The sequence below is a fragment of the Sapajus apella genome, unplaced genomic scaffold (assembly GCF_009761245.1).
Source record: "Sapajus apella isolate SASKATOON/1434 unplaced genomic scaffold, GSC_monkey_1.0 scaffold279, whole genome shotgun sequence".
Classification (NCBI taxonomy): domain Eukaryota; kingdom Metazoa; phylum Chordata; class Mammalia; order Primates; family Cebidae; genus Sapajus; species Sapajus apella.
In genome coordinates, this window is record NW_022437219.1 from 1 (window position 1) to 72,089 (window position 72,089).

General features: G+C 38.9%; 2 long non-coding RNA genes and 1 pseudogene across 2 annotated transcripts; 1 reads left to right on the forward strand and 2 right to left on the reverse strand.

Annotated features, from left to right (window-relative positions):
- Positions 1-9,574: 9,574 nt before the first annotated feature.
- On the reverse strand, positions 9,575-18,367 carry LOC116545506. The gene is made up of 2 exons (XR_004266337.1): positions 18,332-18,367; positions 9,575-9,661 (listed from the first exon to the last, which is right to left on the reverse strand). It is a non-coding gene; the product is annotated as an uncharacterized LOC116545506 (long non-coding RNA).
- Positions 18,368-29,875: 11,508 nt separating this feature from the next.
- LOC116545505 lies at positions 29,876-30,979 on the reverse strand. The gene is made up of 2 exons (XR_004266336.1): positions 30,911-30,979; positions 29,876-30,743 (listed from the first exon to the last, which is right to left on the reverse strand). It is a non-coding gene; the product is annotated as an uncharacterized LOC116545505 (long non-coding RNA).
- Positions 30,980-37,044: 6,065 nt separating this feature from the next.
- On the forward strand, positions 37,045-38,150 carry LOC116545508 (annotated as a pseudogene).
- Positions 38,151-72,089: the final 33,939 nt, after the last annotated feature.

Genomic DNA, 72,089 nt, shown 5'->3' on the forward strand with positions numbered 1-72,089 from the left:
TTTTTTTTTTTTTTTTTTTTGAGATGGAGTTTCACTCTTGTTACCCAGGCTGGAGTGCAATGGCGCAATCTCGGCTCACCGCAACCTCCGTCTCCTGGGTTCAGGCAATTCTCCTGCCTCAGCCTCCTGAGTAGCTGGGATTACAGGCATGTGCCACCATGCCTAGCTGATTTTTTGTATTTTTAGTAGAGACGGGGTTTCACCATTTGACCAGGATGGTCTCGATCTCTTGGCCTCGTGATCCACCTGCCTCGGCCTCCCAAAGTACTGGGATTACAGACGTGAGCCACCGCGCCTAGCCTAATAGAATGATTTCTAATCCTTTGGGTATATACCTAGTAATGGGATTTCTGGGTCAAATGGAATTTCTATTTCTAGGTCCTTGAGGGATCATCACACTGTCTTCCACAATGGCTGCACTAATTTACACTCCCACCAACAGTGTAAAAGTGTTCCTACTTCTCCACAGCCTCTCCAGCATCTGTTGTCTCCTGATTTTTTAATTATCACCATTCTAACTGGTATGAGATAGTATCTCAATGTGGTTTTGATTTGCATTTCTCAACTAATGATGATGAGCATTTCTCTATATGTTCTTTGGCCACATAAATGTCTTCTTTTGAGAAGTGCCTGTTCATACCTTTTGCCCACTTTTTAATGGGGTTGTTTCTTTTTTTCTTGTAAACTTTGGGCAGTATGGCCATTTTCATGATATTGATTCTCCCTAACCATGAGCATGGAATATTTTTCCATCTGTTTGTGTTCTCTTTTGTTTCCTTGATCAATGGCTTGTAGTTCTCCTTGAACAGGTTCTTCATGTCCTTTGTTAGTTGTATTCCTAGGTATTTTATCCTCTTTTTAGCAATTGTGAATAACAGTTGGCTCATAATTTGACTATTTATTTGTCTTTTATTGGTGTATAAGAATGCTTGTGAAGATCAAGTTCACAAATGTTCTGGAGGAAAAAATAATAAAAATTTAAAAAAAGAATGCTTGTGATTTTTGCACATTGATTGTGTATCCTGAGACCTTGTTGAAGTTGCTTATCATCTTATGGAGATTTGGGGCTGAGACGATGTGGTCTTCTAAATATACAATCATGTCTTCTGCAATTAAAGACAATCTGATTTCCTCCTTTCCTAATTGAATACCATTTATTTCTTTTTCTTGCCCGATTGTTCTGGCTAGAACTTCCAGTACTATATTGAATAGAAATGGTGAGAGAGGGCACCCTTGTCTAGTGCGTTTTCAAAGGGAATTCTTCCAATTTATTGAGAGTTTTTAGATAAAATGCTGTTAAATTTTGTCGAATGTCTTCCTGCATCCGTTGAGATAGTCATGTGGTTTTTGTCCTTGGTTCTGTTTATGTGATGGATTACATTTATTCTTGCGTATGTTGAACCAGCCTTGCCTCCCCAGATGAAGCCTACTTGATCATGATAGATAATCTTTTTGATGTACTATTGCTTTCAGTTTGCCAGCATTTTATTGAAGATTTTTGCATCGATGTTCATCATGAATATTGGCCTGAAATTTTCTTTTTTTGGTTATGTCTCTGCCAGGTTTTGGTATTAGGATTATGTTAATCTCATAAAATGAGTTCAGGAGTATTCCCTCTTTTTGTATTGTTTGGAATAGTTTCACAAGGAATGGTACCAGCTCCTCTCTTTATGTCTGGTAGAATTCGGCTGTGAACCTGTCTAGACTTTGACTTTTTTTGGTTGGTAGGCTATTAATTGCTGCTTCAACTTCAGACCTTGTTATTAGTCTATTCAGGGATTTCACTTCTTCCTAGTTTAGTCTTGGAGGGTGTAAGTGTCTGGGAATTTATCCACTTCTTCTAGATTTCCTGGTTTATGTGCAAAGAGTTGTTTGTAGTAATCTCTGATGATAGTTTGTATTTCTGTGGAATCCGTGGTGATATCCCCTTTGTCATTTTTCATTGCATCTGTTTGATTCTTCTCTCTCTTCATTTTTATTAGCCTTGCTAGTGGTTTACCTATTTTGTTGATCTTTTCAAAAAACCAGCTCCTTGATTTATTGATTTTTTGAAGGGTTTCTTTGTGTCTCTATCTCCTTCAGTTCTGCTCTGATCTTAGTTATTTCTTATCTTCTGCTAGTTTTTGAATTTGTTTGATCTTGCTCCTCTAATTCGTTTAATTTGACAATAGGGTATCAATTTTAGATCTTTCCTTGCTTCTCCTGTGGGCATTTAGTGCTATAAATTTCCCCCTAGATGCTGCTTTAAATGTGTCTCCGATATTCGGGTACATTGTGACTTTGTTCTCATTGGTTTTGGAGAACACCTTTATTTCTGCCTTCATTTCATTATTTATCCAGTAGTCATTCAGGAGCAGGTTGTTCAGTTACCAAGTAATTGTATAGTTTTGCCAGAGTTTCTTAGTACTAAGTCCTAATTTGATTGCACTGTGGTCTGAAAGATTGGTTGTTATGATTTCCATTTTGCATTCACTGAGGAGTGATTTACTTCCAATTATGTGGTCAGTTTTAGAGTAAGTGAAATGTCATGCTGAGAAGAATGTATATTCTGTGAATTTGGGGTGAAGAATTTTGTAGATGTCTATTAGGTCCACTTGGTCTGGATTTGAGTTCAAGTCCTGGATATCCTTGCTAATTTTCTGCCTCGTTGATCTGTCTAATATTGGCAGTGAATTATTAGTTTCCCATTATTGTTGTGTGGGAGTCTAAGTCTCTTTGTAGGTTGATAAGAACTTGCTTTATGTACCTGCTGCTCCTGAATTGGGTGCATATATATTTAGGATAGTTAGCTCTTCTTGTTGCATTGATCCCTTTACCATTATGTAATGCCCTTCTTTGTCTCTTTTCATCTTTGTTAGTTTAAAATCCATTTTGTTAGAGACTAGGATTGCAAACCCTGCTTTATTTTTGCTCTCCATTTGCTTGGTAAATCTTCCTCCATTTCCTTATATTGAGTCTATATGTGTCTTTGTGTGTGACATGGGTCTCCTGAATACAGCACACTGATGGGTCTTGAGTTTTTATCCATTTTGCCAGATTATGTCTTTTGATTGGGGCATTTAGGCTGTTTACATTTAAGCTTTATATTAGTATGTGTGAATTTGATCCTGCCATTTTGATACTAGCTAGTGGTTTTGCCCATTAGTTGATGCAGTTTCTTCATTGTATGGATGGTCTTTACCACTTGTTACATTTTTGCAGTGGCTGCTACTGGTTGTTTCTTTCAATATTTAGTGCTTCCTTCAGGAGCTCTTGTAGGTCAGGTCTGATGGTGACAAAATCTCTTAGCAATTGCTTGTTTATAAAGGATTTTATTTCTCCTTCACTTATGAATATTAGTATGGCTGGATATGAGACTCTGGGCTTGAAGTTCTTTTTTTAAGGATGTTGACTATTGGCCCCCACTCTCTTCTGGCTTTTATGGTTTCTGCTGAGTGATCTGCTGTGAGTCTGATGGGCTTTCCTTTGTGGGTAACCTGACTTTTCTTTCAGGCTGCGCTTAGCATTTCTTCCTTCATTTCAACCTTGGTGAATCTGATGATTATGTGCCCTTGCTCTTTTTAAGGAATATGTTTGTGGTGTTCTCTATATTTTTTGGATTTGAATGTTGGCCTGCCTTCCTAGGTTGGGGAAGTTCTCCTGTATATATCCTGAAGAATGTTTTCCAGCTTGGATTTATTTTCCCTGTCACATTCAGGTACACCGATGAGATGTAGGTTAGGTCTTTTCACATAATCCCATATTTCCTGGAGGCTTTGTTCATTTCTTTTATGTCTTTTTTCTCTAATCTTGGCTTCTCATTTTATTTTACTTTATTGAGTTGATCTTCAATCTCTGATATCCTTTCTTCTGCTTGATGGACTTGACTATTGAAACTTGTGTATGGTTTGCAAAGTTCTTGTGCTGTGTTTTGCAGCTCCATCAAGTTGTTTATGTTCTTTGAGTTGGTTATTCTAGTTAGCATTTCATCTAACCTTTTTTTCAAGGTTCTTAGTTTCTTCATATTGGGTTAGAACATGTTCCTTTAGCTCAGAGAAGTTTGTGATTTTCTACCTTATGAGGCCACCCTCTGTCGTTTCGTCAAACTTATTCTCCATCCAGTATTGTTCTCTTGCTGGTGAGGAGTTGTGATCCCTTAGAGGAGGAGAGGCATTCTGGTTTTTGGTGTTTTTATCTTTTTGTGCTCGTTTCTTCCCATCTTCGTGGATTTATCTACCTTTGGTCTTTGAAGCTGGTGACTTTCAGATAAGATCTCTGTGTGATGTTCTTTTTGTTGATGTTGAGACTATTTTTTTCTGTTTTTTAGTTTTCTTTCTCACAGTCAGGCCCCTCTGTTGCAGGTCTGCTGGATGTTCACTCCAGATCCTACTTGCCTGGGAATTACCTGCAGGGAGTGCAGAACACCAAGGATTGCTGTCTGTTCCTTCCTCTGATAACTTCATCCCAGAAGGGTACTCACCAGATGACAGCCAGAGCTCTCCTGTGTCTGGTGACTCTTTAGATATACAGGAGTCAGGGAACTGCTTGAGAAGGTAGTCTGTCCCTTGTCAGAGCTCAGATGCTGTGCTGGGACCTTCATTACTCCTTTTAAAGATTCTGGGCAGGAACATTTAAGTCTCCTGCACAAAACTCCCAACCGCTCATTTTCCCAGGTGCTCTGTCCCGGAAAGGTGTGGCTTTATGTGTCAGCTTCTGACAGGCTGCTTCCTTTTTTTCAGAGATGTTCTGCTCAGCAAAAAGGAAGTCAAGTCATTTTGCCTGCAGAGACGTTGTTCAGCTGCCGCCTGCTTTGGGCTCCCCCCAGCTGCTGTGTAAACTTCTTCATGCTTTTGTTTACACAGGTAAGGTTAGAGCTGCTGTGGTAATGGCGGATGTCCCTCCTCCCATGGGACTCGACTGACCGGGTTGAGCTCAAACGGCTTCTACGCTGGCTGTAAAAATCCCAAGCCGGTGGGATTCAATTTGCTGGTTTCTGTGGGGGTGGAACCTGCAGAGCCAGATCACCTGGCTCCCCACCTTCAACCCCCTTTCTCTCAGGTGTATGGGTGACCCTGTCTCACAGGTGCTCTAGGCGCTCCAGGCACCAGTCAAAACAGCTGCAGAGATTTTTGCTGGAAACGCGCATTGGCAGCTTAATCAGCAGCCCAAATTTGCCCTGAAAACCTGCGGTGCGTGTTGGCATGCGGGATCTCCTGGTCTGTGGACTGCAAAGACCACAAGGGAAGCACAGTATCGGAACCAGAGCTCTGGAGTGGCCGAACGTCCCCAATGGCCTCCGTTGGGTAGAAGGGAGTGCCTTCCAGCTTATTGCACTTCCTGGGTGAGGCTACACCCCACCCTGCCTCAGTCTGTCCTCCTTCAGCTATACCCACTGTTAAATCAGTCCTATTAAGATGAACCTGGTACCTTGGTTAAAAATACAGAGATTACTTGCCTTCTGAGTTATTCTCGCTGGGAATTGTACTGCAGAGCTGTTCCTATTTGGTCATTTTGGTGGAAATCTCCCTGTTTTAAGTTTTTTTTGTTTGTTTTTTGTTTTTTAATAGATTCTGGATATTAGACCCTTGACAGAAGCATAGTTTGCAAATGTTTTATTATTATTATTATTTTATGCTGTAGATTGTTCACTCTGTTAATAGTTTCTTTTTTTGTGAAGAAACTTTTTAGTGGCATTAGGTCCCATTTGTCAATTTTTGCTTTTGTTGCAATTGATTTGGTACCTTATCATGAGATCTTTGCCAGTTTCTAGGTTTAGAATGGTATTTCCTAGATTATCTGTCAGTGTTTTTATTTATTTATTTATTTTTACAACGTTAAGTTTTACATTTAGGTCTTTAGTTTAAGTCCTGTGTATGGACTAAGGATGGAATCCGTTTTCAATCTTCTACATAGTACTAGCTAGTTATTTCAGCACCATTTATTGAAAACATATATCTTCCCAAATTCTTTTTGTCTGCTTTTTTAAAGGTCAGATGGTTGTAGGTGTGTGACATTATTTCTAGGCCTGTATTGTGTTGCATTGCTACGATGTTGCATTGGTTACTGTAGCCCTGTAGTATAGTTTGAGGTTGGTAATGTAATGCTTTCAGTTTTATGCTTTTTGCTTAGGATTGCATTAGCTATTCGTTTGTTGTTGTTTTCGTTTCATAATGAAATATAAAATAGTTTTGGTGGTGGTTCTGTTAAAAAGGGCATCAGTGGTTTAACAGAAATAGCATTAAAGCTATAAATTTTGTTGGGCAGTATGCCCATCTTAATATTGGTCTTTTCTATTTGTGAGCATAAAATGGTTTTCCATTTGTTTGTTTCATCTTTGACTTCTTTATTCAGTGTTTTGTAATTCTTTTCGAAGAGATTTTTCACCTCCCTGGTTAGCTGTATACACCTAAATACTGTGAATGGAATTTTTTGTTTTTTTAAGTTTGGCTTTGGTTTTGTTGCTGTTGATGTTGATGTACAGGAATGCTACTGACATTAGTATATCTGTTTTGTATTTTGAAACTCTGCTAAAGTTGCTTGTCAGTTTAAAGAGCTTTTCCACTGAGACTGTAGGATTTTCTAAATATAAAATTATGTCATCTGCAAACAGGGATCGTTTGACTTCTTCTGTTTCTGTTTGAATGTTTATATTTTTTCTGTTCTCTGATTGCTCTGGCTGGAACTTTGAATTCTATGTTAAATAAGAGTGGTGAGAGAAGGCAGTTTTGTCTTTCTCCAGTTTTCAAGGATAAATTTCCAGCTTATTTTCATTCAGTATTTGGCTTTTGGTTTGTCATAGATAACTCATTATTTTGAAGAATGTGTCTTCAACGCATAGTTTGTTGAGAGCTTTTAACAAAAAAAAGATGCTAAATTTTATTGGAAGTTTTTTTCTGCATCTATTGAAATATTTTGTGTTTTTTATGTTTAGTTCTGTTTATGTGTTTTATAGCATTTATTAATTTTTGTGTGTGGAACCAATCTTGCATCCTGCAGATAAAACATAGTTGAACATACTAGATTAATTATTTGATGTGCAGCTAGATTTGATTTGCTGGTATTTTGTTGAGGATTTTTTTATCAATGTTTATCAAAGATATTGGCTTCAAGTTTTCTATTTTTGTTTTATCTTTGCCAGGTTTTGGTATAAGAATGATGTTCTTATACAATGACTTACTGAGGTGTCCCTCTTTCTCAATTTATTTGAAATAGTTTTAGTAGAAATGATACTAGGTCTTTTTTGTATATCTAGTAGGATTAAGCTGTGAATCTGTCTGGTACTGAGCTTTTTTTGGTTGGTAGGCTATTTATTACAAATTCAGTTTTGGAGCTTGTTATTGGTCTATTCAGGGACTCAATTTCTTTTTTTGTTCACTCTTGGGAGGATGTATTTGTCTAGAAACGTATCCATTGTTTTCTAGATTTTCTAGTTTGTGTGCATAGAGCTGTTCATTCCAGACTTCAATAGTTATTTATATTTTTGTGGGGCCAGTAATAATGTACCTTTTGTCATTTCAAATTTGAAACTTCTCTTTTTTTGTTCTTTCATTAATCTAGCTTGTAAAGTGTAACTTAGTATTTTCTTTAAGGATTTAACTCCTAGATTTCTCAATCATTTGTATAGTTTTTAATGTCTAAATTTCCTTTATTTCAGATCTGATTTTGGTTATTTCTTGTCTTCTACTAGCTAGAGAGTTGATTTGCTCTTGCTTCTCCCATTCTTTCATTGACGATATTAAGTTTAAATTGAGCTCTTTCTACCATTTTGATGTGAACATTAAATGGTATAAAATTTCCTGTTAACATTGTCTTAGCTGTGTTGCAGAGATTCAGTTATGTTGGATCTTTTTTCTCATTTGTTTCAAAGAATTTCTTAGTTTTTGCCTTAATTTCATTATTTACCCCAAAGTCATTTAATTGGAGGTTGTTTAATTTCCATGTAATTGTATGGTATCAATTTTTTTTAATTGAATTGTATTTTTATTAAGCTGTAGTCTGTGTGTGTGATTGGTATGATTTTGGAATTTTTGAATTTGCTGAGGATTGTTTTATTTCTGATTGGTCAAATTTTTTTTTTTTTTTTTTTTTTTAAGACAGAGTCTCACTGTGTCACCGAGGCTGGAGTATGGTGATGTAATCTCAGCTCACTGTAAACTCTGCCTCCCAAAATCAAGCAATTCTCTTGCCTTAGCCTCTCGAGTAGCTGAAATTACATGTTTCTATTATCACACTCAGCTCATTTTTGTATTTTTAGTAATGATGAGGTTTTACCATATTAGCCTGGTCTCGAACTTCTGACCTCAGATGATCCGCCTTCCTCAGCCTCCCAAAGTGCTGGTATTACAGGTGTGAGCCACTGCACTCATCTGTGTTGTCAATAAATTGAGTATGTGCCACATGATAATGAGAAGAGTGTATATTGTCTTGTTTTTAGATGGAGAGTTTTGTAGATGTATATTTGGACAATTTGGTGAAGTGTTGAGTTTAGGTCCTAATATCTTTGTTAATTTTCTGTCTTAAAAATCTGTCTAATCATCTGTGGGTTGTTGTAGTCTACCACAGTTATTGTGTCGGAATCTAAGTCTCTTTATCCGACTCGAAGAGCTTGATTTATTCATATGCAACCATGAACTTTTGATAACACTTTTTCCTCTTCTGCTTTTTTCCCCATAAACATTCTTCCAAGTGCACAGTATGCCAAGGGCTACTTCTTAGATGCCTGAATCCAGTGTCTACTAAAATTCAGATGTCTAAGCGTTAAAAAACATGTCCAGAGACCTGGCTTCTTTAGGAGAAAATATAAATGAGAAATAAGTGGCTTTATTTTCCTATCTGAAATCAGGGGGATATTTTGCTCATCTCCCTTAAAGCATTTAAATTATGTGTAAGTTTTTTCTGTGCTTTTCAGAAAATATGTGTAAATAATTGTAACAGCTAAATAAACCATTTCTCATTTTTATGGACTCAGGATTGTATTCATTTAGGACCTCAGATTTATTGCTTTGTATTTTTACTTTGGCAAAGATTTATGTTTTCTATTTTTAGCCTTTTAAAGTAGACACAAATTTGTTTAAAGCTCATTCTGAGTGAACACAAAAGTTGAACACAAGGATGGGATTAAATTTAGCATTACAAAATAATAAAGTCTAAAAGATACTGATTAAGTTTGTTTGGTAGGAAAGTGATTATCCAAGGTAATTAACGAATATTTACAGGATGACGTACTTATACTGCAAAAGCAGTTCAGTATATAAACTGAAGAGTGGAGTCTGTAGTTGTACTTTGGCTTCTGTTTATATCTATAAAACAATGAGCATAGTTATGTGTAGTGTTTGTAGACAACATGCATTTACATAAATTAAACAATATTCTTATTAGGCCATAATATTTATTTTGAATACATTTCTTTCTTTCTTTTTTCTTTTTTTTTGAGATGAAGTTTTGCTTTTGTTGCCTAGGCCTGATTGCACTGGCATGGTCTCGGCTCACTGCCAACTCCACCTCCAGGATTTAAGCGTTTCTCCTGCTTCAGCTTCTTGAGTAGCTGGGATTATAGGCACCTGCCATCATGCCAGGCTAATTTTTTTTTTTTTTTTTTTTAGTAGAAACAAGCTTTTACCATGTTGGCCAGGCTGTTCCAGAATACCTGACCTCAGGGTTCCACACTCCTCGGCCTCCTAAACTGCTGAGATTACCAACATGAGCCACCACACCTGGCCTAAATACATGTCTTAAATAGTTATTTTAATACTGTCATTAATACTTTTGAAATATAAATTGTATTAATTGAATTATGGTTAAAGATAATTTTTTAAAATCCTACATACATTACAACTACTACATTAAAATTATTTATACTTAGATATTTATATCTAGTATCCAAAATACATTTACTACCAAATTGTTACAGGAGATATTAGTCTGACACACACATTAATTTATCTAGCAGAGATAACTTATAGTTCATAAGTTTAGTGTATTTTCTTTTACTAAATTTGAATGCTGCTATTACAAGACAAATAAACTATTACAGGGCAAATAAATGCAAGTGATGTGGCCATCCAAACACTATAACAGCCCTTCAGTTACCTATGTTCCAGCTTAAATATATTCCACTATACGAACAAAGTCAGAGTCCAATTCTTCATCAGACAGTGCTGGAGGAAATTGTTAGATGTATTACAATATAGATCCCACATTCGATGGCAGAAGATGACAGAGCAGCAGAGATAAAATAGAAACTTATAAAATTCTGCTGAAAGTATGACCCTTTTCTTCATACTGCTTATGTTTCTCATGCTGAGAGTAGCTGTACACTTTGGGTGTTTAGAGATAAATTTCTTTTAGGAAAATATTTTCTGGCTGACTTAATCTTATACATGATCTGAAGTTTTTCTTAAGATGCTTTTAATTTTTTATTTTTTTTCAATGTAATCTTGCCCAGACTGAGAGCTGTTTTTCTTTTTAAAGCTTTGGGTGTCTTTCAGAAGCCCTTTTAGTACCTCATGGCATCTGTGAATGAGGTGCATGGTCATAGTTAGGGCTCTTGGATCTCTCTCTGTCTAGACTCATGCTAGAAATCCAGCAGTATTTTTTCTATGACACCATTATAAATAGAAGCTGATGCTGAAGCACTGCTCATGTTTTCATTATTTGGAAGCTACAGTTCTACCCAGGAGGCCTGCAGGCTCCCCTCCTACAGCTCAGGCTTCACTCTCTAATGTGGCACTGGAGTACAGCTTTGGCAATTGAGGTTTATGTAAGATGTGAGATATCAGCTGTAAACTCTGTGCTGTGAGATGTGACTCTGTGTTGGATGGTAGGAATCAAGAGAGCACACTAGCCACCAGGACTGGGCAAGCAGGAGTGCTATAGCCTAGTGCTCAGGGAGTAGAGAGCCATTGCTTTAAAATATAAAAAGCCAGAAAGGTAGCACCCTATTCAACCATTTATGTTGGAGAGTGAGCATCTACCTTCAGCAGGCATCTGGCTTCAAGTTACAAAATTGCCTTCTGTCATGAAGAGGTGAAAAGTTCCTTTTGTCATTGAATGTAATTAGCATACATGGATGGCCACCTTAGTTACCAGGTAAATTTAGAATGAACTATGTGTGATATGGTGCTATAAATTCTACTTGTGTAATAAATATGGTGACCATTTTTCTGTCTTTGCAATTTCTTAAGCAGATTGACTTTGATATATGTAACATTCTAGTTTAATTGCATAATAAACAGTTTTTTCTCTTTTCTATTATTGTGGAGTTTCTCTGGGGCTGGAGAAAATTTTTCTTTTAATTATGGTATCCCAATACTGTCTAGAATCATCAGAAATTATATAAACATCTCAGGTGCCAAGCAAGCTTAACTCTAGCAAGGACTTTCTCCCTCTGCCTTCCAGTAAACTCATAATTGTGCTGCAGAGTGTATTCTGTCCCCTGAATAAGCAGGCAGAATTGTGTCTCTGTGTATTTGCTATCTGTAGTCTCCTACAGTCACTTCTAGAGAGGCTAGATCAGATTTTTACAAACTTTCACAGGGCAGCAATCAATCATTTTACCTCTTTCAGTGACTCTTGTGTTTCAGAGCTAAAACTGATTTCATAGACCATGAGTCCGGCCCAGAAACCCAATCAGAGTAATGAGATGACATGAGAATCTTGACTTTTCCCTTCCTCCTCTTGCTGAAAGGCCCCAAAATTTCCACTTACTAAAATGCCCAAAAAGATGCAGGTAACATCTGTTGCTATTCCAGCAATCCATTACCTAAACCTGCAGATCCAAATTCTGAATCTTGAGATTTTGGGGAAAAAAACCTTTTATTTGAGAAATGCAAATTCTTTCTGCTGTCAGACTCAGAGAGACATTAAAATGAGAGCATGATTTAGTCTGTTTTTTCACCTTTGAACTATGTCTCTTAAAGCTGTTCCTGTTGCCATTAGTAGCTATAAATTAAACTACTAATGTCACACTGGACCCCATAACCCAAACCCTAAATCTTGACAATGTATATCCAATCAATAATTACTGTTATTTCTGTAAATAAATAAGGATTTTTGTATCAGCCCATTCTCTGTCCTCCTTTTTTTACCTTTGCAAATTCACTAGTAACTACTGCTAATTAATGTATAGATTTCAGACAACTTAAATCTTTGCTGCCAAGTTACAGTCCTCAAGTTTGGCCCAAATACACTGTCTACTCATATTCATGGTGACTCAGCTTTTTCTTTTTAGGTAGACATATCACTTAGAATGTACTAGAGAAGCCTGTAAGAGGGGCTTTCTCATTTGATTGTACTCCATTTGTAACACCCAAGAATGCAGAGCCTAGTTGATCCCACCTAGAATCTGCACAGAAGTTCTGGCCTCTGCCTGGTATTACAAAACAGGACCAGACGTAGAATTAAATATGTAGTGAAAACCAACAACAGGCCTTTTCTGCATTGTGAAATGTCAACAGTAAAATTTTAAAGTTCTTTTTAGAACGTGGCTCTGAGCTTTTTAGCTTTTATCCAGTGACCTGCTGTAGCTATGTGAGAGGCTCCAGGTGTAAACCGAATCTGATGGCAAAATCTGCAGGTGTAAAAAGGTATCTTAGGAGTGAGAAACCAAGACCACAGTATATCCAGAGCATAATCACAACTACGCCTCCCTGTAAAATGCTATTCTGTAGTACAATATTATTGTCCTTCTTCTTACCCAAGAGCTAGCTAGTCAAGACAAGGTAATCAGGTTCTGGAACTCCACCAGCGCAGTTCCATTTTCAATTTAGAATAAGCCTGAGTTTCCCCTACCTGGTTTACCATTGGGCCATCAGCCCAGACTCACTGGAAGTCCTCTCACAATAAGCTGGGTGACATTCAGAAATTTGAGGATATCCAGAGCAGAACTGTGTCAGTCAGACGAGAGTAGTTAATTCTCCTAAGTCTAAGTGTAAGAGAAATGAGTCAGCTTGTATTTGTTCCTCCTCTCATACAAAAGATGTCTTTGGTATCCAGATGAAAGTTTCTCGTTTCCTGGTACTTGGATGAAAAATAAGACCTGGAGACTCAAACAGATAAAGTTTTTTTAGTTTTTTAATTTTTTATGGCCATTCAGAAAATATTTGAAACAGCTATGGTTTTTACCATCCAGGAACTTTTAGTCTATACTAGCAACTAGATACATTGTTGAATTAAGAATCATATAGTTGAGGCTGAATGCAGTGGCTCACACCTGTAATCCCAGCACTTTGGGATGCTGAAGCGGGTGGATCATGTGGTCAGGAGTTCAAGACCAGCCTGGTGAAGGTGGTGAAACCCCATCTTTAAAAAAAAAAAAAGATTTGTTTTAATTGTCCATTAGTATACGTTATAAAACTGAAGACACAGTGGCTAAGAAAGATTAAAATTACACACTCTGGCATTTAAGTTTATCTTAGGTAAATTTAAGAAAAACAGAATTGAAAATGCCCCCCAGAGGCATAGAGAACAGAATTCTACATAGGGTACTCTGCCTGACCCAGTTCTGTTCAGAGTCACCATATTTGGGGGCTTCATTTAGGTTTTTCCCCACCCTGGAGTCTTGCCTCACAGAGTTGATTCGAGAAAATCAGAGTTTTGGGTGGTGAATCCTGGTACATTTCTTCTTACTTTCTTTCTTTCTTTTTTTTTTCTTTGAGTCTTGCTCTGTAGCCCAGACTGGAGTGCAGTGCTGTAATCTCAGCTCACTGCAACCTTTCCCTCCTGGGTTCAAGTGATTCTTCTGCCTCAGCCTCCTTAGCACCAGTGTGCACCACCACACCCAGCTAATTTTTGTATTTTTAGTAGAGATGGGGCTTCACTGTGTTGGCCAGGCTGCTCTCAAATTTCTGACCTCATAATCCACCTGCCTTGGCCTCGCAAAGTGCTTGAATTGCAGGTGTGAGTCACTGTGCCCAGCTGAATCCTGCTACCTTTCTAGAGCTGTTGTGCAGAATTTCCTGAAACACAAAAGGAGATAAATGAAAGAAAAAAAAAAAAAACTATGTATTTTAAGGTCTTAATTTTTAAATTTTCTATTAAAACCAGTGCTTGCAGAGACTTTCCATTTAGCAACATTTTTTCTATTCCTTTAGATCCAGTAGTTGTTAAGCAATTAACAAGAAAGTAAACATAAATCCAATAACAGTTTCTCTAAACTACATTAACCTCTTTTTTTCTGTATCCCTCTCATCTGTCTATATTTAGCTTTTATTCTCTACGTTTTTTTTAACAACCAATTACAGAGAAACAGGAAAGTAAAGAAAGATGCTGGGCCCTTTATTTAAACAATGGGAATTATTAGACAGTACCAATCCCAGGGTGTTATGAAGATTAAATCTCAAAATATGTTATTCCCAGCATGTTCTCTGTAACATTCTCTTGATCACATAGTACTTGTTTTATAAACATTCCATTAATACCTGTGTACATGTTATTTTCCAAATGCAGACTTATTCAGTCATTACTTCCTCCTAAAGATCCAGCAAATAATATGATATTATGGGATGGAGATTGATTGTCTTCATTTGTACCAAAATTATTTGTGTTGTGACAAAAGTGCTGAGTGTAAGGGATTCTGTGCTGTGCTAGTTTTCTCTGATTAATTCTAATGATGAGCACAGGGGGAGCAATGTCAGCATTGACAGTGGACTTCATTAAAACACACACTTGTGGACCCTTTGCAAGCCTTCGGAATCACATTACCTAGCGTGGGGACAAAATTACCAAGTGATTTATAAGGTCATTCAAACTTGAGAGGTAATTTTAGCTAAGTGGTTATCAGCCCAGGCTTCTAATTAGAATTACATGGCCAATTTGCAGAAATCTCTTTTCTTATGTTTATGGGCCAAAAAAACTGGTAAAAACAGGTTCTTTCATTTACTGGATGTTTGACCAAATATTCTTATCAAGCCAAAAACAGTTACATTATTGGTGAACTTGTTAGAAATTCAGAAACTCAGTCCTTATTTTGGATCTTCTGAAAAAAATAATTTGCAAGACAAGATCTCCTGTTCATTGTACACATTGAAACCTGATTAGGTCCCATTGGTCTATTTTGGCTTTTGTTGCCAATGCTTTTGGTGTTTTGGTCATGAAGTCTTTGCCTATGCCTATGTCCTGAATGGTTTTGCCTAGATTTTCTTCTAGGGTTTTCATGGTGTTAGGTCTTATGTTTAAGTCTTTAATCCATCTGGAGTTAATTTTAGTGTAAGGCGTCAGGAAGGGGTCCAGTTTCTGCTTTCTGCACATGGCTAGCCAGTTTTCCCAACACCATTTATTAAACAGGGAATCCTTTCCCCATTGCTTGTTTTTGTCTGGTTTGTCAAAGATCAGATGGTTGTAGATATGTTGTGTTGCCTCCGAGACCTCTGTTCTGTTCCATTGGTCTATGTCTCTGTTTTGGTACCAGTACAATGCTGTTTTGATTACTGTAGACTTGTAGTATAGTTTGAAGTCCGGTAGTGTGATGCCTCCAGCTTTGTTCTTTTTGCTTAGAATTAACTTGGCTATGCAGGCTCTCTTTTGGTTCCATATGAAGTTTAAGGTGGTTTTTTCCAGTTCTGTGAAGAAGGTCATTGGTAGCTTGATGGGGATAGCATTGAATCTGTAAATTACTCTGGGCAGTATGGCCATTTTCACGATATTGATTCTTCCTAACCATGAACATGGAATGTTTCTCCATCTGTTTGTGTCCTCTTTTATTTTGTTGAGCAGTGGCTTATAGTTCTCCTTTAAGAGGTCCTTTACGTTCCTTGTTAGTTGTATTCCTAGGTATTTTATTCTCTTTGTGGCAATTGTGAATGGCAGTTCATTCTTGATTTGGCTCTCTTTAAGTCTGTTATTGGTGTATAGGAATGCATGTGATTTTTGCACATTGATTTTTTATCCTGAGACTTTGCTGAAATTGCTTATCAGTTTCAGGAGATTTGGGGCTGAGACGACGGGGTCTTCTAGATATACAATCATGTCGTCTGCAAATAGAGACAATTTGACTTCCTCCTCTCCTGTTTGAATACCCTTTATTTCTTTTTCTTGCCTGATTGCTCTGGCTAGAACTTCCAGTACTGTATTGAATAGGAGTGGTGAGAGAGGGCATCCTTGTCTAGTGCCAGATTTCAAGTGGAATCCTTCCAGTTTTTGCCCATTCAGTATGATATTGGCTATTGGTTTGTCATAAATAGCCTAATCAAACTCCACAGCTTCTGCACAGCAAAAGAAACAGTCATTAGAGTGAAACGGCAACTAACAGAATGGGAAAAAATTTTTGCAGTTTACCCATCTGACAAAGGGCTGATATGCGGAATTTACAAAGAACTAAAACAGATTTACAAGAAAAAAAACAAACAAGCCCATTCAAAAATGGGCAAAGGATATGAACAGATACTTTACAAAAGAAGACATACATGAGGCCAACAAACATATGAACAAATGCTCATCATCACTGGTCATCAGAGAAATGCAAATCAAAACTACATTGAGATACCATCTCACACAAGTTAGAATGGCGATCATTAAAAAATCTACAGACAACAGATGCTGGAGAGGATGAGGAGAAATAGGAACACTTTTACACTGTTGGTGGGAGTGTAAATTAGTTCGACCATTGTGGAAGACAGTGTGGCGGTTCCTCAAGGACATAGAAATAGAAATTCCATTTGACCCAGCAATCCCGTTACTGGGTATATATCCAAAGGATTATAAATCGTTCTACTATAAGAACACGTATACACGAATGTTCATTGCAGCACTATTTACAATAGCAAAGACCTGGAACAAATCCAAATGCCCATCGATGATAGACTGGACAGGGAAAATGTGGCGCATATACACCATGGAATATTATGCAGCCATCAAAAACGATGAGTTTGTGTCCTTTGTAGGGACATTGATGAACCTGGAAACCATCATTCTCAGCAAACTGACAGAAGAGCAGAAGATCAAACACCACATGTTCTCACTCATAGGTGGGTGTTGAACAATGAGAAGACATGGACACAGGGAGGGGAGCAGTACACACTGGGGTCTGTTGGGGGGAAACAGGGGAGGCTCGGTGGGGGGTGGTGAGTTGGAGAGAGATAGCAAGGGGAGAGATGCCGGATGTAGGTGATGGGGAGGAAGGCAGCAAATCACACTGCCATGTGTGTACCTATGCAACAATCTTGCATGTTCTTCACATGTACCCCAAAAGTTAAAATGCAATAAAATAAATTATAAATAAATAAATAAATAAATATAATAAAATACAAGTGAAAAACTGAAAAAAAAAATTTGAGAGATACCTTCTACCTCAAAATGTCTTTTTCATTTGAAAGATATACACAGCTCATTTTGTTTGATGCAAATACAGCACTCAAAAATGTACATTTGTGTTTATGCCCTAAATTTTATACTTTGCAATCCAAAAAACTGTTATATATACACCCTCATGTTGTGGATTATGTGACTGTCTTTACACAAAGTTAGTGAATACATTAGAACATATTATTGTGTTGAGAATTATTTTATAGATTTTATTAACTCCCATACATTAGAAGCACTTCTTTTTACTCTCATTTCATCTTGGGTCAAATTTAAAATTCTGCTCATGTCTTCTTGGTAAATATGTAATGTGTGTGTGTGTCTATCAGGGACCATTGACTTTTATGGATGTGGCCATAGAATTCTCTCTGGAAGAGTGGCAATGCCTGGACACTGCACAACAGAATTTATACAGAGATGTGATGCTAGAGAACTACAGAAACCTGGTCTTCCTCAGTGAGAATAACTTCAATATGCAATTCATAATATACCCTAAAGGTTTTATTTTATTTTATTTTATTTGTAAAATGTTTTTGGTAATTTTTGCTTTGTATAGATTAGTTTAAGATCCCAGTTTTGAAAAAAGTTTAGAAATTTGTGTAGAAAGGAATATCTTCAAGATGTTTCATCTTGATCTGAATTATTCACATTCCTGAGCTGATCTGTATTTTTCACTATAGATTATTGGTAATGATGGAAAGTTGGTGGCTTAAAACATTGTTTCCTACAAGAAAAAATCTAATTGCCACCATCAATTATTTTTTTTGTTGTTGTTGTTTGTTTGTTTTGTTTTTGAGATGGAATCTTGCTCTGTTTTCATGCTGGAGTGTAGTAGCGCAAGCTTGGCTCACTGCAGCCTCCAATTTCTGGGTTTACACAATTCTCCTGCCTTAGACTTCTCAGTAACTGGAATTACAGGTGCACACCACAACCCCCAGCTTCTTTTTTTTTTTTTTTTTTTTTTTTGTATTTTTAGTAGAGATGGGGTTCAGCATTTTCTGCAGGCTGGTCTCTAACTCCTGACCACAGGTGATCTGCCTGCCTCTGTCTTTGATACTGCTGGGATTACAGGTGTGAGCCACTGTGCCCGGCCTTCTACCACTAGTTTTTGATTCAGTAGTACTAGGTAGTTAAATTAAAAACATACAAATTTAGGCCAGGCACGGTGGCTCACACCTGTAATCCTAGCACTTTTGGAGGCCAAGGTGGGCAGATCACTTGAGTTCGGAAGTTTGATACCAGCCTTACCAACATGGGGAAACCCTGTCTCTACTACAAATACAAAATATTATATGTGCGTGGTGGTGCATGCCTATAATTCCAGTTACTCGGGAGGCTGAGGTGGGAGAATTGCTTGCACACTGGTGGTGGAGATTGCAGTTAGTGGAGATTGTGTCATTGCACTCCATCCTGGGCAACAAGAGCAAAACTTCTTCTCAAATACATATATATATATACACACACACACACACACACACACAAATTTAAAATATTTTCTAATATTTAAAAATTTCTGTTGTAAATTATTTTGGGGTTAATTTATGAGGATATTCTATTATATCATTGTTACAGAGCAAATTACTAACTTGAGAACTGGAGAATATGTGCAACATTCATGTTTCTTTATTTTTAATAAAACAAGTATTGCTTTGTCTAAGCCAGCCCTGATCAGCTATCTGGAGCAAGGAAAAGAGCCTTGGAATATGAAGAGACATGACACTGTCACCAAACCACCAGGTACGTGAGAATGAATGCAACAGATGAGAGGTCCAAAAGTCGAAGAGAAAGTCAGTCTTTAAAATGTGATTTGGGAAGCTGTGTTCCAAAGGGAATAGTTTCTGGGGTGCCTGAGGAGTTTGTATTTTGCTCTCACACAGAGGTACCTTCTGTCTTATGTTTTTAAATTTTCTAAAGATTCTACTTTTTCTTTGGTGATCTTCTTTCAAGTTTACAATGAGAGACCAAAGTCCACTTCATGAAGTATAAGAGACTGCACAATCTGACTGCTTTTCCATTGTTAGGGGAACACAAAAATATCTGCATAATTTTGAGAAACCTCTATGTTAAACTCTTGTTTTAAATTCTCTTTAGCATCATGCCTGAAATGTGTGAGTGGTGATTTATGTCCCATCTTTGCTGTTGTTGTTCATTTCTCTACACAACCCATCCACTTTTTATTACAATAGCCTTGAAATACAGTTTAAAATTATAAAGTATGATGTCCTTCTGCTTTGTTCTTTTTCCTCAAGATTGCTTTGGCTATTCAAAGTTTATCGTAGTTTCATGTAAATTTTACAATTCTATTTTTCATTACTTTGAGAAAAATACCACTGAAATTTTGAAAGGGAATTTGTTGAATCTATAGATTACTTTGGATAATAGGGCATTTTAAAAATATTAATTCTTTCAATCCGTAGACATGAAAAAATTTAAATTTATTTTTGTCTTTAATTTTTTTATTGATATCATATCTTTCACTGTAAATATTATTTACATCTGGTTAATTTTTTTCTTAGAAATTTATTATTTTAATGCTATTCCAAATAGACTGTTTTTCTATTATATCAGAGAGTTCATTTTAAGTGTATGGAACCATAACTTATACTTTTAATTTAATTTTATTATATTTTTCTTATTTAATGAGTATATTAGTTAGACAGGTTTTAATGTACTGTTTATATATATATATGTATGATTATATAATCTAGAAATAGTAAGTTTTTACTTACTTGTCTTCAATGTCTTTAAAAACTTTTTGACTAATTCTTCTCCCACATTGTTTCAGTGCTGTCTTAAAATAGAAGCATCGACAATGAGCACAATATAGTTTTGCTTTGTTGTCTGTGAATTTGAAGGAGCAACTACCTCTTCAAGTTTTTGTAAAATGGTTTTAGAAGGCAAAGATTTTCTTTTGTTAGGCCCCCAGGGTGATGGGATGCTCTCTGGGTTTGTGGTGTAGAAGGTTCATAGTTTGGTTTGTTACAAGACTTCTGAGTCTACACTAGGGTCCACCTTTAGTTGGCTTGTTAAAAGAGCTTGGGTAGTTGTAATTTCCATTTTATTTTTAGACAGACTGAATATCCTTTAGGACTTTGATTTGTAGAGCATACACTAAGGGAGGTGTCTGCAGATGGGTCTGCATATGGTGGACCTTATATCAGTGTGTGGATGAGTATGGCTTTCACTGAATACCAAAGAGGACTTTTTTTTTTTTTTTTGAGACAGAGCCTCACTCTGTCAGCCGTGCTAGAGTGCAGTGGCACAATATTGGTTCACTGCAACCTCTGCCTCTGGGTTTAAGCAGTTCTCAGCCTCAGCCTCTGAGTAGCTGGAAATACAGGCGCCTGCCACCACACCTGGCTAACTTTAGTATTTTTAGTGTAGCCAGGGGTTTACCATTGTAGCCAGGCTGGTCTTGAACTCCGGACCTCATGATTCACCCTCGTTGGTCTCCCAAAATGCTGAGATTACAGACGTAAGCCACCATGCCCAGTCCCAAAGAGAATTTTTTTAAGTCACTGGGTGGGTTTCTATGGAGGCATAACTGGCCATGAACTGTGGTCCAGGAAGCTGAAACTGAGTCATTGAACTGCTTCTGGAATCACAGTAAAGGCCAAGGTCTGCAGGCCTGCCTACGTGGCTATTAATTTGTATCTTCCTCCAGGCCTCTGTGCGCAAAGGGCCTCTCTCAGATGGTTGCTGGGAGGAGTTTGGATTGGTTACAGCGTAAGTTCACAATTCTCAGTGAGACCAAGTTGGGTGGACCATTTTCTGGTTCTTTAGCCAAGAGCAGAGGTCCTGTAATTTGCTACATTAATGAGTGCCTGCCTTCTGAAAAGAACACTCCTCAATTTTGGGCTTTAGCAGAGTTTCACAACTTCCTTCCTGGATCTCAAAGCTCTATTAAAGGCACTTATTTTTGAGATGGGGTCTTGCCACTTAAACCAGCCTCGTCTTGAAATCCTTTTCTGCAACAATTCTTCTGCAACAGTTCTCCAACCTCAGTGTACAATGTAGCTGTCATTATAGGTGTGAGCCATGATGTCTGACTCTACTATGTAGACATTTTTGTCAGGAATGGCTGACAGATTTTCTTCCTCTGGGGGAATGAGAAAATAGAACACCTTTTTATTTTTTCCATCTTACTGATGTTACTATCCCTATACATTTCTACTTTCAGTTTCCTATTTTAAATTTGTCTGCAACATTAGATTCAGACATTTAGGACAGTATGTTAGAATATACATGCTATGTGTGTGTTACAGAATCTTTGAGCTGCCAGTTTTTTTCCTGGAAACCTCTGTGATCAGTGGCACCATTGCTTGAGTTCTTATTCTGCATCCAGGAAGAATAAGGTATGCAGACAAGTGAAGGGTGAAGAAAACAAGGACGATCTTTATTTAGTGTTAGAAGAGTTCAGAGGAGACCCACAGTGGGTAGCTCCTCTCTGTAGGCAGGTCATCCCCTCAAGTGTTTAGCTCTCAGAAGAGAAAATGCCCTGAAAAGAGTGACTTCTCTCTGAAGGCAGGTCATTCTGAGGTCTCTGCAGGTCTCCGAAGCTGCCAGCAGAGAAGGTAGCTTCTCTTTGCGACGGGTCATCACGTTGTTTCTGTGTCCTCTGTCCTCTCTGTCTGAAGCTGGGGCTTTTCTGGGCCTCAGAAGGAAGTTAAGTGCATTACAGTTGGTCCATGGGTGGCCATGTGCAGGCCAAAAGGAGGCACCAGAAGTCCCTGCTGTGGTCTGTGGGCCCCTAAACGTGGTGATCTACAAGGGACTCACTCTTTTCTGCTAAGGAATCTGTCTGCCTCCTGCTGCCATTTATGGCCCCCAGGTGTGACTAAAACTGTGCTCTGAGATTGGAGTGTGCAGGTGCTGGTAGAGGAGTGAGGCCACGAAGCAGGAGCAGAGTTTGACACCTCCAAGACAGCAAAAATGGGAGAGGACCTTGCCAGGACTTCAAGGATGTAGGCAGCAGAGATGCCCATGTCTTCCACCTGGGAGGGTGGCTGCAGTTGCACCCAGGGAGCGCCAACCCCACCAACTCAAAAGGGGCAGAGCTCCTGCTTGTCCTTGTGTAGCAGGAGGTCCAGGTCTATAGCCATGAGTCAGACAACTGCTGCTGCACCTGGGAGGGAAGATTCTGCTCTCCCTCGGTGAAAAACATGATTGACAAAAGAAATTTAGTCACGTCTGTGATGTACAACAACCTAACACAATAACTTTAATTATGATCCATAACACAGACTCAGACATCAGAACTCCAGGAATTCCATACAATTTTTGGAGCACACATTAACATTTTCACTAAAATATTACCTTAAAGTCAAACACTATCTGATCAAAAATTCTATGTCAATAAACATGTCAAATAATCCCGTTTACCTCTCCCTTGGATGCCCCAGGGGCCCTCTGTAGTTGCCAAAACCTAGGCATTAGAAAAGACAGTTTTGAAGCTATAAAGGCTCAAAACACTTAATAGAAATTTAGGTTACCACAAGTCATATGTTTAAAAGACACAAAGTTGATTTTGTTGTGGTTGTTGGTTTTTTATATGAAAACTCGTCAAGAGGGAAAGTCTAGTTTTTCAGGCAATCTGTTTCTTGTCCTCGCCTTTTTTTTAGATGGTTTATTCATAAGTCAAAGAAAAATCTTTTTTCAAGGGAAAGAAAGCCAAATTTCACACTTGCATTAGTCTATTATTGTCAACCCCAACTTTTTAAATAAAACCTTATAGATAATTTCATCTGATATTAACCAGTTTGACCATGAGGTTTGATTCTTATTAAACTTTTACCTCCCTTTACAAATTTGTGTTAAAGAGTAGGTCAGTGCTTCAAGACACCCTTGTTCTGTTATTCCAATGTTCAATTTATGGAGAAACCAAATAATACTTTTTTGAATTCAGTCGATATGTTCACACATAGATTCCCTTTACAGTATTTACAAACTTTCCATAAATTGTTTAAACTTTTAGTTGTATCTTATTTAAAAACAATCCTTTAACCCTCTAAACTAGGCAAAACTTTGCATTTTCACACCTTCTTACATTCTTGTGTGTGTGTATATATATATATATATATATATATCGTGTGTATATATATATATATCTTGTATATATATAAAGACATATTTCACTCTCCTTACACACCTTGCATGCAAATCTGTTTTCAGTAGTCTCAATTACCTGTTATAATGGCAACTGTTAGCAATCCTTAATTTTTGTTAAACACCTAGTAAGTTATTTTAGTTTTACGGACTTAGGCGCAGATCAGGTTTTACTGTTTCCAGCATAGCTAGGGACATGGTATATGTTTCCTTCTCTTACCAACAAGTAAAGCAGAAAGTCAAACAACTTTCAAAAGCCAAAGAATCAATTAGTGACCTTAAAACATTTAACCAATCTAGTTTCTGACTTGCGTAATTTGGAATATACAGCTACATTTTGAAGACATTTCTATTTTTATTTTAGCAATAGTTTTAAAGCTAGCTGATTTGCTTAAGTTATACTTAAGTCATATGTATTTAAAAATTGCTGGCTGGGTTTGTTGGCTAATGCCTGTGATCCCAGCACTTTAGGAGGCCAAGGCGGGCAGATCACCTGAAGCCAGAATTTTGAGAGTAGACTTACTAAAATGGTGAAACCCCATCTGTACTAGAAATACAAAATTAGCTGGATGTGGTGGCCAATCTGTAATTCCAGCTACTTGGGAGGCTGAGGCAGTAGAATCTCTTGAACCTGGAAGGTAGAGGTTGCAGTGAGCCAGAATAGCACCACTGCACTCAGGCCTGGGTGACAGAGTGAGACTGTCTCCAAGAAAAAAAAGAGAGAAAAAAAAACTTGCTTACACTTACTTATAATAGCTAGGATTATAGGCATGTGCCACCATGACCAGCTAACTTTTGTACATTTACTGGAGTTAGGGTTTCTCCATGTTGGTCTCTCGAATTCCTGACCTCAGGTGATTAGCCTGCCTCAGCCTCCTAAAGTACTGGGATTATAGGCACAAGTCACCATGACCAGCCTAAGAGAAAATTCTAAGTAAGGTTTAGTACCAGACCTCTGAATCTCTGCCAGGGGTGTCTCTTTTTGGGATTCAATTATAGAGTATCAGACATCTCTATCTTTAGGTGGGAACTGGTGTCACTTTATGTTTTCCTTCCAGTGGCAATGACCTACTATGAGATTTATGAGACCACACTATCCTGTGCTAACCATCCCACTAGAGTGATAGCCATGAGCTAAAAGGCATCATAGCTTTATTATGTTCAAAATATTTTATCTAAGTGCTTGAGCCCCCCAAAAAACTCAGACCAGCCTGGTAAACCTATAAAGAACCCCTCTTTACAAAATATTTTTTTAAATAGCCAGACATTGGCTGGGATTGTGGTCCCAGAAACTTGGGAGATTGATGGGACAGAATTACTTGAGCCTTGAAGTTTCAGGCTACAGTGATCCACAACTGTGCCACTGCATTTCATCTTGGAATCTTGGATGACAGAGTAATATTCTATTTTTGTTTTGTTTTGTTTTGTTTTTTGAGATGGAGTTTCTTTCTTGTTGCTGAAGCTGGAGTGCAATAGTGTGATCTTGGCTCACTGCAACCTTCACCACCTGGATTCAAGTGATTCCCCTTCCTCAGCCTCCTGAGTAGCTGGGATTACAGGTTTACACCACCATAGACAGCTAATTTTATGTTTTTAGTAGAGACAGGGTTTCTACATGTTGGTCTGTCTGGTCTTGAACTCCCAACCTCAGGCAATACATCCATCTCGACTTCCCAAAGTGCTGGGATTACAGATGTGAGCCACTGTGCCTGGCCTTACCCTGTCTTTAAAAAACAAACAAAAACAACAACAACATAAAAACACTGTACACTTTAGGCATGATGAGTATATTCACATTGCTATTCAGAACACTTCAAGAAATTCTACATTTGTAAAACTAAAACTCAAAACCTGTAACAACTACCCATTTTACACTCTCTTCAGCCCTTGAGAAACATTCTTCCCCTTTCTGTTTTTATAAATGTGACTGCTTGACGTACCTCATATAAATGATATCATATAGTATTCAGTGCTTTGTTACTGGCTTAGTTTAGGTAATATAATATTCTCAAGGTTTATCTTAGTATCTGACAAGATTTTTTAAAGTGACAAGATTTTTTATCAGGCTAAATAATATTTCACTGTGCATATATGTTACATTTTTTTGGTATGTATATAAATCAAAAAACAACTGAGTTGCTTCTGCCTTTTGGCTTATGTAAATACTGGTACAGTAAACACAGATTGTTAAATGTATCTTCCAGGTCCTCAGTTGCATACTTTGGGCATAGATTTGTAATTGTGATTGCTGTACTTGATGATACTTTCATGTTTAATTATTTGAGAAACATTCATAACATTTTTAAATGATGGCTGTATTTTTGTCTTCCAACAATCAACATGTGTTTTATTTATATTCCATCATCAATGGATTTACGGATTTTAAAAAATTTATTATGGCCATTCTAATTGGTGTGAGGTGATTTGGATTTTTATTATACTTATTATGCATTTCTCTATCAATTACTAATTTTTTATCTTCTTTCAAATGCTTCTTTCTAATGTTTCATTTAATTAAGTATCCATTTCTAAATCTAATTATTCAACTCTATTTTTAAATTTTAAGAGTTGTTTATATATTCTGAATATTAACTCGTATCACATGTGATTTGTAAATATTTTCATTCATTTTCTTTTCTCTTTTATTTTTTTGAGATGGAGCCTTGTCCTGTAGCCAGGTTGGAGTGCAATGGCACGATCTTGGCTCACTGCAACCTCCGCCTCCTGGGTTCAAGCAATTCTCCTGCCTCAGCCTTCTGAGTAGCTGGGACTACAGGCATGCTCTACCATGCCCAGCTAATTTTTGTATTTTTACTAGAGAAGGGGTTTCACCATGTTGACCAGGATGGTCTCGTTCTCTTGACCTCATGATCCACCCGCCTCGGCCTCCCAAAGTGCTGGGATTATAGGCATGAGCCACTGTGCCCGACCTTCATTCATTTTCTGAAAGGCATTGCCACTCTATTGAATGTTTTCTTTGATGTACAGAAATATTGAATTATAATGTAGTTAAATGTTTCTGTTCTTTCCTTTGTTGCTACTGCATTTAATGTCATATCTAAGAAAATGGTGCCAAGATCAATGTCATGTCTTTCCCTTATTTTGTTTCTAAGAGATTTGTTTTTTTTTTTTTTTTTGAGATTTGTTATTTTATTGTGTCTAAGTATTTTATTTAAACTTTTTTGTATATGGCTCAAGAGAATGATCCAACTTTATCAGTGTAGATTTTTAGTTTGCCACGTTATATTTTGATTAATCAAATTTGATAAAATATTATTTATCTTTTCTCTATTGAGTGGTCATAGCGATTTAATCGAAGGTTATTTGATTTTATACAAAAGGGTTTATTTCTGAGTTCTATTCTGTTCTTTCACCTGTTTATCTTTGTGTCAGTACCACATTGTTTTTGTTAGCTTTGAGTATGTTTTTAAATCAGGAAGTATAATGCGTCTTTGATCTCTTGCATGGGTGTTTGGTATAGTTCATAAAGTTTCAAATGTCAACCAATAGTCTTGTAAAAACTTCTATTGGGACATTTGTAGAAATTATATTAAATTTGTGTATCACCGTAGGTTGGTTTAACATCTTAAAGAAATTAACGTTTTTGACTTGGGCAAGAATATGTTGAAGAGTGTGTTTTGATTTCATATGGTTTCAAAAATCCAGGAGAAGCTTAGTGTTGTTTCAAGACAAGGATGGACTCAATGCAAAAGTTTAATTCAACCTTCATCCCAGAGTCTTCACAAATGCTCAACAAAAAAATCTCCCAAGACAATTCAGGGACCTCTCAAAACTAGGAGACATTGATAAGAACCTTAGTAAGCTCATCAACACTGCTACTGAATTCCCTTCCTCTCTATCAGAAGCTTAACTCCATCAGCAGTCTACAGGAGCAGCAATCCTCAGGGAAATCGGAGATGACTTGCCTTACAGGAGAGGAGAAATAAGAACATTGCTGTCTGTGCAGACAGAAAGGATAGCAAGATTCAGATACATGTTACTAGGTAGAGGTCCTAGGGAACATGAAAGGACACTAACAAAAACTGGGCTTTAAGAAAGTTAAGAATACATCAAGAAAATGAATGTTCAAGTGTCCCTGCAGTTTCTGCATGTCTAGTGGATGAAATCCTTCTGAGAATGCTAGAATAGGGAATTATGACACCAAGCCACTTCAGCCATAAACCTTATTCTTGCACTTTTTTTGCTTGCTGGTAATTTTATATAGCAGACCAAGAAAGCTATTCTCTGCTAGTTATAGACTATACAACAATAATTTTGATAATGAGTTCTAGGATGTATTTTTCTGGTATCTTTTTCTTCCTACTGTGATGCTAATAATTTATGAGGGATCTGTGTAGTTTGAATGTATTTGAATAACTTTAGCTCTGCTGTTTAATTTGACCCAAAGAAACCAAGAGATATAAGTATTCCCATGTATTTTAGAGGCCCAAAGTCAGTGAGGTGAAACCCAACATCAAGAAATTGAAGCAAAGTTACTTGTGGATAAAGAAAGCATTAACTAGTTTAGCTAGAGTGTAATAATTAGACTTTCTGGCTTTCAAAACTTTGGGTTACAATAAGAGCAAACTTTATGCTATTTTTACAGTTTTCAATACAAAAAGTTGTTTATATGGCAACAATAAAGTTGACATTTGAGTACCTTTGTAAAAAAAGACACAATATACTTTAACCTTCTTAAAAAAAATAGCTTCAGTTGCAAGCAAGTATTCTTCATTATATTTGCTCTTATTTGTTATTTATGTTACTGATTATATCTCTTTTTTAGATTTATTAAGAGATGTTTATAAAAATTTCTAGGCTTTTATAAATTTTAAAGAATAATTTAAATTTTTTCACGATTATGATAATGCTAAAGAATTTAATTTATTTGTATATGCATATCTTTCCCAGAACAATGTAATAATTAGGTGCTGTTTTTCAATAATTAGATTTTTCAGTAATTTTTCAATAATTAGATGCTGTTTTTTTGAATCATGTTATTTTCAGTGACAAACTCATTTTATTATCTTTGATATGTAGCATACATGCAGTGCCAATATACTTTCTCAGAATTTAGTTAATTTGGAAGGTTTTTTTTCTTCTTCTTTTTATTTGGTAGAACAGTTTTGCTATTGATATTATTCTCACTAAACATATATATATGTATATGTATGTATTTTTTTTTTTTAAGGCTTTGACAATAACACACAGTTTTCCTCTGGCCTGCAAATTTTTTGTGAGCACATTCACTGGTTATCTTATAAGAAGACTGTGCTTGTAAATGACACATCACTTTTCTTTTGCAGTGCCCAAGACTTTATTTTCATCTGTGACTATTAAAATTGTGTTTATATATGTGTTTGTTATAAATATCTTTGTGTGTATCCTAGTCTATTTGTTGAGCCTCTTTTTTCATCATTTGCTCTTCTAGAATTTTTTGCTTTTTATAATTTTTGCCTTTATAATTTTTTGATATTTTTAATATTTTTGTGTTTATTCTAATTTTTTATTTCTTTATAGTTGTCTGTGTTTCTCTTTCACTCACTATTTTTTAATTTATTTAAATTTTTTAAAATTAATTTATACATCTTCATTTTATGGTTGCTTTCTGAACAGTTTATAATTTTTATATCAGGCTATTTTCCTATAATATTTTCTATGCATTGTAATTTTTGATTGAGATTTGAACATTTAAAAAAACTACCTGTCACAGTCTTTGTAATGTAGCTTTTTTCCTGACATACATTAAAACCAATTGTTTTAGCTAGAGATTCTGGGAATCTCTCAGACATGTTCTTAGGATGTATCTTATCTGAAATTTTTTTCTTTATATTTAGTTAAATAAATTTATTAATGTTTCTGCTTAATGGCCGGTCCTCATTTGCTACATGTGTTTTCTCTCTGTCGTACTGCAGTATCTCTACTGCTGTAGCAGTTACCTTTGGTCTTAGTGACTCAAACTGTCATTCCAATGAATACTACTGTAGTAGTCTGATTTCATCCTGGTAATGAAGATATACCCAAGACTGGATAATTTACAAAGAAAAAACATTCAGTGTACTCACTATTCCACATGGCTGGGGCAGGCTTATAATTGTGGCAGAAAATAAAAGAAAAGCAAAGTGACATCCTACATGGTGGCAGTCAGAGAGACAGGAAGAGGAACTCTCCTTTATTAAAACTTTGAGATTTTGTGAGACTCATTAACTATCACAGGAACAATATAGGAAATATCCGGCTCCATAGCTCAATTATCTCCCCCCAGGTTTTTTCCCCAACTCCCATAACTTTGAATTATGGGAGCTACAATTCAAAATGAGGTTTAAGTGGAAACACAGAACAAAACCATATTAGCTACCACTTTTTTTTTTAGTATTTAATGCCATGGAAGACAGAAACCAGTGTGTGAAAAGACTCTTAGAAGCCAGAAATAGAAATGTAGGTGTCACTGTTTTTCTGGGGTTTATTTTATTTATATATTTTTCTTAAAAACAAAAAAGAAAAAGCAGAAGTTGGCAGTTTACTTCTAAAGACACTATATTATGTTTGGGGAGCAGGAAGAGCTCTGTTGAGGTCTCTGTTGGGTAAATGTAACAGATGTTTTTTTCTATGTAACTCTTTGTATTGTGCTCACGGGGGTACTGAACACAAGTCACTTATTTATAAATCTTCCACAAATGTGATTTGGTCAGTATGTTTTTGTTAAATTTATATGTCTATGAAGAAACTAGGGCCTGTGGTACTCTTCTATGCCATCTTGCTTATGTAGTTTGTGTAATTTTAGAGGTTAGATGTATTGACTATAAAAATCTTAGTCTAGCAAGTGGAATAATTTGCTGTTTTTATTTTTTTCAGTTATGTGTTCTTACTTTGCTAAAGACCTATGGCCAGAGCAGGGCATGAAAGAATCATTTCAAAAAGTGATACTGAGAAGATGTGGAAACTCTGGAGATGAAAATGTACCACTTGATGACTGTAAAATGCACGATAGAGTTTATTACAAACTTAAGAAATGTTTGATGGCTGAGAGCAAAACATTTCTGTGTTATAAATATGTAAAGGTCTTTTATATGTTTTCATATTCGAATAGATATAAGACTTGCTAAAAAGAACACTTATAAATGTAAAACGTGACAAATCATTTTGCAAGTTTGTACATCTAATTCAACATAAAGGAATTTATATTAGAGTGAATTCCTACAAAGGTGAAGAATGTGGCAAAGCCTTTAACTGGTCCTCATACCCTATTACACACAGTATATTTCATACTAGAGAGAAACCATACAAATGTAAAGAATGTGGCAAAGCTTTTAAGTGTTCCTCAAACCTTACTAAACATGAGAGAATTCATAGTGGAGAGAAACCTTACAAATGTGAAGAATGTGGCAAAGCTTTTAACCAGTCCTCTTGGTTTGCTAAACATAAGAGAATTCATACAGGAGAGAAACCCTACAAATGTGAAGAATGTGGCAAAGCTTTAAGTGGTTATCAGCCGTTACTAGACATGAGAGAATTCATAGTGGAGAAAAACCCTACAAATGTGAAGAATGTGGCAAAGCTTTTAAATGGTCATCAGACCTTACTAAACATAAGATAATTCATACTGGAAAGAAACCCTACAAATGTTAAGAATGTGGCAAAGCTTTTAAATGGTCATCTGTCCTTATTAGGCACGAGAGAATTCATAGTGGAGAAAAACCCTACAAATGTAAAGAGTGTGGCAAAGCTTTTAACTGTTCATCAGACCTTACAAAGCATAAGATAATTCATACTAGAAAGAAACCCTACAAATGTAAAGAATGTGGCAAAGCTTTTAAGTGTTCCTCAGACCTCACTAAACATGAGAGAATTCATAGTGGAGAAAAACCCTACAAATGTGAAGAATGTGGCAAAGCTTTTAACCAGTCCTCATGGTTTACTAAACATAAGAGAATTCATACAGGAGAGAAACCCTACAAATGTGAAGAATGTGGCAAAGCTTTTATTTCGTCCTACTGCCTTACTGCACATAAGAGAATTCATAGTGGAAAGAATCCCTTCAAATGTGAAGAATGTGGCAAAGCTTTTCATTGGCCATCAAAACTTTCTAGACATAAAAGAATTCACACTGGAGATAATTTTTAAAAATGTGAAGAACGTGGCAAAGTTTTTAACCAGCCATCAATCCAAGAGAATTTATACTTCAGAGAAGTGTAACAAATGTGAGGAATATGGAGAAGTTTTAACCATTTCTCAAATCTTACTAAACAAGACAATTCATACTGGAAACAAGTCCTACGAAGTGAACATTGTGGCAAAGGCTTTGGTGTATTCTTAACCTTTATTAAACATGATAATTAATGCCGATAAGAAACCCTGCACAAATGTGAAGAATGTGGCAAAGGCTATTGTGAATCCTCAGGACTTAATAAACAAAATATTTCATACTAAAGCATGTGGAAAAACTTTTTACCAGTCCTCACCCCTTACTAAACTTAAGCAACTTCATACTGGAGAGAATTCTGAAACTTGTGAAGAATGTGGCAAACTTTTTAACTAGTTCTTAAACCCTACAGAACATAAAGTAATGCACAATGGATGGAAACTACTTATCTTAAGAATATGACAAAGCCCTTAGTATATTGTTAACCATTTCTAAACATAAGGTAATTCATACTGGAGACTATTCCAACAAATGTGAAAAATGTGACAAAGACTGTAACAAGTTCTCAATATTTATTACACACAATTCATACTGGAGAGAAATCCTACTAGCATAATGTGTCAAAGCCTTTTACAGCTTCTCAATTCTCAGCAGACATAAGATAATTTATATTGAAGAGAAACTCTACAAACCTGAAAGATGAGACAATCTTTTCACAACACCTCAAACTTAAAAATATAAAGTAAATTAAGTTTGAAAAATGTGACAAAACTTTTAACTAGTACTCACATTTTATTGCACAAGAAAGCATTAATACTAGAGAAAAATTCCACAAATAATAAAAACTGGAATAGCTGTTGATACCTGCTCATATCTTACACAAAATCCAAGAGTTTATACTTAATAAAAACATTTTTAGTGCAATTATTGTCAAGATCACTTTCAGAAAATATGTCATTAAACAAGAGCGTTCATTCTGAAGACAAACATTAAAAATATAAAGAGAGTTGTAGTACCATTACTTGTTTCATAAGTGTTGTGCAGGGTTTGTATTAGAGAAAAAGCCTGAAGAAGTTTCTCAAAACTTGCTCAACATCAGGGAATTTATATTATATTGGAAAAAATCCTAATACGTGTAATAAGTTTAACTAAAGAATTGTTCAAAAATGAGAGCTAAGAAAACACCAGAGAGTTCATAGTAAAATATATGTTTACATATGCAGTAACTGTGAAAACAACATTTACTTCAAAATTAAGTCTATGTCAACATCAGCAGACATAGACTTAGTAGAAATAACTAAGTAGAGTTATTGAGACATCATAGTAGAAATAACTAAGATACTGACCCTTCAGACATTACACTAAATCAGAGTATTCAGTGTAGAACATCATTCAAAACTAAAGTTGTTAGATAAATTTTTTCTATGTAACTTTAACAAAAGAAAATTGGACTTATGATTGCATTCAAAGAATACTTTTTTCATTTAAAAACTTTACAGATTTATTTTTGGAAAGTAAATGATATGATTCAACTCACAATTTACTTCATGCTGTATCTTTTATGGTTATAATAAAAACTATATAGAAGTATAAATAAAATTTATGTGTTTCTATATGTCCCAAATAAGTATTTTGTTAAATTTTCCTGTATATTTTTCTTTGAACATGTGAACTACCTACACATAAAAACTTTTAGTTTTGATTCACATACAGTTAAATATACAAGTTAGTCTAATAATATATCTTAACTGTAATAGAATTGTAGAATAAGTGTGTGTGTGTATGAGTTTTACCTATTTCCAGAAAAAGCAATATTGGAACAAAACAAATTATTTTCACATGGTGACTAGTTTTCTAGAAAACTAAAAACCTCAATAATGCTGAATACAAATCTATATTCTTTACTCATTATTTCATTATTGTACAGACAAATACTTTTCCTGTTTCTTATAATTCATTTTTTGTTTTACACTGTAAGAATATTCATTGTCAGCTGGTTAGTAATTAATTTTCATAAAATGAGGTAGGACAGAAAATGATTTTTAGATGTAATTTCATAATTTGTGTATATTTTTTAGTTAGAACATTTCATTGTGTTTAATTGGAGAAACCTCTTTATGCCTACTATTCCTTATTGTTTCTTTAACCTTTTATAATTGACTTTTGTAAATTTATCTGTTAAACCAATATATTCAGGGAATTACTTGGGAGGCTTCATGAGTCATGAGGATTTTAGGTATTTCTTTTTTTTCTTTTTTTGGTCTGTTTGTTTGTTTATTTGTTTTTTTGAGCTGGAGTCTTGATTTGTCACCCAGGCCGAAGGTCAGTGGCTCAATTTCAGCTCAATGCAACCTTCACCTCTTGAGTTCAAGCAATTCTTCCTGTCTCAGCCTCCCAAGTCACTTGGATTACAAGTGCCTGCCATGATGCCCACCTAATTTTTGTAATTTTAGTGGAGACAAGGTTTTGCCACATTGGCCAGGCAGGTCTCGAACTCCTTACCTCGTTGATCCGACCCTCAACCTCTGAAAGTGCTCAGATTACAGGTGTGAGTCACCATACCCGGCAAGAATATTTTGATATATGAATGTAGCAAACAAACATGATAGTGCTTCTCACGTGACAGATGTTCTGTAATAAGCCATAAATATTTTTGCTGGAGTTAGTTTGCAAATCAAGTTATATATGGAAAATATCAATAGTGAAGAAATAATATTGATTATTGATGTGGAGAGAACGTTTTTACCAGGCTGCAAAGTGGACTCTTGCTGAATTTAAAGAGAAATTCTGGTTTGTTTTGTTTTGTTTTGTTTTGTTTTCTGATTATCCAGTTTTGTTTTTCTTATGTGCATTCCAACTATATATGCATCACAGACCTTTTTCTGTGTTATGGCTACAGTTTTCTCACTTTTGTTTTTATGCTCTGTCATTTCGCATGGTACTTTGTAGATTTTGATTAGAAAATTGTTTCTGTTTTTGTTTTTGTTTTCTTGAAACGGAGTATTGCTATTGTTGCCCAGGCTGGAGTGCAAGGGTATAATCTTGACTCATCACAACCTCTGCCTCCTGGGATTTTTTTCTACCTCAGCCTCTCAAGACACGGATTATATGCATCCACCATCATGCCCAGCTAATTTTGCATTTTTAGTAGAGATGGGGTTTCTCCATGTTGGTATGGTCTCTGGTGATCTGCCTACCTCAGTCTCCCAAAGTTCTGAGATTATAGGCATGAGCCACTGTGCTTGACCTGAAACTTTTAATGCAGTAAAAGTTGGTTATAACTTGAGAGTTTGCTTATCAATATAGCTTTGACATCAGATAAAGATAAAAGTCATACAGTATTCACTGCAGGGGAGAAGTAAATTATTTAGCATTGATCTGTAAAAGAAAAATTTTAAAAGATTCTTACACAAAGTGTGTCAAATATAAAATGTATCTTTGTAATTCAATTTCTAACAGTTAGTGGTAAGTAATAAATTTTTAATGTTTGATGATATACTTACAGCACAACTTATATTTCCATGCAGAATCTCTATATTTAAGTTTGAATATTAAAGGTTACCAAATAATAAAATTACTAGCGTAAATTTTAAATTAGAATTTTTTTTGTTGATATTATAATTTAAAGAAATTTCCCAGTTATATAGTTTTTCGGGGGGTGAAGTTCAGCATACAATTTTTATACTTAGTCACCTATCTGTAGCCAATTGTTAATTTTTTCTGAAAAATATGTGAAGATTATGCCAGTTTTTGAATTAAAATATTTTCTGTTATTTCACATGCAAATTTGTTTACTGTGTTCACAGAGTGTCCAGTCATGGGACCATCAGCAGTCATGGGACCGCCTGCCCTTTTACTGTCTTTGATGTCATTATCATTAGCACCAGAAACTCCTGGTGCCCCAAACTTAAAGGAAATGCCCTAAAGTAAATTGGCTTCCTCCAGGCACTGTGCAGGGACCATGACATGATGTTAAGTATCAAAGTTTCTATGGTTGTATTTTACAAATGACAAAAGAGCACAAAGCTATATATGGGTAATACTACTCAGTCAGGTTTATGACAAACACAGATCATATTTGAAATATTAACTTTCTATAAAGTTTTAAAAATACATTTTTTAACTTGACAGATAAAATGGGTATTTATTTTTTTAAATATAATATTTTGAAGTATACTTTCATTGTCAAATACTTAGCCCTGTGTAATAAATGTGTTAACTGAGTTAACTCCTTTTGGTGAGACCACATGGCATTATCTTCGCATTTTTCATAAATACATATACATTTTTATGAACTATAGTCATCATGCTGTATAATATATCTTTTGAAGTTGTCCTTCCTATACAACTATAATTATGTATTTGTTGACATTTTTCCAATCGCCTCTTTTTTTCAATTACCTTGGCACCTGGTGGCCACCATGTTACTCTATACTTCAGTGAGATTAACATTTTTAAGTATCCATTTGTAAGTGGAATCATGAGATACTAGTCTTTCTGTGATTGGCTTATTTCAACACATGCAATGTCTTCCAGGTTAATCCATGTGATTGAAATAATAGCATTTTTTGAAAAAATAAAAAATATTCAATTTTGTACATATATTGTATTCATTTGTATTAGATGTTAAACTGCTGGTGCTATATTTGTGTTATTGTGAAGAGTGCTGCAAACAACATAGAAGTGCAAGTATTTCTTCATTCTCATTTTGAATATATGCCTGAAAGTACAATTGCTGGAATATATGGTGGTTCAATTTTAAATTTTTTCAAAACTCTTATTTTGTTTTTTTAATGTATGTCCTCATTTACATTCAAACCAACAGTGTGCAAGGATTTCCTTTACATCTTTACCAATGTTTTTATTTTAGTAAATATCTCATAGGTATTTCTTTTTGTTTTAGTATTTTTGTTTTTCTCAGAGATAAATTTTATAAATATCTCATAGGTATTTTTTGCTTGTGTTTCTCTGACAATAATTGAAATTGAGCATTTTTCAATGTATCTCTTAGCCATGTCTTTTGAAAACTATTTAAACCTGAACTGGGTGTGGTGGCTAATATCTGTAATCTCAGCACTTTGGGAGGCTGAGGTGGGCAGATTGCCTGAGGTCAGGAGTTCAAGACCAGCCTGGCCAACACAACAAAACCCCATCTCTACTAAAAATACAAAAAGAAAAATAGGCATGGAGGTACATGCCTAAAGTCATAGCTACTAGAGGAGCTGAAGCAGTAGTATCGCTTCAACCAGAGAGGTGGAGGTTGCAGTGAGCTGAGATTGTGCCACTGCACTCAAGCCTCAGCAACAGAGAAACTCTATCTCAAAAAAAAAAAAAAAAATCAGCCTGCTGCTCATAGTTATTTATTTTTTGTTGTGTAGTCATTTGAGTTTCTTGCATATTTTTTACATTATTCTCTTGTCACACACATAATTTGCAAATACTTTCTTCCATTGTTTAGTTGTCTAAGTTGATTGCATTAGACTCTGTGCAGCAGATTTTTACTTTGAAATAATCTGACCAGCAGGAACCTGCATCCATGAACAGAGCCCTTTGCTCCTCCCTCAGAATGAATGGAGACCAGAAATCAGACGTTTATGCCCAAGAAAAGCAGGATTTCATTCAGCACTTCTCCCAGATCTCTAGGGTGCTGACTGAGGAGGAGATGGGGCACCCAGAGACAGGAGATGCTATTGCCCGGCTCAAGGAGTTCCTGGAGTACAACGCCATTGGAAGCAAGTATCACTGGGGTTTGACGGTGCTAGCAGCGTTCTGGGAGCTGGTGGAGCCAAGGAAATAGGATGCTGATAGTCTCTACTGGGCCCTGGCTGTGGGCTGGTGTGTGGAACTGCTGCAAGCTTTCTTACTGGTGGCAGATGACATCATGGATTCATCCCTCACCCGCCGGGGACAGATCTGCTGGTATCAGAAGCCAGGCTTGGGCTTGGATGCCATCAATGATGCCATCCTTCTGGAAGCATGTACCTACCACCTGCTGAAGCTCTACTGCTGGGAGCAGCCCTATTACCTGAACCTGATTGAGCTCTTCCTGCAAAGTTCCTAACAGACTGAGATTGGGCAGACCCTGGACCTCATCACAGCCCCCCAGGGCAATGTGGATCTAGGCAGATTCACTGAAAAGAGGTACAAATCTATTGTCAAGTACAAGATGGCTTTCTACTCCTTCTACCTTCCTATAGCTGCTGCCATGTACATGGCAGGAATTGATGGTGAGAAGGAACATGCCAATGCCAAGAAGATCCTGATGGAGATGGGAGAGTTCTTTCAGATTCAGAATGATTACCTTGACCTCTTTGGGGACCCCAGTGTGACTGGCAAAGTTGGCACTGACATCCAGGACAACAAATGCAGCTGGCTGGTGGTCCAGTGTCTGCAACGGTCCACTCCAGAACAGCACGAGATCCTGAAGGAAAATTATGGGCAGAAGGAGGCTGAGAAGGTGGCCCGAGTGAAGGCATTATATGAGGAGCTGGATCTGCCAGCCGTGTTCTCACACTATGAGGAAGACAGTTACAACCACATTACGGGTCTCACTGAACAGTACGCAGCGCCCCTGCCTCCAGCTATCTTTCTGGGGTTTGCACGCAAAATCTGCAAGTAGAAAAAGTGATCTAGAGGCTGCAAGGGTGGTAGGAGGCTTTCAATAAATAAATTATTGTGTAAAAAAATAAATAATCTGACTCATTCATTTTTCCTTTTGCTTCTCAGGTTTTGAAGTTGTATTTAAAAATTCACTGCCCAGACCAATGTTACAAGGCTTTTAGTCTATATTTTTTGTAGCAATTTCAGAGTTTCTAGCCTTACATTTAAGTAACTTATTTTAAATTCTGAGATGAGAATCTCATCTTATTGCTTTGCATGTGGATTACAGTTTTCTCAACACCATTTATTGAAGATACTGTCTTTTCCCTAAGAAACTGTCACCTTTTTAAGTATGTTACTAGTATTTTGATAGAGGTTGCATTATATCTGTAAATTATTATGTGTAATACAAATATTTAACAATATTAATGCCAATTCATTAATGAGTAATATTTCTCAATTTGTGTAGCATTTAATTTTCTATTTAATTCTCTTTAGAGTATAATTCTAAAGTTTCAACTTTTTGGTTGAATTTATTTCAAAATATAGTTACTACAGTTATTGTGGATAGGATTGTTTTTAAATTTCATTTTGAGATAGTTGTTAGTGTGTGTATAGAAATCCTACTGACTTTAAGATGTTGCTTTCATATTCTATAAGTTCAATGAATTTGTTTAGTAGTTCTGATAGTTTTTAGTAAAGTGTTCAATTTTTTGATACATAAGATTATGTCATCTTCAAAAAGGATAATTTAAATTCTTTTATTCAATTTGAATTTCTTTCACTTTTTTGTCTAATTTCTCTATCTTGGGCATTTTATACTATGTTTGGTAGGACTGAAGAAAGTGGACACCCTTGTTCTAGCTCATAGAGTAAAAGCTTATGGGTTTTCCTGTTTAGTATGTTCCTAGGTGTGCTTTTTTTTGTTATACATGAGATATATTGGCTTGAGATCATTTTCCCATATCTGAAGTTTTAGAGATTTATCATAATGGAATGTTAAATTGTGTCAAACTTTTATTCTGCATCTATTTAAATTTTAGAGCTGTGAAATTATGACTAATTCTGCATAAGTAAAAAAATTATTTAAAAACTACGATGAACATCTCCATACATGCAAACTACAAAATGTATAGAAAATAAATAATCTTCTGAATACACACAACTTTCCAAGATAGAACCAGAAAAAACAAAATTTTGAACAGAGCAAAAATGTATAAAATGTAAAATGAGATTGAATAAATAAAATATAACAACCATAAAAAACCCTGGATTAGATAGATTTACAATCAAATTTTACCACATGTATAAAGATGAGCTGGTACTTACCCTACTAAATTATTCCAAAAAATCATAATGAGATTCCACCCTAACTCATATGAAATCACTATTATCTTGGTACTAGAATGTAGCAAAGACACAAAAACAGAAGAAAACCACAGGCCAACATTTCTGTGAACATTAAAACATAAATTCTCCATGAAATACTAGCAAGATGAGTTAGTAAAAAAACATTTTGCCACAGTCATCTGAGTTCTCATGTATTCAAGAATGTTTCGTTATATGCAAGTCAATACGTGCAATTTACCTTGTAAAAATAATAGAAAGCAACAAATTATATAATTAATAAAATAGATGCAAAAAAACACTCAACAAAATCCAATATTTATGAAAATATCCTCAACAAACAAGACAAATAACAAAACGTACATCAAAATAATAAGAGCCATCTATTACAAATTCTCAGCCAACATCATATTGAACAATCAAATGTGAATGCATTCTTTACATAAATAGAAATAAGACCAGAATATTTAAACACTCCTTTTCAACAGTTTTTTCAAGTCCCAGCCAGAACAATTCAACAAAGTGAAGAAGTAAAGTGCATTTATATAAGAATAGAGAAAGTCAAATTATCTTACCAGATGACATAATTTTCAACCTAGATTTAACCAAAAGATTCCTAAGCCTAAAAATGACTTCAGCAAAGTTTCAGAATACAAAATCAGTATACACAAATGAGTAGCATTTCTGCATGCTAATGACATTGAACCTGAGAACAAAATTAAAAACAGTTCTGTATACAATAGACACTACCAAAAAAATAATACCTAGAAACACATTACATCAAAGAAGTAAGATACCTCTACAAGGAGAACTAAAAAATACAGCTGAAAGAAATCAGAGATGACAGAGTATTAATAGAAAACCATTCCATGCTTGTGACATTGAATAATCAATATAATTCAAATGTACAGGATGACTAACCTGCAGATTAAGTGCTATTTCTATCAAACTATCAATCCCATTTTTATAGAATTTTTAAAAACTTTTAAAATTTATATAAAAAAATAAAACAACCCAAATAGCCAAGACAACTTTACACAAAAAGTATTAACCTGAAGACCTCACCTTACCTGAGTTCAAACTGTACTACAAGCTACAGTTACCAGTATAACATGGTTCTGTTTTATATATATATATATATGCATATATAAATGTATGTATCCCTGGAACAGATGAGAGACCCTTGAAATATTCAGAGACCCTTGAAATAAAGCTACACTTCTACAACCAACTTATTTTTGACAAACTCAACAGAAATAAATGAATGGGAATTAACTCTTTATTCAATAAATGGTACTGAAAAGAGTGATTAGTTCTATGCAGAAGAAGAAAACTGGACTCCTACTTCTTACCAAATAAAACACATGACTGAAGATATATTAAGAACTTAACTAAAACTTCAAGCTGTAAAAATCCTAGATGAACACCTAGAAAGTATTCTAGATATTGGGCCCTAAAGAAAATTTATGAGTAACATTTTAAAAGTGAGTGCAACACAAAAACCAAAAATTTCCATCTAATTAAAGAGCTTCTGCACAGCAAAAGAAACTATTAACCAAGTAAACAGACAACCTGCAATATAAAATTAAATATTTGTAAACTACATATAAAAAGGATTAATATACAGAATTTATGAGAAAGTTAATAAGAAAAAAGGATACAAATGAAATAGAAACTTTCAAAGGAAGATACAAGAGCTGTCAATAAACATGCAAAAAATTGCTCCTTTATAATCGTTGAGTAATGTACCTCAAAATGACAACGTGATACTATTACATGCAGTTAGAATTACTGTTATTAAAAAAGTAAAAAAATAACATATTCAAGTTTTGAAGGAAAGAACATTTTTATTCACTGTTGGTGAATATGTGGAAAGCAATTTGGAGATTTCTCAAATAACTAAAAATAAAATTGCCATTTGACCCATCAACCTCTTCAATGGGCATATACCCAAAGGAGAATAAATTATTTTCCCAAAAAGACACTTAACCAACACATGTTTATTGCAGCACTATTCACAAAAGCAAAGATATAGAATTAAACTAGATACTTATTAATCTTAGATTGAATAAGAATAATGAGGTACTTATATACCATGCATTACTATGCAGCCAGAGAAAAGAATAAAGTAATTATTTTTACAGCCACATGTATACAGCAGAAGGCTATTATCCTAAGCAAATACAACATGTGGGAGCTGTCACTTATATGTGGGAGCTGAACATTGGGTGCAGATGGAAGCAAAAAGGAAAACAATAAACACTGGGACTTTTAAAGACAAGAAATAAAAGACAAGTATTGAGAAACTATTAGACATGATGTATACTACATGTGGGCAATGGCATTATTAAGCACCCAAACCTCAACGTCATGCAATATACCTGTGTTACAAATCTGCTCATGTAACTTGAATTTAAAATAAAAATAATAAAATGCTTTGTGATATAATGACATGTTACATTTCCTCAGTTCTGGGCCAATAGTTGTAATTAGGCATGAAAGTCAGAATTATTCACTCTTTAGACCATAGGAATGAATGTTTAGTTACCAGGTCTCTTTGTGTTCTATAAGCTGGTATCTCTAAAAGCTCTTAGTGTATAGCCTGAGAAGTGTTTTATTGCTAAGTATGCAGCTAAAATAAATGACTCTACATTTTGTTTTTCATTTATCTATACAGTAGACTAAAGACTCTACTCTTTTTGGAGAAAAATGGTGTGTTGTTTAATCACTTCTTTTTAAGAATTAACCATTTTTGAAAATGTGAGGCTATGAAAATTATGTAAATTGTTGAATTAGGACAAGGAAACATTTCTAGAAAATGCATAGGAATCTTATAGCCACAGCTCAAAAATGATGAAACAGACCAAGTTATTCAAGGCCGCACTGCTGCAAATGCTCATTCCATCACAATTATTCTGATGAAAAAAAAAAAAAAGAACAATGGATTAGAACATATTTTTAGACTATTTTTCAGATTCAACGGCAGTGTTAGATGTTTTTCTTTATTATTTGACATATAGAAGTCTCTACTAACAAAAGATTTTGTGAATTTCAAGCTAATAGGCTCACACATATATTCTCCCTAAAAGGGTACTGGTGTCTTTGAATCAAAATGTAGCATTTCTGGCCAGGTGCAATGGCTCATGCCTGTAATCCCAGCAGTTTGAGGGGCCATGATAGGTGAATCACCTGAGGTCAAAAGTTTAAGCCTAGTCAATATGATGAAACCCTATCTCTACTAAAAATACAAAATTAGCTGAGAATGCTTATGTACACCTATAATCTCACCTACTCGAGAATCTGAGACAGAAGAATCACTTGAGCCCAGGAGGCAGAGGTTGCAGAGAGTCTAGATGGGAACACTGCACTTCAGCCTGGGTGACAAGCATGACTCCATCTCAACAACAACAAATATGTACCATTAATGGCCTTCATTGTGCTGCTGTGTTTGTGTGAAATAGGAAGACAGAAAATAAAGCACAGTTAATCATGGCACTTTTGGTTTCTACAGAGACAGCATCTAAAATCTAGTGGTATGTCAACTAGAAATAATGATATTAGTCAGGCATAGTGGCTTATGACTGTAATCCCAGCACTTTGGGAGGCTGAGGTGGGTGAATGACAAGGGCAGGAGTTAGAGACCAACCAAAATGACATGGTAAAACCCTGCCTTTACTAAAAATACAAAAAAAAAAAAAAAAAAAAAAAAGATGGACATGGTGTCATGCATCTGTAATCTCAGCTACTGTCGAGGCTAACGCAGGAGAATCACGTGGAAGCAATTAATGCAAATAAAAGTGCCAGAGGAGTGCTCGGCACAGAGCAATTATACAGAAAATGCATAAGGCCTTATTTGTTAATTCTTTTAAATCACAATAAATTCTAATCCTGAAAACAAGGTGGCCACATTAGTAGTTTGTAACTCATTTTCATTCTTATCAGTTAATCTGGATTATAATAGAGGCTGGAAAATTTCCATATATTCATATACAGCATAAATAGAAATATGAAAAGATTTCTTATTGATTCCTACTCAAACTCCAGTAACACTAGATAAATAAGCACTTAAATGCTGGGTGTTCATCAGTTTTAAAAGTAGAGAAGAAGGAAATTGTTTTTTCATCTATTTAATAAATTTTCTATTTATGTTGACTTGTTATATTTAAATGTAGTTTAAAAATATATATTCAAATAAATTTTCTTCTTTAACATGTGAAGGAAATCATTTATATAGACCTTTGGAGAATTTCACTCAAAACAGTTGCTTCAGAGTCTTTCTTTTAAAGTATTACATTATTTTGAGCATTAAAACCCAACATTTTATTCCAGAGTGTTGTGTTCAGACTATTTATGATGATAATTGTTTACTTACCTACATCAGGAAATGAGCAAGCCAGTTGAAATAAAAATGCATATGTATGTGTTTCCTGAAATTTTAAGATGAAAAACATTTTTTCTCTTGCCAAATTTTTTAAAGTTTCTCTCTATATATATATTTTTAAATATTGCTAGTACTTTAGAATGACAAATTAGAGATGTACACATTTACAAGGTACAATGTGATGTTTTAACATAGGTATATAATATAACCTCCAGTAACTATTGTTCCACTTTCTACTTTTTTGAGTTAAACTTTGTTAGACTCTACATGTAAATGACATCATGCAGTATTTGTCTTCCTTTGTCAGGCTTATTTCATCTAGCATAATGCCTTCCAAATTTATTTATATTGTTTTAAACAATAAGATTTACCCCTTTTTAAGACTAAATAGTATTCCATTGTATATACCACATTCAAGAAAATTAATTTAAATATATTAATATATTTTTCTATTCATTTGAAAAACTCGTGTTATTTAAAAATATTTTGTGTCAAAGCATGTATTAATGTAATTCAGCTTATAAATATCTTATTAATACTAGCTAATTTGTAGATAGCACTAACCATAACACTCTATATGTTAATGGATTTAATCACAGTAAGTTAATAACATATGTATTTTAATTATTCTCCTTTTAGAAAGAAAGAATCAGAGCCACTGAGAGAAATAACTTGCTTACTATAGCAGAGGCAGTATTAAAACACAGGCAACTTTTGTCTCCAGAGACGACAGTCTTGAGTCCATCAATAAAAACCTTTCAAACAAAAGAAATTGATTATTTTTAACACTCATTTTTAATAAAAATTTAAAAAATAATTGAATAAATTTTTATTGTTATGTGTGGTTGTATAAAATGGTACAGTAAGGAGAAATAATCTAAGCCAGAGAAGAAGACATGCTAACATTTGCAACAAATAAAATTGCAAAGTAGCCAATTGTTACGTACAGGCAATATCTTTGTTTACTTAGATAACAAAAGCAATTCAAAGACTTTTTTGAGATAGAGCCTCATTCTGTTGCCCAGGTTGTAGTGCAGTGGTGCAATCTCAGTTCACTGCAACCTGTGCCTCTTGGGTTCAAGCAATTATCGTGCCTCAGCCTCCCAAGTAGCTGGGATTACAGGCCCGTGCCACCACACCTGGCTTTTTTTTTTTTTTTTTTTTTTTTAATTTTTAGTAGAAACAGGGTTTTACCATGTTAGCCAGGTTGGCCTCAAACTGCTGACCTCAGGTGATTGACCCATCTCAGCCCCTAAAGTTCAGGGATTAGGCATGAACCACTGTGTCCAGCCAAAAAGACTGTTTTAAAAATATATTCAGATGAGTAGGCAAAATTCTAAGATGATTCTCAGTTTGTTAAACACCTGCTGTGTAATCCTTTCCTTTGGAGTATATAAAAATTGTGACTTTGCTGGGAAGTTACTCATGAAATAAGGTAATTAAGGTGTTTACTTTGTCTTCATTCAAATAGATATTATTATGATTGAGCTAAACTTAATCATAAGAGAAAGACACATCATATAAAAACACATTTGCCAGCCTGGTAGTCAGTGAATTCTTGGTGGGCCATATTGTAAGCTGCTTATGATGGCTATATGGTAAGAAATATATTTCTACAGTATCATTATTCCTGCCTCCCAAATTTTACTTCCAGTAAGAAGTACAGGAGGATCCCATGGCAGAGAAAAAAGAGGGAACTCAAGTCATGCAAGAAATAACCACCTCTTATTAGGGATAGCTTAAGATAAACAGATGAGACCACAACATACCACATCAATGGAGAAAGAAGGCAATAAAACCTGATTAGGAAGTCTCACTGACCTTAGGAAGCAATATTTACTAATTCATGGTAAAGGATCAGCCTCTGAGACACAAATAGTCTACTATATTATAAAAGATGCATACATAATTTTTTGTTTTCACAATTGAAAAAAAAAGAAAATTCAATAAATTTTTTATTTTATTTTATTTATTTTATCTTTGAGTTGGAGTCTTGCTCTGTCACCAAACTGGAATGCACTGGTGTGATCTCGGCTCACTGCAACCTCCACCTCCCAGGTTCAAACTATTCCCCTGCCTCAGCCTCCCAAGTAGCTGGGACTACGGGCATGTGCCGCCATTTTTTGTTTGTTTGTTTGTTTGTTTTTATGTTTTAGTAGCAATGGGTTTTCACCATGTTGGTCAGGATGGTCTCAATCTCCTGACTTTGTGATCCACCTGCCTTGGGCTCCCAAAGTGCTGGGATTACAGGCATGAGCCACCACACCCAGCCAGTAAATTTATTAATAACAAACTTCTTCTAATTTTACAGGATTCTACTACACTGTCTTACAATTTTAAACTGTAAACATCTTCATATAAATATGTATTGAATGCAAGAATAGTTACATAGATAGCTTATTGATTAACATGGTATATAGATTAACATGGTAGAAGTAACAATTAGAGAAAACGATTGAAATGAGATAAAATGAGTCAAAATCAATCAGTAGCTGTAACACCAGAAAGATGGCAGAGCAAGAGCAAAGAAAAATCCCTTTGTTTCCAGAAAACCTAAAAAAGAGGAAGGCTGGTTAAGCTTTCAAAGCCACCCAGGCAAAGTAGGCACTTTTAGCAAAGAAGGAGCAGAGGAAAGGAAAAGGCTCAAGCTTAAGTGACTGGAATCATGTCTACATGTTTTCTGGTGGCAGAAACATGACAAGATGTGTCTCAGATGACTAGAAGTGAAAGCTCATGCCTTGGAATTGCCAGATAAAAATTTCTTGACCTTTGTTGTAGACATCTAAAAGATTGATGGCGTGAGTTTACTGATGCAGAGAAGCACTGCAAGAATTCAATGAAAGAAAACTTTTAGTGGTGTCTATGGAAAAGTCACCCCCAAGAACCTAAAAATTCTGCCTATAGTGGAACCTTATGTAACCTGGGAATTTCCAAGTCAATTTGAAATGTGGACAAGCCAAGGTCAAGGATAAGGTCATTCCTCTGACAGACAATACAGTGTTTGATGAGCACCTGGGGAAGTTTTGTGTCATTTGCTTAGAAGACCTCATTCATGAAATTGCCTTCCCAGGAAAGCATTTCCAGGAGATCTCATGGTTCTTGTGCCCTTTCCACCTCTCAGTGGCCATTAATGCTATTGAAAAGAGTGGGCTTCCTCAAGGAGATAGGCAACCCTGGCTATTGAGGTGAATGCATCCATCAGCTCCTCCATCAGCTGAACTAGACCCAGCTGTCAAAGTGCAGTAAATTTTTATCAATGAAGTGGAAGCATGTGCTTCTGGTTTTTTTGGGGGAATTTTTATCAAGTATCTTCAGAGAATATTATTTCCTGCTTTATCCTTAAAAACTGGAAAGTAGGGGTCAAAGCAAAGACAGTAGCTTGTGTTCATGGCAAGTGCCTTTCATCACAGTCCAGGTCCAAAGGAAAATTCCAACATTTTCTACATTGGCTGCTGCCTCATTTGAAAGCAGCACATTCCATGGAGGAAGGAGTCCTGCTTTGTTGCACCTTTTGTCCCAGGGCTTAATGTAGTTAAGTCAGTAACTCTAGCATTTGTACGAGGCTCCTAAGAGTCCTGCAACAGTCTAAGGATACAATTGAATCTTGAGGTTCCTGGGGACTTGTTTTGTAAAAGACTTGAATTACACATAGGAAGAAAGGGACAAAAATAAGTGTTCACTTGCCTCTACTGTGAGTCTATGTTCCAACTTGTCAGTGATGGCTTTGAGAAGTCTCAGACTTGGCTGGCTCTAAGTGTATCTGCTGGCTTTTTTATCTTTACTTGAAACTGGCTTAGTACTTTTTTCTAAAAGCTCAGGATTTGAGAATGAGGAACCGTTCACCAGAAAAACAAGCACACACTCAAAATTTTGCTTACTGTCTTAGGGTGTTGAGACCCTTCTCAGATACATGTGCACTTTAGGGGTTTTGTTTGGTTTGTTTTTTATTTTTGTCTTTGTTTTGAGATGGAGCCTCACTCTGTTGCCCAGGCTGCAGTGCAGTGGTGTGATCTCAGCTCACTGCAACCTCCACCTCCTGGGTTCAAGTGATTCTCCTGCCTCGGTCTCCCAAGCAGCTGGGATTCCAGGCATGCACCATCATGCCTGGCTAATTTTTGTATTTTTAGTAGAGAAAGAGACAGTGTTTCACCATGTTGGCCATGCTAGTCTCAAACTCCTGACGTCAATTGATCCACCCGCCTGGGCCTCTCAAAGTGCTAGGATTACAGGTGTGAGAAACCACACCCAGCCCCTGTGTACCTTATGTGAGAAGTCCTGCTGTTAATCAGAATTGGTCACGCAGGCTCTGATGTTGCCCCCTGGTTCCATGTCCTGTGGAAAACCAAAGCTTACCAGGACAGCTTTTTCCCTTCCTGCTGGCAGATTGTGTTGCCCCTGCACCATCTATAACTCAAAAATGCCCACCATGTCTCCTCCTGGACTTCAGGATAGAATTACCTGGTTTCTCTGATGATCAGCACTCTTCCTTAAATCCCAAATCAGAAAGAAAGGAACAATTTTTCTTGTTTGATATGGATGAAATTGGCACTGTTTGGTTTTGTAGGCCCCAGACAGGCAGGCAGCTTTAGTTTGTTCTTGCATGTTCCAGTCTCCAGACGTATTGCCCTTTGTCTTGCTGGTAATGACATAGTAGATAGTAGACCAGCAACTGGACTTATGGGGATTTTAACCGGAAAATAGTGTGTCTGATATTGCTTGTGTTTTTCATCAGTGTCCACACCAGGTGGGCCTTCCTGCCACTCTTTTTACTTAGTTGCCCCCCACTTGCCATCTGAGCAGTTGGCCAGGATGTGCCAGGCCTAGGTTAAACTTGGAAACATACTTGACCATTCTATTCCCTGGTTCTTTCAGATCAGTTTGGCTGCAATTTTGGCTCCTGGGACCCTCAAGCATAGCTGGGAAATCAAATAAGTGGTGCAACTGCCTTAAAATGTGCCAGGTTATGAGGTTATTTGGTTGGCTGTCTTCAGAAGTAACCTGCCAAAGAAGATGGTATAGATGTTACCCTTATATTGTAAAACATTGTGAAATCAGATTACTTTAAAATGATGTATTACAAAGTTAAGGAAAAAAGTAGTTGTGACCATAGAAGCCCAAGGCTTATATCCCAGCTCTGTCTTACATGAAATATGGGTACAGTGTTTTCAGTCTTTGTAAAATTGGAGCCAATATCCTCCAACCTGCATGCCTGACATGGCAAATGTTGCAGTGAGCGGAGTTTACATCACTGCACTCCAGCCTGGGTGACAGAGTGACTCCACCAAAAAAAAAAAAAAAAAAAAAGAAAGGAAAACTGAAAACTGAACTCTCTCCATCATCTTTTGTTCTTCCTGAGGGTCTGGAGGAAGTCATAACCATGAGGCAGAGCTAATAGTCTTTTCTACAGACCCAAATTTTAAGAAAAATATTTGCCTTTTTAACCAATTGCAAATCAGAAAATCTTTGACTCTACCAATGTCCAAGCTCCTGCTTTAAGATGTCTCACCTTTTAGGTCAAACCAATGTATAGCCTCCATTTACTGATGCATGGCCTTGCCTATAACCTCTATTTCCATAAAAATTATTACTTGCAAGCCATTGGGGAGTTTGAGTTTTAGGAATGAGCTGTGTCACTCTCCTTGCTTGGTGCCCTGCCGATAAATGCTGTTTCTCCTCCTGCAAACTTCATTGTGGATGTTGGGCCGTACTGCACCAAAAGAGCTGACCCCAGTTCAGTTCAATAACATTTTCTCAAGTTATTTCTAAACAACTCACTCACTGTCTTCTGTTTGCCCTCCTCCCACCATAGAAACAAAAGAGGTGTCCAGGACATCACAAATCCCATTGTAGGTCATCTCTGCTCCTGGGAACATTATTTACAGAAAACAGCTACAGAACTGAACTTAACATTCCATCCATAATCTGCCAACTCTTTTTTGGAATAAAAAAAAAGGCCATATTTTGGAAATCATTCCAAGAAATCAATCACCTGACTGAAAAATTTTAATTTCAAAACACATTATATACTCATTGCAAAAGTAACTCTCCTTGTCCCTGAACAATGTCTCCAGTGGCCTCAAATCCATGGCTCACCCATGATAGGAAAACCCTGCCTGCTGTCCCTCATGGCCGCACACCATCAGGTGGAAAGCCTGGTGCAGCAGAGGGAGAACAAGAGAGGCGAGACTTACATAACCAAGGGTTCAGGTAGCTGATTCTTCCACATGCTTGTTCAACTGTTTTTAGTCATGTTCACCTGTTCCATCTCTTTGCCTTTGCTTCTTCTTGTGTGTTAAAATGGTGTAAATAAGCACCATAATTTGTTCTTGAAGCTTCTGTTCTGTGGCCTCTGGGGTAGCCTGCCTGGAAGTATAGTTGGAAGCTATTACTATTGCCTCAAGGTAATTTCCCAAGGGACAGGGGATTCTCAGATCAGGCTCCCTGGGAGCAAAGCCAGAGTCAGGGATTCCTGTTCAAGTGGTAAATGAGGAAGTTCTGTCTGGAGAAAAATCTCTGTGTGGAAGTGGGTAAAGCGAGATAAGACAGGGGAAGAAGCAAAGCAAGGATGAGGCTCAGCTGCAGTTTAACCTCAGCCTGATCCCACCTGGGAGCCCTAGGGTGTGGAAGGCACCAGGGATCGGGCTTCTTAAGCCAGAGGATCAGACTTTGTATGCTGTTCTAGCAGATGGTAAAAGGGGCCTTGTCAGGACACCAGCAGCATCATGGTTGGGAAAGTGGTGACATGAAGGACTGGAAAGGCAAGGTGCAATATAGCTTGGAAGCATCTAAAAGCCAGAATAAGAAGTGCAGACCCGATTCCAGGGGCCAGAAGCCACAGGGAGTTACAGCATGTTTTTGAGCATGTGTGGGATTTGGAGCAGTGCATAGGAAGTCAGATGACAGTAGCAGGTGCTGGGAGAAGCTGCTGGCGAGGAGAGAGCCTGTGACTCCTCTGAGGCCTTTGGGTAACTCTGGAAAGAAGGCTACTTACCAGGGTCTTGTTTATTCAGCCATTAGCCTTATTCTGAAGGATCAGGAACAGGTTCTGTGTCCTCAGGATGGAATCCTCACCAAGTCAGGACCAGTTGGAAGAGTGGGAAGGGATGCATTACTGGAGGCTTTTTCTCAGAGAAGAACACCTCATAAAAAGTTTTGCAGCTGACCCAGGGAGTCTGCAGAGGCCTGAATACTGCTGGAATTGTCCATACTGTGCTGGCGTTGAGTGAAGTCTCAGGCTTTTATCGGAAGTGCTATGACCACCTGGTCAGCTGCCGGATTCTTGGCCTCAGACAAAGCCAGCCTCCAGTCAATGATCCTTCCTCAGGCTTAGTTGTCCATCAAAATCTTGAAGAAAATGTGTTTCTTTAACTTCAGCATGCAAAAAGACTAATCTGGAGAGGCCAAGCGTGGTGGCTTATGCCTGTAATTCCAGCATTTTGGGAGGCCGAGGTGGGTGGATCACAGGTCAGGAGTTCAAGTTCAGACTGGTCAAGTTGGTATAAAATCCCCTCTCTACTAAAAATACAAAAATTAGCTGGACGTGTTGGCAGACACCTGTAATCTCAGCACTTTGAGAGGCCGAGGCAGACAGATGACATGAGGTCAGGAGTTTGACACCAGCCTGACCAACATGGAGAAACCCCATCTCTACTTAAAAGTACAAAATTATCCAGGTGTGATTGTGGGTGCCTGTAATCCCAGTTACTCAGGAGGCTGGAGCAGAATTGCTGGAGGAGAAGGTTGCAGTGATCTGAGATTGGGCCACTGCACTTCAGTCTGGGCAACAAGACAACAAGAGCAAGACTCATCTCAAAAAAAAAAAAAAAAAAAAAAAAAAAAAAAAGTGCCTGGAGTGCAGGCTACTTCTGGGCCTGATGTGCAGAGGTTCTGATTTGCCCCTTCCCAACCCATCCAGTTTAAATAAGGTGCCCTTCCTCCATTTCTTCAGAGGATTCTGGACTTCTTTCTATTACAGTGTGTGTTATGTTACATTGCAACTTTTAATTTTTTTGTCTGTCCCCCACAGCTCACTGGACTGTGGGCCTATGGGGTTGGGAATACGTAGTGTCAGGCCTTACATCCCTAGTCTCTGGAAGGCAGATGTACAGGAGCCCAGGAGCAGAATGGTAGAGTCCCTAAGAGCTGGATTCTGGACCTTGCAGGAGCTGTTCTCTTTTTCCCACACTGGCAGGATGTCCAGGGGCTTTAGAAAATGGGGACAAGGAAGGCAAAGATTCTGTGGCTTTAGGATAAGCCAACTATAGATGGAATAAGAAATCTTTCCTTGTAGAATGAGTGGGATTTTTCCAAGGCCTCATTGCCCCATCATGGAAAGATTTGCCTCAAACCCTAGTTTGTCACTGCCTGGAGCCAGCTGTGTCACCATGGGGTGAACTTTAAGAGTCCAAGGAGAAGACTTTCTGCAGCCGGGGAAAAATATTTACTGTCCTCCATCAGGAACCCCTGATTTCAGGTCATTGTTGGCAAAGGGACAGGTGTCCGTGGCTTCCTTAGAGGCAGCCTTTCCTGAGTACTGTCATTCCGCAGCTTCGCTGCCCTTAGGAAGACTTCTGGGGTTAAGAACAGGAGATCAAGATCTGTCCAGCAGGGGCATCTGACTCTGATGTGGGGGTCATCTGCTGGCTGCCCAAAGAAAAGGAGCAAAGAGGCCCAGAACTGTGGTTGAGACAGAAGCATATGGGGCCTTGATCTGCACAGGGCAGGGCCATCACTGTCCACCAGGCTTCAGAAGGTCGGCCTTTCTCTTGCTCCCCACCTCGCTCCCAGGGCTCAGGGAATAAATCATTTTTAGTTCTCAGAGTACCCCGTGCTCTCTCACTTCTGGGCTGTGTGTGCATCAACCCTAACACAACTGTCAGCCTTTTCACTGCATTTTATTGCAAGAAATTTAACTCTTCAAGTGACTTTTCTATTTGTGGTGCAGCTTTTCCTGAAGTTTGAAGGAGGAGCTGCTCTGGGGTGGGGTTCCTCTGTACAGTGCCGAGCACTCAACTCTTCTTCCTTTCCCTGCTTCTCTCTCCCACCCCAGTTTCCTGGAGAGCTCTCAGTCCCCTCACTCCTTTGAGTAATAGACCTTATTCTACCACACATAGTAACTTCCCTTTTATTGTAAAGCCTCAGATCCACTCATTTCCCTGGACCTGGAGGTTCAGCTTTTGCTGACATTTAAAGCCATTTTTTTCTTTTTTTTTTTTTTCTTTCCTTTTCTTTTTTCTTTTTTTTTTTTTTCCTTCTTTTAAGACAGAGTCCCGCTCTGTCACCCAGCCTGGAGTGCAGTGGTGTGATTGATCTCAGCTCACTGCAACCTCTGCCTCCAGAATTCAAGCAATTCTCCTGCCTCAGCCTCCTGAGTAGCTGGGATTACTAGTGCCTGCCACCATGCCCAGCTAATTTTTTTTTGTTGTTGTAGTTTTAGTAGATATGGTAAAACACCATCTCTACTAATTTGGTCAGCCTGGTCTCAAATTCCTGACTTCGTGATTCACCCACCTTGGCCTCCCAAAGTCTTGGGATTACAGATGTGAGCCACCTTGTCCAGTCAAAGCCTTTTCTTTAAAAAGAATCTACTCTCTGTAAATATCTCAGCTGCTGAGATAGCATATTCTCTACCTCATTATATGCTGTTTGTTTTGCCATCTGGTTCTATTTAGTCTGGCTAAGTCCTGCTCCCTGCATCTCAGCTGCCCAGATCCACTAAAACGAGTGCCTCACCACAGTGCCCCAGAGCTCTCACCAATGTGCCTCTCAATGCTGATTGTTTATTTATTTATTTATTTATGTATTTTGAGATGAAGTCTTGCTCTGTCTCCCAGGCTGGAGTCTGGTGTCATTATCTCAGCTCACTGCAACATCTACGTCACAGGTTTCAAGCAGTTTTTTAGCTTTAGCCTGCCAAGTAGCTGGTATTACAGGCACCTGCCACCATGTCCAGCTAATTTTTGCATTTCTGGTAGAGACAGGGTTTCACTATGTTGGCCAGACTGGTCTCAAAACTTCTAGTTTCAACTGATTCATCCCCCTTGGCCTCCCAAAGTGATGAGATTACCACCCCAAGCCAATTGTTAAATTTTCAAAAATTTTACAAGTCAGTTGTTAAATTCAGCCAATATTAAACATTCAGCTATTATAATAAATACTTAAGGCTCATCACATCCTAATTACTTTTCCACATTTTCCTATCAGTTAGCTCTTGAGATCATTTATCTCTCTGGTATCCACGTGGTGGAAGCACTATAGAATTTGCAACATATTCTGCATCTCTTCCCAAATCTGTGTTCAGTGGTAGCTTGTGGGAGTATTTCCACCATGAAGACTGGTAAATGCTATAAATCAGAGATTGATTTATTATTTGATCAATTATCTAAACTTAAGGAAGTAATGGAGGCAATGTAATGATGCAGATTAAACTTACAAATGTGTTGTGTTTGTAGCAGATACATTGTGAATAGCATGAAAGAATGGAAAAAAAAGCCTTTCAGTATTCAGAACCTATAATCCAATCCATCAAAGCAGCATTGACAAATAAGTTCTGACATTCATTTTAATTTTGCTTTTGTCTTGTTAACATAAATAATATCAACCAATATTCTGTTAGAAAATACTTGCTCATGAGGCGGATCCAAGATGGCAGATTAGGAGTAGCTCAGGATTGCAGCTCCCAGTGATAGCACAGAGGGTGAGTGTATGCCGCATTTCCAGATGGATTTTTATTGCCCACAGACTAGGAGATTCCCAGGCAGAGGAACCCCACAGGTCACCAGCATGGCTGTTTTGGTTGGCATAGCAGGTCTTCGCACAAAATACATGGGTCCGGGTGCCATTTTAGCTGGCAATTGGAGCTCCTGGGAGACAGAGTCACCCATTCAACTGATAAAAAGGGGGACTGAAACAGGGAGCCAGGCCAGGAGATTCCCGGGCAAAAAAGCACCACGAATCTTCACGCAGCTGTTTCAGCCAGTACAGTGGGTTGCCACATGGGAAATCACACAGATCCTGGCGTCTTTTCAACAGGTGACTGGAATTCCTGGGAGACAACTGAAAAACAAAAGGGGGATCTGAGGCAGGGAGCCAGGTGATCAGGCTTGGCTGGTCCCACCCCCAAAAAAACCAGCATTCTGAAATGCTCTGGATTGAGAGTTTTACATCAAGCACACCTGAACCTGGGACAGTCCAGCTCTGTGGAGAAGGGTCATCTGCCATTACCAAGGCAGTCCAACACTATGGAGGCAGTCCACCATTGCTGAGGCAGCCCACCATTGCTGAGGCAGCCTACCATTACAGAGAGAGTCCCGTATCACAGAGATGGCCCGCCATTGCCAAGGCAGTTCTAACTATACCTGCATAAACAGGACTACAGGAAAGTTCACATGGCAGCTGGGCAGAACCCACAACAGCTCAGCAAATCCTCTGCAGGCAGACTGTGACTAGGCTGCCTCCACGCTGGGCAGGGCAGCCCTGAGAAAAGGTAGCAGCATGACAGAAACTTATAAATAAAGCTCTAATTCCCTGGGACAGAGCACCTGGGGAAAAAAGGAAAAAGGCATTTATGAGTTCTGCTGCAGCAGACTTGAACGTACCTGCCCGGCAGCTCTGAATGAACAATGAAGCTCACAGCTCAGCACTTGAATTCCTATAAAGGACAGACTGTCTCCTTAAGCAGCTCCCTGACCCCCTGTATATCCAAAGAAACACCTCATAAAGGAGAACTCAGACTGACATCTGATGGGTATCCTTCTGGGACAAAGATAGCAGAAGAAGAAGCTGGCAGCAACCCTTACTGTTCTGTCACCTCTGCAGGTGATCCCCAGGCAAGCAAGGCCTGGAGTGGTCTTCAGCAGTCCTACAGCAGAGGGGCCAGACTGTTAGAAGGAAAACTTAGAAACAGAAAGAAATAACTTCATCATCAACAAACTGGACATCCACTCAGAGACCCAATCTGAAAGTCAACAACTAGAAAGACGACAGGCAGATAAATCCACAAAGATCAGAAGAAACCAGCACAAAAAGGATGAAAACACCCAAAACCAGAATGCCTCTTTTCCTACAAGAAATCACAATTCCTCACCAGCAAGGAAACAAGGCTGGATAGAGAATGAGTGTGATGAATTGACAGAAACAGGCTTCAGAAGGTGGATAATAAGAAAATTCTCTGAGCTAAAAGAACATATTCTAACACAATGCACAGAAACTAAGAAACTTGAAAAAAGACTTGACGAAATGCTCACAAGAATAAACAGCTTAGAGAGGAATACAAGTGAATTGATGGAGTTGAAAAACACAACACGAGGACTTCATGAAGCACACACAAGTTTCAACAGCCGAAATAACCAAGCAGAAGAAAGATATCAGACGTCAAAGATCAACTCAATGGAATAAAATGAGAAGGCAAGATTAGAGAAAAAAGGGTAAAAAGGAATGAACAATGTCTCCAAGAAATATGGGACTATGTGAAAATATATAATCTATGTTTGATAGATGAACCTCAATGTGACTGAGAGAATGAATCCACGCTGGAAAATACTCTTCAGGATATTATCCAGGAAAACTTCCCCAACTTAGCAAGGCAGGCCAATGTTCAAGTCCAGGAAATACAGACAGCACCACAAAGATATTCTTCAAGAATAGCTATCCCAAGGCATATAATCATCAGATTGACCAGGGTTGAAATGAAGGAGAAAATTCTAAGGGCAGCCAGAGAGAAAGGTCAGGTTGCCCACAAAGAGAAGCCCATCAGATTCACAGCAGATCTCTCAGCAGAAACCATACAAGCCAGAAAAGAGTAGGGGCCAATATTCAAAATCCTCAAAGAAAAGAACTTTCAACCCAGAATTTCATATCCAGCCAAAGTAAGCTTCATAAGTGAAGGAGAAATAGAATACTTTATGAACAAGAAATTAATCAGAGATTTCATCAACACAAGGCCTGCTTTACAGGAGCTCCTGAAAGAAGCACCAAACATATAAAGGAACAACCGCTACTAGCCACTCCAAAAACGTACCAAAAGGTAAAGAGCATTGACACAATGAAGAAACTGCATCAACTAAAAGGCAAAACAGCCAGCTAGCATCAAAATGGCAGGATCAAATTTACATATAAAAATATTAACCCTAAATGGAAATGAGCTAAATGCCCCAATCAAAAGACACGGGCTGGCAAATTGGATAAAAAGCCAAAACCCATCAGTGTGCTCTATCCACAAAACCCATCTCACAGGCAAGGATATACAAAGGCTCAAAATAAAGGGATGGACGAATATTTACCAAGCAAATGGAAAGCAAAAAAAAAAAAAAAAAAAAAAAAAAAAAAAAAAAAAAAAAAAAAAAAAAAGCAGGAGTTGCAATTCTCGTCTCTGATAAAATAGACTTTAAACCAACAAAGATCAAAAGAGACAAAGACAGACACTACATAATGGTAAATGGATCAATGCAATAAGAAGAACTAATGATCCTAAAGATAAACACACCCAATACAGAAGCACCTAGATACATAAAGCAAGTTCTTAATGACTTACAAAAAGACTTAGACTCCCACACAATAACAGTGGGAGACTTTAACACCCCATTGTCAATATGAAACAGATCAATGAGACAGGAAATTAACAAGGATATCCAGGACTTGAACTCAAACTTGGACCAAGCAAACCGAATATACATTTACAGAACTCTCCACCCCAAATTCACAGAATATGCATTATTCTCAGTACCACATCACACCTACTCTAAAATTGACTGCATAATTGGAAGTAAATGACTCCTCAGTAAATGCAAAAAATGGAAATCATAACAAACAGTCTCTCAGACCACAGTGCAATCAAGATAGAACTCAGAATTCATAAACTAACTCAGAACTGCACAGCTGCATGGTAACTGAACTGGCTCTTAAATGTTGACTGGATAAACAATGAAATGAAGGCAGAAATAAAGATGGTCTTCAAAACCAACAAGAACAAAGACACAACATACCAGAATCTCGGGGAAACATTTAAAGCAGTGTCTAGAGGAAAATATATAGCAATAAATGCCCACATGAGAAAAAAGGAAAGATCTAAAATCGACACCCCATCATCAAAATTGAAAGAGCTAGAGGAGCAAGATTAAAAAAACTCAAAACCTAGCAGAAGGCAAGAAATAGCTAAGATCAGAGCAGAACTGAAGGAGATAGAGACAAAAAAATAACACTTCAAAAAATCAATAAATCCAGGAGCTGGTTTTTTGAAAAAATAAACAAAATAGACAGACCACTAGCCAGATTAATAAAAAAGAAAAGAGAAGAATCAAATAGATGCAATACAAAATGATAAAGGGGATATCGCCACAGATTCCACAGAAATACAAACCACCATCAGAGATTACTACAAACAACTCTAAGCACATAAAGCAGTAAACCTGGAAGAAGTTGATAAATTCTGGGACACTTGCAAACTAACAAGCCTAAACCATGAAGAAGTCAAAACCTTCAACAGACCAATAACAAGGGCTGAAGCTGAGGCAGCAATTAATAGCCTACCAACCAAAAAAAGCTCAGGTCCAGATGTGTTCACAGCCAAATTCTACCAGACACACAAAGAGGAGCTGGTACCATTCCTTCAGAAACTTCCAAACAATCCAAAAAGAAGGAATCCTTCCCAAATCATTTTATGAGACCAACATCATCCTGATACCAAAATCCGGCAGAGACCCAGCAAGAAAAGAAAACTTCAGGCCAATATCCATGATGAACATAGATGCAAAAATCTTCAATAAATACTGGCAAACCCATTGCAACAACACATCAAAAAGCTTATCTATCATGATCAAGTAGGCTTGATCCCGGGGGTGCAAGGCTGGTTCAACATATGCAAGTCTATAAACATAATTCACCACATAAACAGAACCAAAGACAAAAACCACATGATTGTCTCAATTGATGCAGAGAAAGCCTTTGACAAAATTCAACAGGGCTTTATGCTAAAAACCCTCAATAAACTAGGTATTGATGGAACATATCTCAAAATAATAAAAGCTATTTATGACAAACCAACAGCCAATATCATACTGAATGGGCAAAAACTGGAAGCACTCCCTTTGAAATCTGGCACTAAACAAAGATGTCCTCTCTCACCACTCCTATTCAAGATAGTTTTGGAAGTTCTAGCCAGAGCAATCAGACAAGAAAAAGAAATAAAGGGTATTCAATTAGGAAAGGAAGAAGCCAAATTGTCTCTATTTGCAGACGACATGATTGTATATCTAGAAAGCCCCATCATCTCAGCCCAAAATCTCCTGAAACTGATAAGCAAATTCAGCAAAGTCTCAGAATACAACATCAATGTGCAAAAATCACAAGCATCCCTATACACCAACAACAGACTTAAAGAGAGCTAAATCAAGAACAAACTTCCATTCACAATTGCTACAAAGAGAATAAAATACCTAGGAATACAACTAACAGGGAACCTAAAGGACCTCTTCAAGGAGAACTACAAGCCACTGCTCAATGAAATAAGAGAGGACACAAACAGATGGAGAAACATTTCATGTTCATGGTTAGGAGGAATCAATATCGTGAAAATGGCCATACTGCCCAAAGTAATTTACAGATTCAATGCTATCCCCATCAAGCTACCAATGACCTTCTTCGCAGAACTGGAAAAAGCCCTCTTAAACTTCATATGGAACCAAAAGAGAGCCCGCATAGCCAAGTCAATTCTAAGCAAAAAGAACAAAGCTGGGGGCATCACACTACCGGACTTCAAACTATACTACAAGGCCACAGTAATCAAAACAGCATGGTACTGGTACCAAAACAGAGATATAGACCAATGGAACAGAATAGAAGTCTCAGAGGCAACACAACATATCTACAACCATCTGATCTTTGACAAACCAGACAAAAACAAGCAATGGGGAAAGGATTCCCTGTTCAATAAATGGTGTTGGGAAAACTGGCTAGCCATGTGCAGAAAGCAGAAACTGGACCCCTTCCTGACATCTTACACTAAAATTAACTCCAGATGGATTAAAGACTTAAACATAAGACCTAACACCATAAAAACCCTAGAAGAAAATCTAGGCAAAACCATTCAGGACATAGGTGTAGGCAAGGACTTCATGACCAAAACGCCAAAAGCATTGACAACAAAAGCCAAAATAGACAAATGGGACCTGATCAAACTCCACAGCTTCTGCACAGCAAAAGAAACAATCATTAGAGTGAATCGGCAACCAACAGAATGGGAAAAAAATTTTGCCATTTACTCATCTGACAAAGGGCTGATATCCAGAATTTACAAAGAACTAAAACAGATCTACAAGAAAAAAACTAACAAGCCCATTCAAAAGTGGGCAAAGGATATGAACAGACACTTTACAAAAGAAGACGTACATGAGGCCAATAAACATATGAAAAAATGCTCATCATCACTGGTCATCAGAGAAATGCAAATCAAAACAACATTGAGACACCATCTCACGCCAGTTAGAATGGCGATCATTAAAAACTCTGGAGACAACAGATGCTGGAGAGGATGTGGAGAAACAGGAATACTTTTGCACTGTTGGTGGGAGTGTAAATTAGTTCAACCATTGTGGAAGACAGTGTGGCAATTCCTCAAGGACCTAGAAATAGAAATTCCATTTGATCCAGCAATCCCATTACTCGGTATATACACAAAGGATTACAAATCGTTCTACTATAAGCACAGGTGCACACGAATGTTCATTGCAGCACTGTTTACAATAGCAAAGACCTGGAACCAACCCAAATGCCCATCGACAATAGACTGGATAGGGAAAATGTGGCACATATACACCATGGAATATTATGCAGCCATCAAAAATGATGAGTTTGTGTCCTTTGTAGGGACATGGATGAACCTGGAAACCATCATTCTCAGCAAACTGACAGAAGAGCAGAAGATCAAACGCCGCATGTTCTCACTCATAGGTGGGTGTCGAACAATGAGAACACATGGACACAGCGAGGGGAGCACTACACACTGGGGTCAGTTGGGGGGAAATAGGGGAGGGACGGTGGGGGGTGGGGAGCTGGGGAGAGATAGCAAGGGGAGAGATGCCTGATGTAGGTGATGGGGAGGAAGGCAGCAAATCACACTGCCACGTGTGTACCTATGCAACAATTTTGCATGTTCTTCACATGTACCCCAAAACCTAAAATGCAATAAAATAAATAAATGGGGGAAAAAAGAGAGATTTACAAGAAAAAAACAAACAAGCCCGTTCAAAAGTGGGCAAAGGATATGAACAGACACTTTACAAAAGATGACATACATAAGGCCAACAAACATATGAAAAAATGCTCATCATCACTGGTCATCAGAGAAGTGTAAATCAAAACTACATTGAGATACCATCTCACGCCAGTTAGAATGGCGATCATTAAAAAAATCTGGAGACAACAGATGTTGGAGAGGATGTGGAGAAATAGGAACACTTTTACACTGTTGGTGGGAGTGTAAATTAGTTCAACCATTGTGGAAGACAGTGTGGCGATTCCTCAAGGACCTAGAAATAGAAATTCTGTTTGACCCAGCAATCCCGTTTCTGGGTATATATCCAAAGGATTATAAATCATTCTACTATAAGGACACATGCACACGAATGTTCATTGCAGCACTGTTTACAACAGCAAAGACCTGGAACCAACCCAAATGCCCATCAATGATAGACTGGACAGGGAAAATGCGGCATATATACACCATGGAATACTACACAGCCATCAAAAACGATGAGTTCATGTCCTTTGTGGGGACATGGATGAACCTGGAAACCATCATGCTCAGCAAACTGACACAAGAGCAGAAAATCAAACACCGCATGTTCTCACTCATAGGTAAGTGTTGAACAGTGAGAATACACGGACACAGGGAGTGGAGCATCACACACTGGGGTCTGTTGGGGGGAAATAAGGGAGGGACAGTCGGGGTGGGAGTTGGGGAGAGATGGCATGGGGAGAAATGTCAGATACAGGTGTTGGGGAGGAAGGCCACAAATCGCACTGCCATGTGTGTACCTATGCAACAATCTTGCCTGTTCGTCACATGTACCCCAAAACTTAAAATGCAATAAAAAAGTGAAAAAAAAAGAAATATATATTTACACACACATAGAGGTAAAGTAAAAAAAAGAAAGAAAGAAAGAAAAAAGAAAAGAAAAAATGGCAGAGATGCCACAGTGAGGAGTTACTGGGTGGCCCAAATGGGGTGGGTGTTGGTCAGGGAGGTTAGAGGGAAGGAGACTGTGCAAGACCCAGGGCAGGACAATTAAGAGTCTGTCCTGAGGACCTCCTTGAGCTGCCATCTGGTTTGTTTCCCGGCAGAGGAGGAGCTTCAGGGCACCAGCTGGGATCTGCCCACTCCTCCACGGATGCAATTTTGGATCACACCGGGTTGGCAGAGATGGAGTTACAATACACTGAGGCAGGAAGGGCCTCACTGGGGCACAGAAAGATCCAATGTAACTCAAGGCACAGTGTCAGCTGAACATTCACTGACCTCTAAGCCCACTTCTTCCCTCCTACTCCCCAGGCGGTACAGTGGCCTGCTTCAGCCTGCAAAGCCCAGGGTCTCCTGCATCCCAACACTCCTTTCTGAGACACATGCAAACAGGAACAGGGGCGAGTCTGAGGTGGAGCAAATGTGATCACATGTGGCACAGGCATCCCCCAAGAAAAGATGGAGTGATCATGTGTCCCCGTGGCCCTAAGGGGCAATAGTGAGAAGGTTGATGATGTCCAGGCAAGCACCAGGGGGGAGCTGGAGACCTCCCCAAGAAAGCTAAGGAAAAGCAAAGCACACCTGGGAACCAGCAGAGGGCATGTGCCAGAGTCCAAGCCACATTAAGGGATGCCTGCCAGAGGAGCAGAGACATTTGTGCAAAGTAAACCCCACCCCAGGCAATGCAACAACTACGTAGCCTTGAGCCAACCTCCCCTGCACCCAGCCAAAACACAGTCTCTTTGGCTCCCTGATATCTTTGGCGGCCAAAAGATTTAGTGGTGGGAGGCAGTCCCACCCAGGAGCAGAGGAAGCTGATGTCCCTCAAGAATGAGACAGGAAGTCAAGATGAAAGGTAAACCCCTCTTTCCAAGAAGGCAATGGCCCACCACAGTCATCTGCTCATCCTAAATGAAACATGCAGCCATCAAATGGGACATGGAGACCAAAGGAGCTTCCATATCTGAGACAGGTATTCAAGACCAGAGCTCCAGGATCATCATGCCTACCCAATCTATAGAAATAGGTTTAGAGAAGAAAACAATCATTAAACAGATCTCAAAAAAGTTTCAACCTGATGAAACCAAAAGGGTTATTTGTTGAAGACATTGAGTTAGACCAAGGAGGATCTAGGCCCTTTAGGTACATGGCAGGCAGAGCAAGAGGGAGGACAGAGCAAGAGGGAAGACAGAGCAGAGGCCAGAGCCCAGGCAGGATACAGCACAATGCCACTGCCATGGGCATCTGGGAAGAAGGAGTGCCCAATAGGTGACTTGGTCCGAACAGGCCAGCGTTTGAGTAACAGAGATCCTTGCCCCATCTCATTCCCGGCTTCCTCTCCAAGCCTGTGTCATGGTGTGGCAACATTTCCCAATGAGAAAAGAGGGTGGCAGGAGTCAGAACCATCTAGAACCATCTTCTTTGACTTCAGTCTGCACCCTTCCTGCAGGGGGACAATGAGCTCCTGAGAGGCTTTTGTCCCTAGGTGTGGTGTGTCAGTCTTGATCCTAGAAAAGAGGCCACTCATGATGGGGAGATTTCAACCCCTGCGGGTCTGATGCAGCTCCCCACATGGCGCAAGTTTCACAAACCCATACTCGAACAACCAGGAAAATGACTGACAACCAGTCAAATGACCCAGGAAGAGATGCAGAAAGAGGCCAACAAAGACAGGCCGACATGCAAGCATCCGCCTCCACCACACAGGTCACATTCTTCCAAACACACACACGCACATGGGCACAGACATGGGCACAGAAACAGGGAGATACAGAGAGAAAGAGACAGAGACAGAGAAAGAGGAATAGAGAGAGGAGATAAAGAGAGACATACACACACAGACATACAGCAATGGCACAGAAGCACCCACTCCCAGGCATCCCCTGAGGCTTCGGGTTCTGGATTGTGCTCTCGGCAAGAAAGGCCCTCAGGTCAGACAGCAGCCCACAGGCACAGGCAGGCTTCTCCTCGAGATCACAGGGGTCACGAGTTTTGGGGAGCCTCATTCGCACACCATTGGGCAGGCCTGAGGCTGGAATCCCCCGCTGGTTCCCCGAAACTACACTTCAGATTTATTCAGCTCAGTCACCCTCTGCGACTCCTGGCATTTTCTTGACACTTGGGGAAGCTCCTGTTGACGCCCTGGAGAGATCAGGCAGGAGCCTTGCTGTCGTGTCCTGCTTTACCTGCTTTACCAAGCCCCAGAGACCCATCTCCCAGGCGACGGTGGGGGTCACTGTGACGGGCTAATCTGCTTGGCCCTGGCACATGCGAATTGGCTGGGCCGACTCACGCTTTACTTCTGAAGTCAGGCTGCGGCCCCTTTAATAAATGGCCGTGGTGCAGAGGCGGCGGGGTATGTAGTGAGCAAGGCAGCGATTTATGAGGACGGGGAAGGGCAGGGGGAGGCGTGGGAGAAGGGGCTGTGCTAGACCCAGGCCCGGACCCCTAGGCCTCCTGTCCTCAGGACCTCCTTAAGCCATCCTCTGGTTTCGTTCCCTTGCAGGAGGGGCTTCAGAACACTGGCTGGGATCTCCAGACTCCTCTATGGATCTTATTTAGGGTTCCACTGGGTCAGCAGCAATGGGGTGACAATCTGATGAGGTGGGGAGGGCCTCGCTGGGACACAGAGAGATTCCACGGGTCTCAAGGCAAGGTGTCAGGTGAAAATTCACTGACCCATGAACTCACTTCCTCCCTCCTCGTCCTCCCTGGGTGAAGTGGCCTGCCTCGGTCTGCAAAGCCCAGGGGCTCCTGCATCCGCACACAGCTTTCTGGGACACGTGCAAACAGGGATGGGGCAAGTTTGAGGTGGAGCAAATGTGACCACACATGGCACTGGTGTCCCCAAGAGAAGATGGACTCAGACTGTGTCCTGTGGCAGTATGGGCCCATGTGAGATTGTCAAGGATGTCCAGACATGCAACTAGGGGAGCACTGGAGACCTCTCCAAGAAAGCCAAGGAAAAGCAAAACATACCTGGGAACCAGGAGAGGGACGGTGCTGCGGTCCATGTCACATTCAGGAATGTCTACCAAAGGAGCAGAGAGGTTTCTGCAAAGTACACCCCACCCCCACCACTCCACGGACTAAGTAGCCCTGAGGCAACCTCCCCTGTACCCAGCCAAAATCCAGTCCCTTTGGCTCCCTGACATCTGTGGCAGCCAAATGATTCAGGGCTGAGAGGCAGTCCCATCCAGTAGCAGAGGAAGCAGATGTCCCTCAAGAATGAGAAAGTGCAGATGAAATGCAACACTGCCTTTCCTAGAAAGCAAAGGCCAGCCACAGTCACCTTCAACTCATTATAGATGAAACGCACAGCTCCCCATGTTGCCTAGGCCTTCACAAGCCCCAACTTCAACTGCGGGGAAAATGACTGACAACCAGCCAAATGACCCAGGCAGAGATGCCGAAAGAGGATCACCGAAGAGAGGCGGACATGCAAGCACCCGCCCTCCAGCACATAGGCCACATTCCTTCCAACACACATGCACATGGGCACACAGACACGGGCACACGCACACACAAATAGAGACAGAGAGAGGAGACAGAGTGACATACACACAAAGACATGCAGCAGTGACACAGAAGCACCCACTTCCAGGCAGCCCCTAAGGCTGCAGCATTCTGCTCTCAGTGAGAATGACCCTCGGCTCAGAGAGCAGCCTACGGGCCCACAGGCAGGCCTATCCTTGAGATCACAGGGGTCATGACTTTTGGGGAGACTCACCTGCATACCGTCCTGGCAGGCCTGAGGCTGTGATCCCTTGCTTGTTCTCCAGGACTTGGCCTGAGCTTTCTTTGTCTTGGTCGTTCCTCCGGGAATCCCAGCATTTGGAGGCCATCCTGTCGATCTCCTTAAGATATCAGACTGGAGCCACCATTCGCACTGCCACGGAGGACTTCACCCCCGCCTCAGGGACCCATCCCCCTGGCGACGTTGGTGGTCACTGTGATGAGAACCTTCTCCCCTTCCTGCTTGTGCATTGGCTAGGCTGACTTTGCAGCGCTCCTGGAAGTCAAGCTGCAGCCTCTTCAAAAACTGAGGGCGGACCGGGCCCCGTGACTCACGCCTGTAATCCTAGCATTTGGGGAGGCTGATGTTGGTCGATCACCTTAGGTCAGGAGTTTGAGACCAGCCTGATCAATTTGATGAACTTCCGTCTCAACTAAAAATACAACAATTATCTGGGTGTGGTGGCATGCACCTGTAATTGCAGCTTCTCGGGAAGCTAAGACAGGAGAATTGCTTGAATCCGGGAGGCAGAGGTTGCTGTGATTGGAGATTGCACCATTGCACTCCAGCCCAGGTAACAAGACAAAACGCCATCTCAAAACAAACAAACAAACAAACAAACAAAATTGACAGCAGTTCTGTAGCAGGGAGAGGCAGATGAGGGAGGGTAAGGTAGTCATGGGATAGGGGACTGCGTGAGATCCATAGCTGGACACCTAGGCCTCTTGTTCTCGGTACCCTTTTGAGCCATCTTCTGGTTCAATTCCAATGTAGCAGAGCTTCACTGTGCCAGTTGATTTCCCTTGACAACCTCTTGTGTGCTGGGGACAGCAATATGTCACAATTCCTACTTTTGGCAAGGCCCTTGTAGAAGAAAATAATTACATCACCTAGGTGCTGTGTTCAGTGTGATGGTACTATCTTTCTAAGAGCAGGGCCCATTCACGGGAGTCATATATACAAAATTCTTGGCCCAGGTATGTTTCACAATTTTATCTGTAAACTGAACCCAGTCTGGAGAGTCAAATCACTCACATGTTCGACAAATGTATATTTTACAATAACACTCTTGGAAAGTTCCATTGATGATTCCCCACCCCATACATATCTTGGCTCCAGGTATAAGTGTCACTATTGGCCAGCCACAGTGGCCTGCACTTGTAATTCCAGAACTTCGGGAGGCCCAGGTGGGCAGGTCACATGAGGTCAGGAGTTCAAAACCAGCCAGGCCAACATTGCACAACCCCATCTCTATTTAAATAAATAAATAAGCTGAGTGTGTTGTCTCATGTCTGTAATACCATCTACTCAGTAGGCTGAGGGCTGAAGATCACTTGAACCCTCAGAGGTGGAGGTTGCATTGACCCAAGATCATGCCACTGTGCTTCAGTCTGGGCAACAAAGTGAGACCCTGTCTCAAAATAATAACAATAATAATAAAGTCATCATTGTGCCTGTGAATTGGTTCCAGGTCCCATGGCACAATACGAACTCTGGGCAGAGAGACAGCAAAAAAGGCACATCAACTGTGTGCTGGTCCAGGGATATGTAACAATCCCCTTTGTGGGCAGAATCCTGGCAGAAGGTGCTGGGTCTAGTGTTATCAAAATCTTTCCTATAGGCAGAGTTTAGGTAAGAGAGGACACTCAATTCACCTAGATAATTAGCCGAAATATATGTCACAGTGACCTTCATGGGACATCAGTGAGAATGACCCTGAGGTCAGAGAGCAGCCTATGGGCCCACAGGCAGGCCTATCCTTGAGATCACAGGGGTCATGACTTTTGGGGATACTCACCTGCACACCATTGTGGCAGGTCTGAGACCGTGATCCCCTGCTTGTTCTCCAGGAAACCCAGCATTTGGAGGCCATCCTGTCAACTTCCTTAAGAGATCAGACTGGAGCTGCCATACTCACTGCCACAGAGGGATTCACCTCGCCTCAAGGACCCATTTCCTTGGCCAAGGCAGGAGAGTGACATCACCTTGGTTCTTGGCTCAGTGATAGGTCACAATCACTTCAGTGGGCAGAAACCAAGTGAGAGAGCAGAATCACATCACCTATGTGTTGTGCTAAGTGATATGCTACAATGCTTCCAGTAGAAAGAACCCAGGCAGCAGTGTCCCATTACCTGGGTTCAGTACCTGGCTATATGTCACAATGCACTGTAAGTGCAGGACCAAGACAGTAGAAGGAAGTCACATCACCTTTGTGATGGACCCCAAGATAAGTCACAATGCCCAATGTAGGCAGTTTCCAGGCAGGGAAGTCACATAACCTGGGTCAGGGCCAGGGAAAATTTAAGATTACTTAGGTGATTGATTCATGTATATGTCACAACCTTATCTGTGGACTTGGTCTCAGAAAGAAAGTCAAACCTGAGTTTTGGGAAAAGGCATATGTTTGAATCACACTCAGGAATGTATACAAATGAGTTTCACAGTCCCACAGAAGTCCCAGCTTCAGGTAAGAGAGGCAACCCCGCCTGCGAGTTGGGTTCAAGTACAGGAGTCACAATCTCAACAATGGGCAAGAACTGTGCATAGGAGCCCCAATCCCACCTGCAGATTGTGTTCCCATCACGGAGTCACAGCCACACAGGTCTGCTGAGTCATGGTTCAGGAGTCAACAAGCCACCTGTAGACCAGATCCCCATAAAGGAATAAAAATTCTAACTTGCAACTGTTTTTGTGTTTGAGATTAAGTGTCTCGTCAGTAGGCTCTATTCATGTGTGAGTATTAAGATTATGTCATCCAGGTCTGCATATGAGAGTAACAATCTTACCTGTTAGCTGAGCCCTGTTATAAAACTCTCTGTATCAGTCTGGGGCTTTATACAATAGGCTTTGTACTGAGTTTTGTAATTCTCTATGAACTTTATACAAATAGGAGATGCATGACTTTGGCTTTGGCCCTAAACCTGACTGTAAAAGTCAAAATGTCTCCTACTGGCTGTGTCCAGGCATAAGAGTCATCATTGTGCCTGTGATCTGGGCTCAGGTATATGTCCTAATTTCACCTGTGGGCAGAGACAAGACAGGAGAGTCACATCACCTTAGTGCTAGGCCCAGTGATATGTCACAATGCCCACTGTAGGCAGGGCACAGACAAGAGAGTCACATTATCTGAGTTCTTCATTTAGTAGTACGTCAAAATTCCTTCTGTAAGTAGGGCCCAGGCAGCAAGAAGACTCACATTACCTCAGTGCTGAGCCTAGTAATATGTCACAATGCTCCCTGTTAGCAGGGCCCAAACAAGAGAGAAGAGTCATATCACACGGCTGATTGGCATAGAGATTTGTCACAATCTTCACTGACAACAGGGCATAGGAAGAAAAGGAGGGTCACATTGACTAGGTGATAGGCCCAGCTATATGTCACAATCTTTCTTGTAAGCAGAGCGCAGACAGGTTAGAAGAGTTACATGAGTAACCTATGGTATGGACCCAGTGTTATGTCACAATTCCTACTGGGACCAGGGCCTGGAAAAACAGAAAAGTCACAGCACCTCTGTGATGTTCTTAGAAATATGTCACAGTGACCCCTTTGGGCTGGCCCAGGCAAGACATGAGAGTCACATCACCTAGGTAATAGACCCAGAGTTTGTCGCAATTTTTCCTGAAGGCAGGGCCAAGGCAGGAGAGTCCCATCACCCAGGTTCTTGGCCTAGAAATATGTCACAATCCCTTCTAAATGCAGGTACAAGCAGCAAAGAAAAGTCACATAACCTAGGTACTGGGCCCAGCAATATGTCACAATTCTCAGTGGAGGCCAGGATCAGGCAGGAAAGTAGAGTTATGTCATTTAGGTGATAAGCCAAAGATATGTCATAATGCATTCTGTGGGGAAGGTCCAGGCTGGAGAGTTACATCACATAGGTATTTGATCAAGGTATGTCATATTTGATCTAGGTATGCCTGGAAGGCAGCTGTCCCCTCTTCCCCAAATTTAGAACCTCACCAGTGAGATCTGTCCATGTGTGAGGGTGACAATTCTGTCATCTGGTTGTTCATATGCAAATAACAACCTCAGTTTCTTATGAAATTGGGCTGTGTTATGACACTCCCTGTTTCCTCCTAGGGCATAATATAGTATGCATAAGTGTTGCACTTTTCTATGGCCTCTGTGAAAATGGAAAACCCAGAACCACACCCATTGCCCTAAGCCTAACAGTGAGAGCCAACATCTTTTCTCTTAGCTGAATTCAGGTATAAGAGATAACTCTGAGCTTGTGAGTTGAGTCAAAACCTGACTTACTGTTCAGCCTGTGGCCAATTCCACATCTGACAGTCATAATTCCAACCGTGGTGTGAATTCACATGTGAGTTGTATAACCTCATTTGTGGGCTGTGTCTATGTTTGAAGGTAAAGGTGACAATCCCAATTGTTGGCTGTATTTACCTGTGAGAGTCACAATGCCCACTGTAGGCAGGAGAGTCACGTTATTTGGGTGCGGGATCCGGAGATATATCACCTTCCTACTGGAAGCAAGGCCCAGGCAGAAGGGAAGAATCACATAATCTAGGCCATGGGCTTAAAGATATATCACAATTTTTTCTGTGAGCAGGGCCCAGGTAGAAAAAGATGGTAATGTCACCCAGGTGATAGGCCCAGAGATATGTCAAAATTTTCTCTAAGAACAGGACCAAGATAGAAGAGTCAGATTGCCAACTTACATGGATCAAATGTATGTCACTGTCCCATTTTGAGCTTTAGGAAAAATAGTCAAATATCAGGAGCTGGGAAAAGGTCTGTCACAGTCACACCTGTGTAGGGCACGTTGGGAGCTAGATGTAAGGCTGAGTGCCCCACAGGGTCATGGGGTGAGCCTTATGCTGTGCTGAGTCCCAGGATTCAAGAAATAAAGAGACAGGACACAGAAGTACAAGGAAAACGCAGCTGGGCTCGGGGGGCCACGCCACCTATAAGTGGAGTCAGGTGAGGCTGCTGAGGTGAGGCCCTGAATGTTCAGAAGCACAAGTATTTATTGTGTATAGGTTAGGGGGCAGGGCAATGAGTGAAATCATCTTTAAGGATAGTGATAGGGTCATGAGCAATAAAACATAGGGTCCACCCCCATTAGGTCATCTAGGCCAGGAGGTGGACAGTGCACAGCAAGGGGCCCGTTCCCATGAAAGCAAGGGCCATGTGCAGTAAGAGGTCCACCCCCATTAGATCACCGAGGCTTGAAGGTGGGCCATGTGCAGTGAAGAGGGTGCAGTGTGCGATACTTCTATCTATGGAAAAATTACTTCTAAGAAGATTTATAGGAAGATGCTTTAAGTCACATAGCAGTGACAGAGCTGTCACGGTTACTGCCACCTTCTGGAAGCTTCCAATGGATTCTATGGGAAGATGCTTTTCAAGCAGCGCAGTAGCAAGAGCTGATAAAGTTCACAGTCACCAAGGTGGATTGCCATTCTGAGGGCAGCCTTCCACAAGGACTGGAGCAAGGTCCTACAACTCCTTTATCAGGAGGAGTGGCTCTCACCCCAAGCCTGCCATACAGCGGGTATCTTTGTGATACTGAATGCTGCCGCCTGGGCCATGGATTCTTGTCCTGATATAACTGTTTTTCCCTTAAATCATGCTCTGCACTGTGTCTGCTCTAGGTGTTCCTCCAATTATAAGCTGCTTATCCTTTAATTCATGCTCTGTACTGTGTCCACTCTAGGTATTCCTCTGATTATGAACTAAGATATAATTATAGGTATATATGTAGGGAAATATTCTTTAGGCACTCATACTATCAACTATTATATGATTATATATAGAGGATTATATAAAGGGAAACTTCAAGCCCTATTTCTATAAACTAATATATGATTATGTAAAGGATTACATAAAGGGAAATAGCTGAGTAGTAACACTATAAAGTGAGATATTCCTCAAGCCCTAACTGTGCCAGGGCTCTGCTTAGCTCTCATTCCTCAGTGCCTATATGGGGGGTTACCCACACACCTGCAGGAATGTCCAGAGATTAGATTTGCAATCCCACACTGGTCCCAACACCAGATAAGAGAGTGAACACCTGTGAGTTGAGTGCAAGTATGCAAGTCAGAATCTCAATGGTGAATTGGACTCATGCATGAGAGCCCCAAGACCACCTGCAGGCTCTTTCTTGGTAGGAGAATAACAGCCTTACATGTGTGCTGAATATTTGTCTGATACCATCTTTTTTTGTTGAACAGATTCACATATAAGAGTCACAATTCCAACTTTTGACTGCTTCTGAGTGTGAGATTCGGAACCTCAACAGTGAGTGGGCTGT